Here is a 72,089-nt window from a genome sequence, read left to right as displayed (position 1 = left end):
TGAGTCTTTTTCTTTTGAAACAAATCTTTGAGTCAGTTTCCCTTGAAACCATAATCATTAAAGATGGCCAGCCGTCCTCATCACGTAGGAACCGTGTCATCCCCTGACCAGACCTCTTCATCATGTAGAGCCGTGTCACCCTTGATAACCAGTCGTCCTCATCGCGTAGGAACTGGGTTATCATTCTTCCTAAAGATGACCAGAACTTTTCATCACGTATGAGCCGTGTTATCCCCCAACCAGATCTCTTTATCGCGTAGAAGCCGTGTCACCCTTAGATAACCCGCCGTCCTCATCGTGTAGGAACCGAGTTATCACCCTTCCTAAAGATGGCCAGAACTCTTCTTCGTGTATGAGCTGTGTCATCTACCGACCAGATCTCCTCAACACATAGGAGCCGAGTTACCCTTAGACGACCAGACCTCTTCATCGCGGATGAGCCGTGTCATCCCCAACAACCAACATTAGCCAATTTCTAAGCATAAAAGGAAGATAACCAGAAAAAACGTGTTGTCTTATCGTCTTTGCCCTATTCTTGTTAACATAAGAATGTGCAAAGAGGGGCAGCTATAGACACCCGTTTTTATCCTGGTCTTTTTTTATTATTATCATTATTATTATTATTACGTTTATTTAATTATTATTATTAATATATTATATTACATTTTTGTGCAGGCCCAGTCCCGGAGCTTAACACTCAGAAGCCCAATCCTGGAGCTCAACAAGCAAGCAACCCAATCACCCATTACAACTGTCCCAAGCCCATCTCACCAAAGCCCAATCTGATAATCCAATCATCAGACCTGGACTCAACCCACTGGACTGTGACCTGTCCCGATGTGGCCCGTTTGGAAAAACCCTAAACACATTAGGGTTTTAACCCTAACTCATCAGTCAGCCAGCCGCCGCCTCTGGCTGTTCAGCTTCCCCAGCCTTACGTAGTCTTCATCGGTCACTCCCGAGCCGAGTGAGCTACCACCGGTGATTTCTCGAGCCAGTGCTAATCTCTCCAGTCCATCCATCATCCACAGTGAAAAATGTGATGACAAAAAGAAAAAGTCAGCAAAGTATTAAGCAAAAATAATTAAAAGGACAGAGATATCCTGAGGAAATCGGGGGTTATCACATCCATCAACAACATATCAATACCAATGACAAGAGGAAAATAAAGAGGGAGTTTTCACAGACCAAAAGAAGAGAAAAGGAGATGGGGGTTTCGAAGAGAAAAAGAAAAGGGGAGGGAACCCATTCGAAACGAAAAAAATAAAAACAAACATAGAGAGAGAGGTGTCTCACCGTGTTGCAAAGCTGTGGAATCCCGAGGGCTGCCGTTTGCTTGGTTTCTTTCGAAGGTAACAAGTTAGATATAGCAGTTTAGGGTTATTTTTAGGCTAAAGGGGTTCGAGTTTCGAAGCAGGGAGGAAGAGAGGAAACTTTTGGGTGTTTTTCCCTCTCTCCGGCCGAGCGTCGCCTGGTCTCCGCCGTGTTGGCCTCCGGCCATGGGTCTCCCAATCTCCCCGGTGAGGGAGGAGTTGGAGAGTTGTCCCTCTTTTTTTTTCTGAAGCAATGAAAAATGAGAGATGAGAATAAGAGAAAGCCCGTTTTGGGCTTATATAGTCTAACCAAAATGACGCCGTTTGCTGGGGGGGTTCTGCGTGTTTTTAGAGTATGGTGTAATTATGTTTTTAGTCCTTCTGTCTTCTTAATCTTATGTATTAGCCATTTAATGAAACTTCACGTTATTTGACTTCGAGCCTTTAAGTTTTAATTCTTATATTTTACTAATGTTATTATGTATTTTGCTATTTCTGTTAATATTTGAATTTGGTCATGACATTTGCAAATGTTCTATTTTGGTCATTATCTGACATTTTTGTTTAATTACTTTTGGATCCTCCATGTTTATGTGAAATTGCAATTTAGTTCTAAGTATTATTTATGGGTTATTCACATTTCTGATGTTTGTATTAGTTGTTGTTTGTGATTTGGGCCCTGTTTATTTTGTAATTGATATTTAGCCCATTTTAGTTTCTGTTAATACCATTTTAGTCCTCTACCTTCTGTTTTAGCTATTTTTGTCCTGTAAATTTTTGTTTTGCTATTTTAGCTTTGTAAATTCCAGATTTCACTATTTTAGTCTTTAGGTTTATATTTTTTGCTATGTTGGTCCTTCAAGTTGATGTTAATCATTTTTTTGTCATTTAAATTTTTATTATTCTATTTTAATCTCTTCTGATCGTATATTTAACATGTTGTGTATTTTTTAGGTATGTATATATTGTAAATAATGTTATTTTATGTTGTAAATATTTTATTTTACATCATATGTATTTTTATTTTATTTCTTTATTTATTAATGTTATTAGAATATTTTCAAGAATGCGAGTTTATAGAATGGGCGTGAAAAGCCTTGCTTGATCGAAGCATTACAATCCGATACGACATTCAAACTAAGTACGAACTTGAAATAAATCAATTTTAGTTTGTTAATTATTAATTCATTTTTAATTTACACTGAAAAATGCAAATTATGTATTTTATTTTTAATATATCTGTCAATTTGCAATTAATATTCGATATGCATCTTTTATATATTCGACGATAGAATATTCTTTAATAATGAAAAATGGTCGAAATAGCTTTCCCAACGGTGGATTGCAAATTTCAAGATTTTTTATCGGGCTAAAGGATTTCCTTCAATTAATTAATTCGAAGTAAATTAAATAATTTCAATAAATGAATCATCTTTTAACTTTATATTCGATTTGTAATGTCCACCATTACGACAACGTGTATGCGATACAATACCATTTTTTGGGCATTGTGGGGTGTTAATCATTCCCCCACACGTAACCGACTCCGAATCTATTTTAATTGAATCTTTGGTAACACAGACCAAATTTTGTCTTATAAAATGATTTTTCTTAAAATTGTTTTAAAAGACGTTTTTAGGTATTCGAACTACCTAACCCAAAAGTCGATGGTGACTCCTTTCCAATTTAATTCCAGTTAATCCAAAATTCGCAAATTTTTCAAAATTAGCAAATTTTTCAAAATTAAAGTCATAATCGTTTTTAAAAATAATATTTAATTTTTTTATTAAAAAATGGTTATGACAATATGTAATTCAAAAATTTGAACAATAGCAAATGATATTGAATGAATCACAGTTTAATTTTAGAATCGACTAAGCACGAGTTCTAATACCATTAAATATAACATGATCAACTTGATCTAGTTAAGAACCACATAATAAATGTTGTACAACTGATCAAAAATCAATAACTTTTAACTTAATTCGAATATCAGACATTTATTTAATAAAATTATGAATTTAGGGACTAATATGTAACTATAGTATTAATAAGACACTAATTACACTTTTTAGTATACTTTAGGGAACATATCATAACCATCATCAACATTCAAATACTAAACTAAACAATTTTAAACATTCATCATCGTTAGTATCTGTATTGTTAATACGATATCAATAATAATAATAATGATACTAAATGAATGATATTAGTATTAAATTATTAATCTCAATTTTGAAGCTCAAATTGGTATCGATACATTAACCCAATTTTAATATTATGAAAATATAATACTGATATTGTGGAAGCACAATACTAGTACTCTTTAAAGGTTATGGGATTTAGATCCCTCTAATGAGTATTGATACTGTAACGCCCTGGTTTCCAGGTTAGTAGTTTTGGATAAACTCGAGTGATTTTTAACTAAACCAAGGAACTTGTCAAGAGTGTTGGGCAAAAATATAGCTTGTTTGGGTTGGGCTTGAACCCATAAAAGTTTTAAAAGGGTGTTTTTAAAGTGAGCATGAAAGGAGGAGGACTAGAGGTGTAATTTATCCCTAAATTATTTCAAAGGCTGATCCCGCTTTATTGTGAGATCCCCTTTATTGTGAGATGAGGTCACGACATGGGATACACAAAAGAGGAAGAAACTTTTCCTTTTTTTTCCCTCACTATTATCATTTTTTCCCATTCAAAATTCTCTTTTCTCTTCTCCTCTTCCATTCATCAAAGGTGAAGACTTGTTAGTGTTCATCCCTAGTCCGAGATTGTGAAGGTAAGTTTTGAAATCATCTATTCTAGAGCTTCAAATCAAGCTTTTAACCATAGAGTTTGGCCATGGTGGCCATGGTTGGTCTTAGGGAGGGATTTGTGTTTTAGAGCTTGTAGATGGATATAAATGTTCGTAGACCTTAAGAATCATATTCCTACTATTCCTAAGCCCTCAAGTGAGTTAATAAATCATTTTCATTGCTTGTGATTAGTGTAAGAGGTGGTTGAAAGCTTAAAGGTTAGAGGCAAAGATAAAGTGGTGCTTAGGTGAGCTTTGTGTGGATTTGTTAGCTTCTAGGTGGAAGGTAACACATTTCTAACCCTTTTCTGCTACTTTTAGATCAACATGTGTAGTTTTGTTGCTTGTTTGTGTGTAAGAGCCATTTGGTGCATTTTTGGGGTTTAAATCATGAAAACGAGAATTTGTTGTTATTTATGAGTAAAGTAGAGACCTTTCATGATCCTTTAATCATACATAAGCTTTAATAACCATTTAAAGACCTTAGGATAAATTTAAAAGTGATTTGGGAGAGAAAACAAAGTTTCATGGCCGAGGGTATTGGTGTTGTAAGAACAGTACCTATACTGCCTGTCATGGAAGGGTAAAACCTATAAAGTTTGTGAGGGGAGAATAGATACCCTAACAAGGAGTATCTATACTAATCGTATGGTATCTGTACTCAGGGGATAGTATCGATGCTCGGGGAACCAAATCGGATTCCAAAATGCAATTTTAACATCGATACTCGTGGGAGTATCGATACCAGGGGTGAAGTATTGATACTTTGCATAGGGGTATCGATACTAGAGTAATTTTCAAAACATCAAATGCAATTTTGATATCGGTACTCATGGGAGTATTGATACCAAGGGTGAAGTATCGATACTTTCCATAGGATATCAATACTAGAGTATTTTTCAAAACATCGAATGCAATTTTGATATCGTTACTCAGGCGAGTATCGATACTGAGGAGGGTGAGTATTGATACTGAGATTAATTTCCAAACATCGAGGGCATATTTGGTATCGATACCCAGGATAATATTAATACCATCAGAAGGGAAATATCGATACCCAAATGGGAGTATCGATACCCGCGTAAATTATTGAGCAGTAAGGTTAGTTGGGTTTAGAGAAAGGAGGGTGGGGTTTTATTAAGTGGGGACACTCATCCATAAGATTAAAAGTGAAAACATAAATAATTGTGTGATCACATAAGGTCTTAATGAGGTAATGTTCCATAAGACTTATGTCTTTATTTGATGATTAGGAAACGATGAGGATTATCCGGATATATCCAATTAAGTGCTAACGCACTTTAAATGCTAGTTGGATGTTGTGCTAATGCTACGTGACCCGAACAAAATCCCAATTACTCAGAGGAGTAAACTAGTCTAGTGAGATACTGATGTTATGTGACCCGGACTCAAATTGAATTATGGGAGACGATGATGCTTTGTGACCCAGGTCTCGCCAAAAGTTCTTAAGTAAGTAAAGTGGGGTGTGGGTTTCGTGATGCTAAGTTCCCTGAATCACACCATGATGCTTACCTTGGTTATCGTATGAGTGTATGGAAATGATCATAACCATACTCGTAGTATGCTCATATGTTAAATGCATGTAGTATAGTAAGGTTATTTATGTGACTGAACTTGTGAGCTCAGCATATGAAATGTGTTTCCGTACGTAGGTTCTTAAGTGCCAACTGAGGAGCTCATTGCCTGACTTGGATTCCAGACCCGACTTTCTGTCAAAGTACATCTTGAGTATTTAGTGGACATGTACTATCATAGACCCTTTTGGGTAATTGAGTCGTAAACTTTATTATTTTTGTATTTAAACAATTTGGAGTCCAATATTGGTAGCTTCCCATATTTGAAATATGATGTTTTTGTAAACGTATTTATTTTGGTTTTTATATAATGTGTGAATGTCAAAATGATCAATGGTTTTCAAGAAGCAGAAGAAAAAAAAGGAAATGATTAGCCACTTAAGTAGTTCCATGTGACGTTTTAATCCATCGAATTTTGGGTCGAATCAGATTATGGTGTTACATATACTACATTAGCGATCTTCTTACTAGTATCAATAGTAAAAAATTCTTTCAAAATTTACCAATAAGCCTATATTATCGACACCTCTTATTTTGGTACCTATACCATATGCACCAAATGGTCAAAATTATAGTTCAAACATGCTTCAAAATACAATAAAATTGGCTTATATTATATGAAACATATACATAATAATGGCATGCCAATTATTCATCATAACATCAATTTCACCCATGTTTCACAAATTGTACATACTTAAGCACACTTACCATATGTAAGCCTCAAATACCATATGCTTATTCATTCCAGCATATACAAGCTTAGAAAAATATCACAAAATACATCAAATAACATACCATTTTATATCATATCACAAATATAAAATAACATGTACAATACGATATCGGTAGATTTACATGTCCATCATTCTTAAAGTTTTAGAAAACTTTATTACACTAACAAAATGATGATGACTTAAACCTCTGGATACAATCTCGATCCACTAAAACGATCAATGTCCTGAAATAAAATTAAACACACAAAGTAAGCTTATAACACCCTAATCTCACGAATTCGAGTGTCAAATGAAATCAGTAAAGTAACTAATCATTTTTTTTAAAATTATATATTTAAAATATTTACGCAAAACATTAAAATATAATACTTTATAAAAGCAAGGTAGACACTCATTTTCATCTAGGGTTAAATTTTAATTTTAATTTTAATTTATTTTTAATTTATTTTTATTTTTATTATTATCATCATTTATTATTAACATTATTATTTATATAGTAATATTTTTTACTATTTATATTATTGGTATTTTTATCTATTATTATATTAAGTAAATGATGTTTATTTTTTTCGACATGCCCAATAAATACAAATAAGGCAATCTCAAATACAAAAAAATTGGCCCAAGAGTCCAACAAGCCCAAGAAATTTAGGGTAAATAAGAAACCTTGTCAATGTAGAGATGCTCAGCGGTTGCTTTTCATGCCAACTGAGTCGCGCGTTGTACACGCGTCGATTCCACGCGCATCAGTGCACCGATGACATGTTCTCATCAGATTACATTTAAAGTTTTTTTTGGTAAGAAGATCCTTCACAAGATGAAATCCAACATATATGTCAAAAAGAAGATCCCAAAAATTTCATGACTTATTTTAAAAGAGATTTGCAAATCTCTAAATTTTAATGTAAAATAGGATCTAGGCATGTATAAATCTAGCAAAAAATAATGTATGGTGGTGGGGGGAGGTTTTCGAATACAGAGGGCAACCATTGTAACAAACATGGGAAATCAATAAAAAAAATGAGGTTTTTTTACTTCCCTTTGTCTTTTTTCTTTATATAATTCTTACATTATTCGAACGAAAGCCGGTGATGGAATCTGGTGAAAATGTCACCCCAACGAACCTACAAAATAAAAGAGTAAAGTGGATGTAAAGGAAAAAAGTAAAAAAGAAAAGAAAAGAAAAGGAGTAAAATAAACTTACCTATTCCGCCGGCGGTATTCACGACGATCGGAGACCAATTACGACAATCCAAACCGTGAGAAGAGTGGAAAGATAGCAAGGAACAACATATTAAGTAATCAAGACGATCCAACAACAGACGACGGTAGATCGGAGGAAAGATAGCCGGACGATTTTTTGTCGTTTCATGTCGATCGAAACATCCCTCGACGATTTGGGCCTTCGATCCAGACTCTTCTCATCAAGGCTTAGCCAATCATGAATTTAACCTCTGATTTTACACTTTGTTCATTTTACACTTTGTCATCAAGGCTTCGATCCAGACTCTTCTCATCAAGGCTTAGCCGGACGATTTTTTGTCGTAATTCTGATGGAATCGTGAACTTGTCCATTTTACACTTTGTTCATTTTAGCTTGGTCATCTGATTTTACATTTATTTTATTCTAGTTACTTTCCATTTAATTTTTTATTTAAATCTTTAATTTGTGGTTCATTTTTAATAATATATTTCTCTTTATTTTTTAGGTTTCTCTCGTATTTTCATTAGTTTATTTTATATCTCGCTTAATCTTTTTATTTATTACACCTTAATATTTTTGATTTATTTAAAACCTTTTATTTTTTTTTAATTTATTCAAAGTTTAATTATAAAATTATTTCAACCTAACTATTTTCTTTTCTTATTTTCAGGTTTGTCCATGTCAATGATCTTATGGTAGGTGTAAGCCAAAATTAATTTCTAAGTGGGATCTCAAATTAAATATTTGATTTTTTAGAACAACATCACAATCGACTGGTACCGAAAGGGCGATTCGAGAGTGCTTATCCTTTCTCGATTGTAAACGACTCCAGTAAGACGCAGATCCGATAAATGGGAAAAATCAAGGTGTCTAATCTACCTCATTCGAGATGATCGGTGGTGACTCCATCACGATTCCAAGTCGGAACGCAAACCTGGGACCACCCGAAGGACTGTTGCGACAGCTTGGTGGCTCTGCTGTGGCATTAGAGAGTCAGGCCATGGTCAGTTAGTTGTTGTCTTCTAAATTATTTCTTGTTTACTTTTTGATCCCATTTGACATAAATTTATTTTTCATATAAATAGTTGTACTGACATGTTCCTTCTGTGTTTTCAAAATTTTTAGAAAATTCATCTCAAGCTCTATGACCGAGCTCTGAACCCGTTTAAATGGGGGTGAAAGCGAAGCCTTCGTGAGAATTTATTCTCTGTGTGAGGCCTAGTAATTAGCCTCCGGGATTTATATGCCCTATGTCTTTGTTGGAACTTATTCTCGTGTCAGACATAGGGAAATGTATTCCCTCGAGTTTAACTCGGTCCGCATAAGCCTGTGATGGTTTTAGGTCTAGCATGCCAAGGAGGCATCATCTAGGAGAACTCGGGTCCCCTTTCTAGAACCCAAACCATATTGATGCAGGAATTAGAGCCTACTCCTAAAGCTCATGTATGTGAACTAGAGATATATACGATTAGGATTATTTTTGCCAGAATGCATACGGGATTAGAAATCATGATTGGGTAAGAATGAAAGCATGTGGGGTAGATATCATGCGAGGTAGAAACTGTTATGATTTTTTGTTGTAGTTATTAATTCAACGTACTAACTTCTTTTTCTTTTGTCTATTTTTTCGTTTCATTTTATTTTTGCATCTGCATCATTTCAGAAGAGGTGTTGATCGGCGATAATGGACAAAGGGGTTGGGATGCAAAAGGCTAAAGAACGAACGGGATCAATTACGATTTAAGAAGACCCGAAAGTAAACAAGACCATGAGATGGCTACGTTTGTTGGATTCACACCAATCGAGCAGAATGACGACCAGGAGTTGCGAAGTATGTGGGGCAAACACATGAGCAGGTGTTAATGCAGTTCTATAACTCTAACACATTTATGTAATCCACAATAAAAATGAAGACTTGATGCATGACAAGACCAATCTATTTAAAACATATGAAGATTACGGGAATAGATCGATTCAGAAGATAGCGAGATTAAATAAAACATTAAACATCGAGTCCCGATAAAATACAAAGCATCATGAGAGGATATAAAGAACGAACAAGCTTCTATAGTCCCTTACGATGAATGATATCAGTAGGAAACAAACCTAATGAAAGTAAAGCATTTATTCTGGAGTTCCTAGGGGCAAGTTCACAAAATCACTCGTTAGCTGTAGGGTTTAATGAGAGACGCTAGGGTAATAAGATATAACATCCAACCAATGGCCAATGAAGCAATGAGACTTATTGATCTACTAGAAAGCAAGCGTACCTTTAAATGTTTTTGGCCTCATTGTAATAACACTTTTGTCTCAATGAAGGTTATTTAATCACGACAGACACATTTTGGATCAATGCCTTGAAATCCTCCTGCATTCATCATACATGCATTCATGACTAATAAAGATCATTTTGTTTATCGAAAGGAAAAAACACTAAACATATCGCATCCTCATAACCCCTGATTTAAAGCACAACAAATAGAAGTCATGTTGAAAGAAATCAAAGACAACTTCGTTAATCTGAAGAAGGATCTGAAAGATAAGATAAATCAGAACCACAAGAACATCATGGATACCATTACAAAGAACCAAAGTAACCTCATCATGGCTAGGCTATCAGGGATGAACCTTGGGCCAGGGATATATAAAAGAGTAGAGGAGAAAACAACTCCTAAGTTGGTTATCATGCTTGAAATTTTCCAAGGGATTCTTCTACCATAAATGGAAAAGTTTCAATCTCGAGAATTATCGCATCCTGGATATTTAAGCAGTTGTCGTAACCGGGTTTTCACCCCAGGTACGAATTTTTTACTCGGCGGGAAAAGTGATGTGAATAAATGGTTTTTAAAATTTTTTGGGACTCGCCATCGGCCTTTTGGGTCAGGTAGGTCGAATACCTAAAAATTATCTTTTAAAAGAGTTTTTAAGAAAACATCAGTTAAAAGATAAGCTGATCTGCGTTTAACCAAAAATTCATTCTTTTTAGAAATAAAAAGAGATTCGTGGTCTGTTACGTTTAGGGAATGATTAGCACCCCTACAACGCCCAAAATTGGTACTTATTAATTATAAATTGTCTATATTATTGAAAATTTAAAAGTTCAAAGATATATTTAATTTATAATCCTGTTATTTCAAATTTATTAATATAATTTAAAGAAAATATATTAATATATATATATATATATATATATATATATTCTTAACATATTTATTTATTTAGAAATATCAGAAAAGGGCTTCTAGGTGCTTTAAGACAGCTCTTTCTTTTGATATTAAAAAATAAATAAATAATAATAATAAATTATTTTAATATAGTAAGATATTTATTTATTTACAAATATTAGAAAAGGGCTTCTAGTTGTTTTAAGACAACTCTTTCCTTCAATATTAAAAAATAAATAAATAACTAAAACATAATAATAAAATAAAATTAAACATATCTAGTTCATAAATAGGATTTTTATTTTATAGAAAACAAATAAAATAAATATTATTTATTTATATATATTTATATGACTAAGATAATAATAAAATAACAATTAAAGCAATAATTAAAATATAAAAGTAATAATATTGTAAATAAATAATGATTAAAATAAAATAAAATAAAAATATAGTGTAAAATGTAGAATATTTAAACTTAGTACTCTACTTTAAAATATCATAAAATCCAGAGGCCTACAGTGTAATTTAGCCTTAATAATATATATGGGATTAAAATGTAAAATATTAAAACTTACAACTTATAATTCGAAATATTAATATAATATGTATATTAATAATATAATTAATCCTTAATTCTAAATATATACATAAACATATATAATCAGTGGCAAGAATATAAATAAAATAAAAATTAAAACACCAATTTAAAAAGATATATAAGTTGATTTTAGTGGCTAAAATGGAAGTTTATAAACTTCTGGTGACTGTGTATGGTTTAACCATACGAGAATTTATACAAATACCCCTACCCGAAATGACGCCGTTTGGGGAGGGTATTTAAACCCTTTTAAACCGGCCCTAAGGGCCATTGTTTCATTTCTCTGGTTTTGCTTCAGAGAGAAGCTTTCGTTTTTTCTCGTTGAATGAGAAAACCGGCCTCCGTTTCCGGTGCCGATCGCCACCGCCGGCCACCGCTCACGGTGACCGGAACTACTAAATTACCCTAGAGCATAGATCTCGACCTCCTAAGGCCGAATATGGCCTCCGTTTGTCCTATAACGCTTTAGGTCGTTCTAGATCTAAAAAATAAATAGAAGGTTTTAACCTTCGACTTTTGGTTTTCCGACCTCGCAAGGAGTCTCCGATGACTGTAGTTTCCTTGGTAAGTTTCTTTCCTCTCTTTTCTTTCAATATTTGGCTGCTGTGGGTGGTTGCTGTCTGTTCGTGTTCGTCGTTGTTGTGGTCTCTTATTCTCCGTTGATCTTTGTCTGTGTGTTGGTTGTCCCTCTGTTGGTTTTTTTTCTTACAGGAGATGGTGGCTTTAATAGCCACCACCGGTGATGGCTTCAGACCGGTCCCAATGAGGTTGATTAGGTGAGTCACCATAGCTATGGTGGTGACTTACCATAGAGCTCGACATGTGGAGAGGCAGCTGGCCTTCTGGAGGCTTCGGCAGCGGACGTGTGTCCTTTTGGAACCAACGGCGGCGGCTGGGACGTGGCCCTAGGGTTATCATAACCCTAGGGTTTCTTTGTGGAGGGTTCTGGACCATTGGATCAAAGCCAGATCCAACGGCTAATAGCTGATGGCGGCTGCTGGAATGAGGTATAAACCCTAATTTGGTTTAGGGTTTTCTTTGGGCTTCTGGATATGGGCCACCAAGTTTGGGTCACTGTTGGGCCTCTAATATTTATAAAACGGGCCTGTAATATTTATTAAATAATATATATATATATATATATATATATATATATATATATATATATATATAATATTAATAATAATAATAATTTTAATAATAATAAAAAATGAAAATGAAAAAATTAGTGTTTACAGTTGCCCCTCTTTGTTTATTCTTGTGTTAACAAGAATAGAGCAAAGACGAAAAAAAAAATTTTTTTTCATTTAGCTTCTTTTGAGTAGAATGGAAATGTTGAAAACATCATGCACTGTAGGACTTACAGATGACCCTAAGTCTTTGAAAACATCAAAAATCTCTCGATGTCTTTTTGGAAACGTCATGCACTTTAGGACGTACAGATGACCCTAAGTCTTTGAAAACATCAAAAAGCACCCGAAGGCTTTTTGGAAACATCATGCACTGTAAGACTTACAGATGACCCTAAGGCTTTGAAAACATCAAAAAGCTCCCGAAGGCTTTTTGGAAACATCATGCACTGTAGGACTTACAGATGACCCTAATGCTTTGAAAACATCAAAAAGCTCCCTAAGGCTTTTTGGAAACATCATGCACTGTAGGACTTACAGATGACCCTAAGGCTTTGAAAACATCAAAAAGCTCACGAAGGCTTTTTGGAAACATCATGCACTGTAGGACTTACAGATGACCCTAAGGCTTTGAAAACATCAAAAAGCTCCCGAAGGCTTTTTGGAAACATCATGCACTGTAGGACTTACAGATGACCCTAAGGCTTTGAAAACATCAAAAAGCTCCCGAAGGCTTTTTGGAAACATCATGCCCTGTAGGACTTATAGATGTGGGAAATAGTTTACTAAGTAAGAAACTATGAAAATCATTTTCTTACTTTTCAACAATTTCATTTTTAGAAAAGATTGAATGAGAAACTATGGAAATTGTTTTCTCATTATTTTTCAAAATAACATGTTGATTGGGTAACATGAGCCAATCTCAAGATAATGTTCATTCTTGTGGATTGGGTCCATCTATTCTTCAGATGTTGGCATGATTCTTGCATTCGAGGTTTTGAATTCTACCTTCTTCTTGTAAGGTATTGTTCATCATGAATCTTCTTTTTCAAATGAAGATCTGCAAAACCTTATGTTTGAATGCAATCATATGTATCAATGTAATGCATTGTCTATTGTGTAAATGATATTCTTATGAATGCATGAATATTGATGCAATCTTTATTTGACTTCAAAGTGGTGAACTAGGTCCTCCTTCACTTTATCATTTATTTCCAGGGTTACCTCTGGATATCAGTGTAGCAACTTATGCTATCAAGCTTGCATTTCTGCAGAATCATCTGATCAACTTGTATCTTTGCATCTTCTTTGCTTCATTTAAGTCTTAGAAGAAATGTTTCATTTGTGGAACTATTGTCGTAGTCAAAATTATGACCCTGATACCCCATTTTGTCTTGGATAAAACCAACTTTATTTGCTTGGGCTTGTGTATAAATCCCATAAAGCTTTCATCTTTGAAAAGAGAATCTATCATCTTTAAAAAGAGAATTTATCATCTTTGAAGAGTGTAGATGTAGATATGTCTGACTCAGTGGGGATTAGTTAGGGGAGTAGAGTCTGTTCTGATTTGACTCTTGAAACACATCATAAGGAGAATTTATCTCAATTCCTTTCATGTCTCCACATTTAAATGGTTCTCGAACAAGGCAACTTGGACTATATCATGTCGAGATGCTTAACGACAACCTGTCGTTCAACCTTAGTTGGCTCCCCTAGTTTCTTGTTGTTAAAATTTCAGCTCTCCTTCTGCGGAAAGAATCATCATATCTCAACTTATAATCTTGAAGTTGAAGAAGACAAACTTCATCTTGGATCAAAAATGGAAACCATATGATCACAACATCGGTTCAGTATAAGAATAACTGGTTCGTAAAACATTTGACAACATATGCATCATCTCATGTGGTTTCTGCTTAGTTGTAAAACACTTGACAACACATTCATCCTTTTCTATGGCTTCTGCTCAGATGTTCGTAAAGCATTTGACAACACATTCATCCTTTTCTGTGGCTTCTGCTCAGATTTCTCAATCATTGAAGCTCTTTGCCTAGTGTTCAAAGTTTTTGTATGATGTCACAAGACCACTTGAGAACAAAACTCAATGGGAATACAAGTGAAATATTGGTATGACCAAAAAAGTTGGTCAAATTCACAAAATGTGCTGGTGTCGAATTGAATAGGAGAAACTAATTGCTCTTGATATCATCTCGGGCAAGGGCAAGTGTGATACTGATCACGTTTTCTTCTGTAATGAGCATTGTAAGAAGTAGAAACACACCCACTATAAGAGCCATGTATGGAAAGATATCCATAGAATTCTTGACGCTGGGGATGAAACGCACATGATAAACTAAATAGATGAAAACTCAGTTCAGTCTAGCTGGCAATGATAACTCCAGTAAAATCGGGAAAGAGCAATATACATGAGCTTCTCTCTTCAATGTCATCAAGTAAACAAAACTGATGTGAAAAACAGCTTCGTAACCTCAACAGTATGGTTGAAACTAACTGACAGGAATCTCAAAGAAATATTTTCAATTATCACCGACACACAAAAGGCCAAATTCAGAGTTCGAGATCTCAAGGAACTGATCCTTGGATCGTATGGTCTACAAGGGGACCATCTTTATTCATGCAACCGTGATTTAGCTTAACAAAGAACACACTGTCATGTGACACATGGTTTTAAGAAGATTGGGTATTTGAAACCATACTTGTTGAATAAATATTTGTTCAACAACAGGACCCTAATGCAACTACCTGATGAACGAAGCAATTATGTGTAGTCAGATTGACTGTCACTGTTTCATTATTTTCATTCTTCATATCTTTCTGTCTCATTGGAAATATTTTCTCAAATTAATGATCTTTAACACATGATGATATGGGCCTTCAGCATGTCCCAGCATTGCTAATACAAATATTCAAAAATGCATCAACAATCCTAATTCTGATTGAAATGGGCTTTCAGCCTGCCCTATCATTTTCTTCTTGCTGATCTAAGCCTTCAAAATTCCCCAACATTTGCTGATACAGATGTTAAAAGTGTGCTCAACATTACTTCTTGTTGAGATGAGCCTCCAAGAATTCCCAAATATTCATATTGTTGTGAGCCTTAAAAATGCCCCAATATTCTATTTCTGGTTGAAAGTGGCCCTCAAGATGTCCCTCTAGATCTGTCTGCTTCACTCTCAATGTCTGTTTGACTGAAATGTCATGATCCCTACAAGGTTCAATTTTGACAATGCACTGTGGTGGATACTTGTGGCTTTATTCATGCTCCAAATATGTTTATCTTGAATACTCTTATTCTGGTGTCACTAAACAATAGTGTTGTCAGGTAACTGGAGGAATTCTCTTCATGTTGTCACAAATTTAAGAAGTACTCAATTATTCTGACAAAAACGTCTGAGATATGTGTCTTTTCTGAAGGAGTCTAGTCGGACAGAGCAGTATAAATCACTTGGTAATCCATTTCAGGCTGACATAGTGAACATTGTTTTCAATGAAGGCTATTTCTAGAATATACTTTTCTGTGATAGAGAAACCAATTCATATGAACAGTAATCTGATACAATAGCAAGACTACATATACAGGCTCTTGAAAATCCACACCCATGCAACATGTTGATTCTGATAACTACTCATCTGATTATGAAGCAATCTTTTAGGATGATTTCACAAATATTGATATTTCTTCTGATACCGAGGAAATCCTGAATTATGATTCTGATGAGAAGCATAAACTGTTATACTTGACGAAAATGGGATACTCAGATGCTGAGGCTTCAATACCCATGGAGAGATGTGGTCTGGATTCATCAATTGCAGAGTTGACAGATTTTATATGTGCTGATCAAATGGCTGAGGTTGCTGACGCACTTCTTCTGGTAGAAGATAGGAATCCATTATGCAATGATCCTAATTACAAGAACATGCTAAACTTGAGCTATGATTTTTGGGAAAGGAATAAGCAGAAGAAGCTTGAAAAGAAGCTTCTTAATGAAGACAATCATGCAGTTCATCTTTTAATTCCAATGATTGGTTTTGGGGTTCCTACCAAACCAGATCAGATAACTCAAAGAACGCTCCCAGAAAATACTATTGGGCCTCCTTATTTCTACTACGAGAACATGACACTTGCTCCAGTTAGTGTTTGGACCGAAATGTCACGATACTTATATGATGTAGAGCCAGAATTTGTAGATTCAAAGTATTTTCATGCTGCTACACTGAAAAGGGGCTATGTTCATAATCTGCCAATTGAGAACATATTTCCTTTTATTCTGTTTTCTCCTTGCGCCATACATGATGCTTTTTCATTGACATAAAATGGTGGCCTTTATGGGCTCCCAGAACAAAGTTGAACTGTTTAAAAACATATACAGGAAGTGCCAAATTGACAGAAAGATCCGTAAGGCTCTTGAAGCTTATGACGATGAGTCACCTTCGAGTGTCCAAAAGTATGTTCTTGATGAGTGTTAAAAATGGAATCTGGTATGGGTTGGAAGGAATAACGTTGTTTCACTTGAACCTAATGAGGTGGATATGCTTCTAGGTTTCCCTAAAAACCATACATGAGGAGGATTTGCTAGAGACATGTTTCCCGGTGGTATCAATGTCTTATCTTTTTTTTTTGGGATCGGTGATGCAGAGGTTGCCTTCTAATGTCTTGGCATACCTTTGAAAACAGATGTGCAAGAACTAAATGGTGATCAATTGGAGCAATTGATGAGTAGATTTGGCGGATTTGACCTTGTTGTCGGTGGCATCCTGTGTAACAATCTTTCCGGAAGAAATAAACATCATCAAGATAAACTAGAAGATTTTAGTTAGTGCATTTTCTTACAATGACTGCTACATCGAATATCTCTTCTGCTGCTCCAAAATACGCACTGCCATATCCCACTCTTCCCGAACCATGGAAATGTTTGACTAATAGTAAAACTGGTTATCTCAACTTTTGGAATCCTATAACCAATGTTACCCAATATAAAAGGCATACAAGTGTAGAATCTGTTCCAATGTCTTATTCTGTGCCATAAGTTCTCAATTTCAAATTCAACAATCTTTTGAAGGACATAATGGATTTAATCCTGACAAAGAAAATGCTCAATATGGAAGAAGTAGCAATGATGTTTCTCGACTTGAGCCAGTATCACAGTATAACCAGAGTGCAAGTAGTGACTTGTTCATGGTTCTATGATGTAATCTTCTAGAGAACATGGATTGATGGCTGGGGAAAATAATTTATCTGGTGATGCTTATCGACCTCAGCATGAGATAAACGATAATATTTCTTGATGAGCTGGTAATAATGTCATAGGAGAGTGTTACAAGTTCAATTCTCCATACTTTCTGGCTTCTTGGACCACTTGACTTCAAAAAATGTGAAGTGATTCATTATTGTGGCCTCGTTCATTATTTTTCTACAACAGAGGTAGAATAAGCAACAATTGCTTCAAGGACCTTCCTCATTTGAGACTGTCCTGTTTGAAAATGTTTTTTTCTCCTTTTTTTATTGAAGAATGACAGAATTTTGTAAAGTATTGCCCTTCACAGGTTCACAATAGAATGAAATCATAAGACATGAAATTAATAAATATCAAATAAATCAACTACTCTTTTAACTCATTCAAAAATCATAGTCCTATGGCAAGTGTCAAAACTATTGACTGATTTAAGGTGTAGGTGGATTCTGGTAAAGTAAGGTCTTTCAGTTTAGTCCAGCATATATGTCTCTTTGGGTTAACTTGAAGAAATGATTGTTATGCTCATCTTGTAGAGATACTTCTCGTTGTTATGCTTATCTCGTAGAGATATTTCTTGTGTCTGACTCTCAGGAACATCTTTGAGATGTGTGGTGCTTCATTAAGAGCTTAAGATTGTCTCTTATGTTGTTGTTGCACCATTTAATATTCGAGCCGCCTTTTCAGGTTTTCAACTCGAATCCTCCTTTGGTTTTAAGATGTTATTTAACAATTTACATCTTGGACCCCCTTTTATCATTTTTTATATCATGCATTAAAGATTTTAAAAACTAATTTTTGCAAATAAAAATCAATCTTGAGAGGCGGAATGAATTCGGATTCTCTCTAATTAGATGCCTTCAATCTTGCTTCGCTTAACTTGGATCTGCTTTGCTTGGGATTTTTCCATAAGATTCATTCATCTCCAGTATTTCTTGCGCTTCTTGTTGAATATGAATCTTTGAACTAATTGTACTTGATCAATCTTGTAACTTGAGGCTCCATGAGTCACTCATCTTGGTTCAATTCTTTCTCCTTTTTCTCCTTTTTTTCCTTTTTTCCTCTTTTTTTTTTCTTTTTTTTTTTTTTTTTCTTTTTTTTTTTCTTTTTTTTTCAAGTATAATATTTCTTGACAGAATCTGAGTTTATTTGGTTTCTCAGAACTTTCCCATTCATTTCTGCCAAAATCAATGCTTCTCCAGAAAAAGGCCCATTTTTTTCAACATTTGACCCTTCCCAATTAGGCATTCATTTCTCACGGAAATCTTTATGTATAGGCAAGATCTTTTTCAGCACTAGATCACCCTCTTGGAATTCTCTCGGATGTACTTTCTTGTTGTGATCTTTCATCATCTGTTTCTGATGCATCTGCCCGTAGTAAATAGCTTTGAATCTCTTCTCATCAATAAGGTTTAATTGATCAAATCGAGCTTGGATCCCTTCAGCTTCCTCCAATTTTACCTCCTTTAAGATACAAAGTGATGGTATCTCAAATTGGTAAGACTGAACAATAAGGTGTTGCCCAGTGATGTTCGAACATCATTTCGATATGCATATAAAGTAAAAGGTAGCTTCTCGTGCTAATCCTTGTAAGTTTCACTGATCTTTGTAATGATCCTCTTAATGTTCTTATTTGCTCCTTCAACTGCCTCATTCATCTTTAGGCAGTATGTCAATGAGTTTGCATAATTAAACTGTGCACAAAGTTTAGTCGTTTCATACAGAGAAGTCTTTGTGAAAAGATGTATCTCCAGGGGGATGAATATTCAAGATTAAGTTTCATTTACATGAAAATAATGTAATTAATGCATGATATATTTATTTAAATCAATCATTTTTTCTTCTTTGAGTATGCCCCAATCACCCGAAATCATCTTCAATAAGTTGATTCATGATGCCTCATATCGTCTCTTCTTACAGGAAGATTCCCGGATAATTGAAAGTTTGGCTCTTTTGAGATTTTTTTGGTTTATGATGGTTTTGTATTTGGAAGGACAAATGTGTGACTTATTAAGTCATGCATATGGTGGAATGTAGTGTCATCAATCAATTCTACCCGAGAAGATAAACATCTAGAGTGAGTGTCTCAAAAATAGGTTGAGACATTTCTTCAGAGTCTCAGATAATTGTAGTGACAGAATTTGGTTTTGGTACGGGTCGAGTAATTGGCGTTGGATGGGATATGGAAGATATAATTTTATCACTTGCCAAAGATCTATAACTCTTGATAAATTAAAAGAATATTTAATCTACTTGATATTCAATAATCTCAAGGTTAAAACTTGATTCTTTGCTCATAACCATAAAAGCAACACACATTTATTTATTGCACAAAAGGTGGAGACAGGAACAAAAAAAACAACTTCAAACAAGATGCTGAAAATAGAAAGTACTACAGTGGTAGATAACACTTCCACTTGTTTATTTATCATGCCTCATTATTCCTATAAGATTAAGTGTATATTTGGACCAGGGTTCTTTTCCTCATTTGCCCTCATTTCTTGATCATTTCTTGTGTCAAAACCCCTTTATCAACAAGCATCTCAATTTCTTTTAACAGTGGCCTACAATTGCCTGTAGAATTCCCCTTTACCCCCAAGTGGAAATTACAAACACTATCTTGATCATAACTATAAGCAGAAGGGTTTGGTGTCACTTTAGTTGGTCTTGGTGTGATGTATTGACCTTTAACCAAATGAGGATACAAGTCTGAAATGGAAGTTTGGAACACTTCCAAAGTTTTTCTTGATCGCATGACTTTCTTTGGTCGATCCGAACAGTTACTTGCTCTTTTTCTTTTGCAATTGCGAGGACTCTGGATTCGACACTCATTCACATGATCAGCTTTTGCTTTTTGATCCGTCAGGCTCCTGGATGTGACTTTTGAGTTTTCTTCATTGATTACATTCTCAATTAATTTTTCACTTGTCACAAGATTCTAAAATTCCTTCGTCGGGTTTGCCTGCATTAACTCGAAGAAAGGCGCTGGAAGGGAATCACGAAACATACGTGATATCTCTTCTTCTAACATGGGAGGTTGAACTTGTGCTGCCACTACTCTCCATCTTAAGGCATATTCTTGAAATCTTTCATTGGTTTTCTTCTTTACTCTTCGAAGATCCATATGTGTTGGAGCTAAGCCTTTAACATACTGATATTGTCCCAAAAATGCATTAGCTAGATCAACCTATCTCTTGATCTGTTCTTGGGTCAACTGATTGTACCATACTACTGCTGGGCCAACGAGGCTATCATGGAAAAAGTGAATTAACATATCATCAAAACTTAAATATCCTTCCATTTTTCTGCAAAACATTCTCAAATGGATTAAAGGACAACTGGTTCCATCATATTTTTCAAAATTTGGCATTTTGAAATCATGGGGAATAACCAAATCTGGAACCAAGCTGAGCTCTCTTGCTTCTAACTCTTTGTGATGGGCACTAACATCTTTCCTGTTTCTGATTGCTTTCTCCGCCCTCTTGACTCTCTCCTCATATTATGAATAATTAATGAGGCTATTCTTTGGGTTCGGGTGTGATGCCCCAGGTTATCTTTCTCGACTCTTCAATCCGATAGCACGGTTTCTCTTTAGCAGTTATCTCTTCTTTATCAGATGCCACACACTGAATAATTTGATTTGATCCATCTGGTACTGAATCTGATGCTTCTTTACTTATATCCTAAGGTAACCCTGTCAATTGTTCTAGCCACTGATCTTGTAGTCCCTTATAAGATTGCACCATTGTTTTCATGATGATGGTACAGTAAAATGAATGAATGATCTTGATTTTACTATTACAGAAACCTTTCATGAATTATTTATATGTTTTTATAATTAATGTATTTAACAATACTTAAAATAACAAATGTAATGTAAATGCATAAATACAAAAATAAGAATGCAAACTGTGTAATGCAAAGATGTAAAAAGTAAGAATAAAAAATGGAAATGCACAGATACAAAATGTAAATGCATGTATGAAAAGGTGTTACTCAAGAGTGATCATCTTAGAACAGATTTCATTGAACACAAAAGTTTCGGTACATCAAACAAAACTTTTTACATGTAGGGGACAACTTTCACTCCTAACTTCTCTATTTCCCTTAAAAGCCAAAGTAACTTCCACTCATACTCAGGTGTGGAATTATCCATCTGCTTTAATTCTCTCGTGAAGCCAGTTAAGTCCACCAGCTTATGAGTCACATTGTTTGCTTGAGCAACAACTTCCTTTATGACATTGTCTTTTTCTTTCATCCTTTGTGTCAACTCTTGAAGTTGTAAACAATGTTGTTCATTTTTCCTTGTGAGAAAATCTTTGTGCTCAATAAGTTCTCGTACAAGATCTCCATAATCCTCTAAACACTTCTTTAATGTTTTGTTCTTGTCTATAGTGGCTTTTAATTCAGTATCAATCCCATGCTGATGGATCTGATATGATGCTTCCATGTTGGTCATAACACTATTCAACCTTTGATTATCGACTTGATATTTTCTTGATTCAATGACAGTTGTATTGAGTCTTTCTTCTGCAACTCATAAATCATGAGAAAACTTCTTGGCTCGTCCTTCATTTATGTTAGAGTTCTTTTTTCATTTTGGTGACCCCTGTTATCCATTCTTCTGGAGTGTTTCTCATGCCAACATTTTGTAAGGCTTAACTGATCTTTTGGAAATCTTCATGCATGGTTTCCATTTTGGTGCTCAATTTCTTATTTTGATCATTCAAATGACATATTTGATCTTTGAACCTCAGCAGATCTTCTTCCTTCTGGATGCCCCTACTGATACTCTTATCTTTGTCCACTTTTGGTAATAATCTAGTAGGACCTTCAATTACCAAACTAGGTTGATCCTTTATCATAAATTATAAGGTTCCATGATCCAAAAGACTTTGAACTCGACGTTTGAAAGCAAGACAATTGTCGATGGTATGTCCTTGAGCATCGGCATGATATTCACAATAAACGTTGATGTCATACCACTTCGGATATGGAGGTTGGAATGGTTTTATGTAGTACGGGGCCACTTCTTGCGCTTTAAGTAGCTTTTCATATAACTCCTTATATGATATAGGGATAACATCAAAATAAGAACCCGTCTTTTGTCTTGGATTGAACCTGATTTTTAGACGTCAGGAGCAGACTAAACTTTGACGACTTCAGATTACATGATTTCTTCTCATCTCTGGGAATTTTTACAGTTGTCACCATTTCCTGGGTATCTCCAGATAACTTGTGAATACGAATGACGACTGTCTCTATTTATGCCGGAATCTCTTTTCCTTTGGCAAAAATAGATATTCTTTCCATCATCTTGGACATCTGCTCTCTTATTTCTCGTATCTCCTTTTGCTCCTTAATGGACACATGATCTTTAGGTGCATAGCTCTCCTCTATCTTCGGAGTTCCCCCAGGATGCCATTCCATGGCTGCATCATATTTTGTTTGATCATAAAACTTTTTGTCCATTTATGATTTTTTTCCAATTTGATGAACAGTCTTTCAAGTCAACACCTTTTGGTTATGCTATGATCATGCAATGCAAACGAAAGAAATCAATATAAACAAGTTAGAGCAAAACAAAATGTATGAAAAATAAAAATGGGAAGGAAAAAAATAAATTGGTTAGTACCAAGAAAGATTCTATCTATCAAGGTATATAAATATATTCTAACCTCATTCTTTTTAGTTCCATTCTTTGTTTGGAAAAATTAACCTAACTGCATGATTATTAGTTCGCATGCATTTATTCAGAGAGAAAAATAATAAATTAAAAGCTAAAGCTTATTTCTCCTTTGTGTACACTTACGAACAGAGGTTCAGTACTGTCTTAGATCAGGAGAATTTCTAGGGTTCATTATATGCAGGGTTTTGGTTCTAAGGGTAATGGTACTCGAAATGTCCTTGTTGATGCCCCCTTGGACTGCCAACCCTCAATCCTGATCCATTACAGACTTAAGCAGATCGAGTTCAATTCGAGGGGACACATTTCCCTATGTCTGACACGGAGAATAAATTCTCACGAAGACATAGGATATATGAACCCCGAAAGTTACTTGCTAGGTCTGACACGGAGAATAAATTCTCACGAAGACGTCGCTTTCACTCCCACTTAAAAGGGACAAGCTTGATTAAAAAGCTTATGTTATGCATGTGTTGTGTGTGAGGAGAAATGTTCAAACCTCTGACAGAAAAATAAATAATGAAATAAAATACTTGAAAATAAAATGAAATATTAATAAAATAATATATATAAATACTATGAAAATAATAAGTATATATAAAAATTTTGAAAAGAAAGAATTAAAAATTAAATATATGAATTTTTAATTTTTAATTAATAGAGACAATTTATAATTGATTTTAAAGTTTGACCAAATGTTCCCCAGCGGAGTCGCCAAGCTGTCGTAACCGGTTTTCGCCCGGCGTACGAATTTTTTACTCGGCGGGAAAAGTGATGTGAATAAATGGTTTATAAAATGTTTTGGGAGTCGCCATCGACCTTTTGGGTCAAGTAAGTCGAATACCTAAAAATTATCTTTTAAAAGAGTTTTTAAGAAAATATCAGTTAAAAGATAAACTGATATGTGTTTAACCAAAAATTCATTCTTTTTATAAATAAAAAGGGATTCATGGTCGGTTATGTTTAGGGAAGGATTAGCACCCCTACAACGCCTAAAATTGGTACTTATTAATTATAAATTGTCTCTATTATTGAAAATTTAAAAGTTCAAAGATATATTTAATTTATAATCCTGTTATTTCAAATTTATTAATATAATTTAAAGAAAATATAAATATATATATATATATATTTCTTAACATATTTATTTATTTAGAAATATCAGAAAAGGACTTCTAGGTGCTTTAAGACAGCTCTTTCTTTTGATATTAAAAAATAAATAAATAAAAAAAAAATTATTTTAATATAGTAAGATATTTAGTTATTTAAAAATATTAGAAAAGGGCTTCTAGTTGTTTTAAGACAACTTTTCTTCAATATTAAAAAAATAAATAAATAACTAAAACATAATAAAATAAAATTAAACATATATAGTTCATAAATAGGATTTTATTTCATAGAAAACAAATAAAATAAATATTTTATATATATATTTATATGACTAAGATAATAATAAAACCAATAATTAAAGCAATAATTGAAATATAAAGTAATAATATTGTAAATAAATAATGATTAAAATAAAATAAATTTAAAATATAGTGTAAAAATGTAGAATATTTAAACTTAGTACTCTACTTTAAAATATCATAAAATCCAGAGGCCTACAGTGTAATTTAGCCTTAATAATATATACGGGATTAAAATGTAAATTATTAAAACTTACAACTTATAATTCGAAATATTAATATAATATGTATATTAATAATATAATTAATCCTTAATTCTAAATATATACATAAACATATATAATCAGTGGCAAGAATATAAATAAAATTAAATTAAAACACCAATTTAAAAAGACATATAAGTTGATTTTAGTGGCTAAAATGGAAGTTTATAAACTTCTGGTGACTGTGTGTATGGTTTAACCATACAAGAATTTACACAAATACCCCTCCCCGAAATGACGCCATTCAGGGAGGGTATTTAAACCCTTTTAAACCGGCCCTAAGGGCCATTGTTTCATTTCTCTGGTTTTGCTTCTCTCTCTTTAGAGAGAGAAGCTTTCGTTTTTTCTCGTCGAAGGAGAAAATCGGCCTCCGTTTTCGGTGTCGATCGCCACCGCCGGCCACAACTCACGGTGACCGGAACTCCTAAATTACCCTAGAGCATAGATCTCGACCTCCTAAGGCCGAATATGGCCTCCGTTTGTCCTAAAACGCTTTAGATCGTTCTAGATCTAAAAAATAAATCGAAGGTTTTTACCTTCGACTTTTGGTTTTCCGACCTCTCAAGGAGACTCCGATGACTGCAGTTTCCTTGGTAAGTTTCTTTCCTCTATTTTCTTTCAATTTTTGGCTGTTGTGGTTGGTTGCTATCTTTTCGTGTTTGTTGTTGTTGTGGTCTCTTATTCTCTGTTGCTCTTTGTCTGTGTGTTGGTTGCCCCTCTGTTGGTTTTTTTTCTTGCAGGAGATGGTGGCTTTAATAGCCACCACCGGTGATGGCTTCAGACCGGTCCCAATGAGGTTGCTTAGGTGAGTCACCATAGCTATGGTGGTGACTTACCATAGAGCTCGACATGTGGAGAGGCATCTGGCCTTCTGGAGGCTTCGGCGGCGGACGTGTGTCCTTCTGGAACCAACGGCGGCGGCTGGGACGTGGCCATAGGGTTATCATAACCCTAGGGTTTCTTTCTAGAGGGTTCTAGATCGTTGGATCATAGCCAGATCCAACGGTTAATAGCTGATGGCGGCTGTTGGAATGAGGCATAGACCCTAATTTGGTTTAGGGTTTCCTTTGGGCTTCTGGATATGGGCCACCAAGTTTGGGTCACTGTTGGGCCTCCAATATTTGTAAAACGAGCCTGTAATATTTATTAAATAATAATAATAATAATAATAATAATAATATATAATATTAATAATAATAATAATTTTAATAATAATAAAAAACAAAAAATGAAAAAATTAGTGTTTACAGTAATAAGACATTTTAATGCATTCATCTTCATGCGCTTGTATTCAATCTTGTTCAAACTTTTTAAAATTTGTAAGTCGCTTGACGATTAAACACATCAAATGAAATGCTTCCGTATGAGGTTATGAGCAATGAGCAAAATTTTAATCTTTGAGTTCTTTAAATATCATCTGGACTAAAGGCTCTTTTAAGAATTTGGGTTATAGACCTTTGACAAGTGACATGATTACACTCCTCATGACAAAACCACTTGATGATACTTCCTTAAAAGATGACTCCTATGTTATGCCCTAGCCTTTTCAGGAACAAAGAAGGTATTTTTCTGATACAATTTACAAGTGCAGTACGAGTCTTCTCGTAAACATGTAAGGTGGGGAATTCGACGTACAAGATATTGTTAGACCATTTATTGCAGTTCTATTCAGGATATTCAATGATGATTCATAATCTACACAGTTGGAATGATGGAGTAGATAAACTTAACTTGGGCCAGTTACTTGGAAATTGAGCTCTAAAGATGAAATTTATTGACTTTCAATGACACTTAGACTATAACACAATCTTCTTGACGAGCTTAAGAAATCTTGAAATAAAAAACTCAGGGAAATAATATGTTATCAACAAAAGCTAATTTTAACATTATTGGGGGCATTCCGCTGAAAGTAGTAAACTGTTAATCTTTGGAGGTAATGTCTGAAGCAACTATGAAGGTAATGTCCGAGCTTTATGAAATGAGTATTGTTCGAGTTGTCAAGTCAAATATTTTCTGACACTTGAATCCACTAAAGTTATAGGTCTTAGCCCTAACTTTATGAACAGGTTTACATTTAGATCATGACACTAGTCTCTATGTGTCGAGATGAATCTCCCAGCAAAATCCAAGCAAAGATAATCAAAGTCAATGAAGTATAATTTAAAGAACAACGATAAGACCTGAAATTTTGAATTGAGAATGAGTTCCGATGGAAGGTGTACTAAGGGATTCAAGAAACATCTGTTATAGTCTACTACACATAAGCACTCATGAATTCTGTTTTTAGATCAATATTTATGTACTACTTTTGCTAAAAGAGTCTAAGAAATCTAAATAAATGGTAGATTTCAGAGAACTGAAATATGAACACTCTCTAAAATATCTAGCACAACAGTAATTAATGTGCCCATATGGGCATTTCAAGCAATCACTGACAATTTGCATGGTCTCGCTTGGAGGTCAAGGGGCATCTCAAAGGTATACAATCACCAAACCAATGAACCCTTGAAAAAAAATCCAAACCCTTCCCAAATTAACCTTTACCATTAGTCTTGACACTTGTCAAAGAACTATGAATTTGAAAGATTAAAAGAGCATTTGATTCTTTTGATATTTAATGAACTCATGTTTTACAATTTGCTTCAATTGTGAGCTTAAGACAAGGGCCATGATTTTGTTTCTTCAAAAAAAACTTTTTCACATTTTGAAAAAAACCAAAAAAGAAGGAAAATATTTTCAAACAAGCTAGTCTCTCTGGGGAATATATCTCAAAAATTGGAATATAGCTTAAATATGGAAGCTCAGGATCAATGGTGGGGCAAGAGTTTGCTGGGGCATGGAGAACAAATTATTGCAAGCCAAGAATTACAATGATAGACTCAAACGAGATGATGAGAAAGATTGGAGATTTCGAGAATGAAGACATCCCACATACCTCTAAATCATTATCATTCATGAAAGCATGCACTTGCATCATTGACATATTTGCATCAAACATTCATAATTCATTCCTTAATATCATTTTTTCTCATGAGAATACTTTCAAGTTTTGTATTTCTTAAGATTATTTATTTCCCTCTCTTAAGGATTCTATTGAATTTTTTTTTATTTCTTAAGACCACAAGATTATTTTCCCTCTCTTGAGGATTCCATTGATAAACTGTAAAAAAATTGTGTTTTTCTTAAGACCACAAGACTATTTTCCCTCTCTTAAGGTGTTGTTAAATTTTCCCCCAAAAAAATGTCTTTCTCAAGACCATTTTCCTCTATCGAGGACATCTTTAATATTTTCAAAGAATCTCATATTTCTTAAGATCACTTTTTCCTCTATTGAGGACATCTTTTAATTTTTGTAGAAAAAATCTTGTCTTTCTTGAGATCGTTTCACTTCAAAACTTTTCATACTTAGGACAATTTTCCCCTTGAAACAAAAGTTTTATCTCACTTGAGATAGTATTTCCTCACTTGAAAATTTTCGTCTCACTCAAGACAATTTTTCTTGAAACAAAAATTTCATCTCCTTTGAGATATTTTCCTTTGAAAATTCTTTTGTCTCACTTGGGATAGTTTCTCTTGAAACAAAAATTTCACCTCACTTGAGATATTTTTCTTTGAAATTTTTCTATCACTCTTGAGACAGTTTCTTTTGAAACAAAAATTTCATCTCCCTTGAGATATTTTCCCTTGAAATTTTTTTGTCTCACTCGAGACAGTTTCCCTTGAAACAAAGTTTCATCTCCCTTGAGATATTTTCGCTTGAAATTTTTTCATCTTACTCTAGATAGTTTCTCTTGAAACAAGAATTTCATATCCTTTGAGATATTTTCCTTTGAAAACTTTTGTATCATTCGAGACAGTTTCTCTTTAAAAAAATTGCATCTCCCTTTAGATATATCCATTGAAATTTTTTCGTACTTGAAACAATTTCACTTGAAACAAATTGCTTCTCACTTAAGATATTTTTTCCTTGCAAATTTTTTGTCTCACTCAAGACAATTTCCCTTGAAACAAACTTCCATCTCGTTAAGATGTTTTCTCTTGAAAAAATTCGTCTAACTTGAGACACTTTCTTTACATGACTCAACTCGCGATGAGGATCTAATTTTCTACATTTCAGGCATGCCTAAGAGCATTGCATTCATGACTTTACATGCATGTATAAGATTTTGCAGATTGTTCGAGTCAGTTTCAATTTCACAACGAAAGATATTTCACTCGGAGCATCCAGGATTGACTTAGACCCATAAATGGGAGTCATCCAAAGAATTAGGACCGACTTAAACCGTGAATAGGAGTCGTCTCGTGCGAAGGGGAGTTATCCAAAGAATCCTTCATTTGGAGGAATCATTTATAGTATAGCTTAATGAAAAGTTATCTGTCAACCTAAAGCTTTCAAGTCCGATTCCACTCAACTCGAGAGTGCATTGATTGCATAGTAGCAAAGAGGAATTATAATCCGATCAAAATTTCAACTAAGGTCTTCAAGTCTAGAAGAAGACCCAAATCGGTTGCGATTTAGCAACAGAGAACTATCTCCCAACCTAGATTCCAACATAACTTAAGTCGAGCAAAACTATTTGTTGACTGAAGCTTTCAAGTTCGATTCCACTCAACTCGAGAACATATTGACCATAAGATAGCAACAAGGATCTATCTTTCGATCGAACTTTTAAGATCCACTGAATTTTAGCAACGAAGAACTAGTCTCCATCTGAAACCTTCACGCTCAAATTTTAATTTCACAAAGATACTTGACCCAAAAGCATATTCAAAATTGATTCTCAAAGTTATATTTCAACCCAACGTTGAAGGATATCCAACTTAGAAGATGATCATTTGCAGATTTCAAACTAGATTCCTGAAGTAAGCTTAACATCTCAACACTAGAAGAGCAAGCTCGCCATCGGGATCCATTTATTTTGAGAACCGAACAAAAATTTGTGTCTTTTTATTCTTGTCATATTTTCGTTACACTATAACGGACAAAGAGTGGCAGCTGTAGACACTCATTTTTGTCTGGGTTAAATTTAAATTTCATTTTTATTTCATATCATCATCATTATTATTATTATTATTACTATCATCACTTATTATTAATATTATTATTTATATAGTAATATTTGTTTTTTTACTATTTATATCATTGGTATTTTTATATATTATTATATTAAATAAATGATTATTTATTTCTATAGGCCCAATAAATACAAATAAGGCAATCTCAATTACAAAAAAAATTGGCTCAAGAGTCTAACAAGCCCAAGAAATTTAGGGTAAACAAGAAACCCTAGCAATTTAGAGATGCTCAGTCGCCGCCTTCATTCCAGTTCAGTCGTGTATTGTACACGCATCGATTCCATGCGCGTCAGCTTACTGACGACAACTTCTCATCAGATTCCATTCAATGTTTTTTTTTTGGAAAATAAGATCCTTCGAAAGATGAAATTCAACATATATGTCAAAAACAAGATCCAAGAAATTTCATGACTTATTGTAAAAGAGATTTGCAAATCACTAAATTTTAATGTAAAATAAGATCTAGGCATGTATAAATATGGCAAAAAATAGTTTATGGGGGAGGTTTTTGAATACAGAGGGCAACCATTGTAACAAACAAGGGAAATCAATAAAAAAAGAGTTTTTTTTACTTTGATTCATATATTTTTTTTTATATATTTCTTACATTATTCAAATGAAAGCCGGTGACGAAATTCGACGAAAACGTCACCCCGACGCACATACAAAATAAATGATGAAAGAGGATGTGAGTGAAAAAAGTAAAAAAGAAGAGAAAATGAGTAAAATAAACTTACCCATTCGACCAACAACATTCACAACGATCAGAGGCTAATCCTGACGATCCAAACGGTGAGAATAGAGGAAAGACAACAAGTAACAACATACTAAGGAATCAAGACGATCAAACAACAGATGGCAGCGGATAGAAGAAAATATAACCGAATGGTTTTTCATCGTTTCACGATGATCCGAGCATCCCCGACAATTTAGGCCTCAGATCCAAACTCCTCTCATCAAGGAAAAGCCGCTTGACCCCCATCGGCCATCACCACCGGTGGCGAATGACGTTCTGTAGAAGGTCGTGACTAGTGACGAGGGGCGGCATATTGTTGCATTTGTAAAGAAATATCAGACCTTCTCTCTTTAGAGAAAATAACCAAAAAAATGAGGAAAATGGAAAAGAAAGGGTTTTTAAACCCACCTTAAAGTGACATAGTTTTGGGGGTTTGCATAAACACTAAAACGATACCGTTTAGCCGCTTGCCTGCCCCTGCCTTGAGTTTATGAGGGAAATCACGCTTTCAGTGCCCATAATTCTGATGAAATTGTGAACTGGTATATTTTACAATTTGTTCATTTTAGCTTGGTCATTTGATATTACATTTATTTTATTCTAGTCACTTTTTATTTTAATTTTTATTTAAATATTTAATTTGTGTTTTATTTTTACTAATATATTTCTCTTTATTTTTCAGGTTTCTCTGACATTTTCATTAGTTTATTTTATATATCGCTTAATCTTTTTATTTATTACACCTTAATATTTTTTTATTTATTTAAATCCTTTTTTTTAATTTATTCAAAGTTTAATTATAAAATTATTTAAACCTAACTATTTTCTTTTCTTATTTTTAGGTTTGTCCATGTCAAGGATCTTATGGCAGGTGTAAGCCAAAATTTATTTCTAAGTGGGATCTCAAATTAAATATTTGATTTTTTAGAACAAAATCATAATGGATTGGTATCAATAGGACGATTCGAGGGTGCTCATCATTCCTTAATCGTAAATGACTCTCGAATCCGATACATCTCTGCATAGACACTGATCCGGTAAATGGACAAAATCAAAGTGGTCGATCGACCTCATTCTAAATGATCGATGATGACTTCATCATGATTCCAAGTCGGAACATGAACTTGGGATCACCCGAAGGATCATTGCGAAAGCCCAATTTAAAAACCCAATACATAATTTAAATAAAAAATTACAAGTTTATTATCTTGTTCATCCTCTAATCTAAAGCGTTATGCAAAGATTTATTAGTCTTCTTATATCTCTATTAGATCATTAGACCACACTATTATGGTCATTTTCATACATAATAACGTTTTGGTCATTTCTTCCTCTAAAGAGATCTTTTAGTAATTTATTGCCTCAAGCAATTAATATCATCACTATGCACATGATAAATTATTTTCTAACCCAAGACTCAACTAATTATTCACTAGAGACTTTCTAGTCGCTCTCATCACACTTTTCCTCAATTCACCCTTAAACTAGAGAGATGACTTGCACATCATCATTTTATTGATATACACATGACACATGATTTCTCTGTCACATTATTTGTACGGTACACCATCTTGCTAACAAGTATATCCTTCACAACTATTCGTCGTTCATAATTCATATTTCTTCTCCGATATTCACCCACTTAAAGATTCCACTCAAAAAGTGGTAATTATATTATCGACCTAATTGATATCATCATTTTATTTATCAATTTTTTTCAGCACATTTCTATTATCAAGTCTTTATTATCAAGCTCTTGCTATAAAGCTAAACGTCTCGTCACACACCACTTACCATTCTATTAATAATTATTCACATTATTATTCAAATATCATTAACCTTCATATTATTAATCAATTACAATATTATTAGACTCTTCACCTAAGTCTCATATCATTATTAATCATTTTTCAACTCAAACTCTTATTTTATTTACTTAGATTCATAAGGGCAATTCAATAATTTCAACACTCTAAGGGTACTTTCATAATTTATCACACCCAAGCTACATGTTCGAACTAAATCGTTATTAAAATCCTCACTCTCAATTCTATTCGACATCTTGTAGTCCACTAAATAATCATCACTGATGATCAATATCTACCCTAGGGTATCAATATTTTTCTTTAGTATCGGTACTAAAAAAGCCCTAAACCTCTCAAAATACTATGAGTATTTATACCATACTTGTATTATTTCTACTTTTTCAGGTAGTATTAATGCTCCCTTGAGTATCGATACCAAATTTAGCTTCGAAATGACCCAAAAAACACCCTTTGTATTTTTCAAAGGAATTGTAATGGTACTACCCTATGCAATATCAATACTACCATTACAAAATACCCTAATTTTTGCCTTTGTTCATCTGGTATCGATATTGTACATCCAATATCCATACTATAACCTAGAAATACATTGTTTCACACAAGAATCACCCTCGAAATTAACCAAACATTTATTTTAAGGCCTAAGTTGATTATTAAAGCACTTATAAAAGTTATTAGGGGTCATCATATATTATTTTTACACTAAAGTAACATCTAAAATGTCCACAATAACAAATCAAACAATCAAACCCATACATGCTTTTAAACCCCACACAAGCAAGTCATGCTAAATGCATCCATTACAAATAGTAGAGAAAATTTAGAGTGTGCTACCTTAGCTCCTAGCAACCCCAAAATCTCTCTAGCTTATCCAAGAATCAAATTTTCCTTGACCTTGCTATTTTAGGGGTTCTTGCACCACTCTTTCACCAACCAAAAGCTACAAAACAATTCCAACATGAAAATGACGAAAGTAAGTTGTTAGACAACAAGTAAACTACATGAAAAACATATGAAAACTATGAAAGGAAGCCTTTGAAGGTCAAACCTTCTCAACCCTCCAAATGAGCTCATGACCATCATTGAAGAAGATGAAGAGCTCATTTTAGAGCTTATGATTCAAATTTTTGAGTCAACATTTTAGTGTTGATACAACTCTTTTGTTTTATTGTAGAAGACAGAAAGAGAAGAAGAAGAGAATAGGAAAAAGAAAATAAAGCCTTTTTTTCTCTCTCCCACACCCTACATCTATAATAAGAAAGAATCCCCACAAATCAACCATATTTTTCCCAAATGGGTAAATCACACTCAAGGTCCATTTCCTTTCACCCAATGCTTAAAAAATGCCTTTTTATATCTAATAAGGCTAATTGCTCACTCAACTGAACTCAAATTTGAACTGATAGACCACCATAATATAATAAGCCTATTAAATAAATTATTGTATCAACACTAAAATGTTGACTCAAAAATTTGAATCGTTACAAAACTTGTATAACTTAACGAGATAACCATAAACATAACAATCTATCGGATGGTGATTCTATTGTCATAGCTATAACAATGACAACTTTATCTTGTTTAACATCAACATAAGAATTGTTATATTTATCAATATAACAATAACATCAATTATATGCTTGATGGTACACTTTTAAATAATGGATACACAAATTTTTATTTCACTGTAAATAGTGAAAATATCACACAATAATGGTCAATCCCTCTATCACTACATGTACATAATTTTGACCAAATTATCCCTTTGTCACTAACAAAACTAAAGTCTTACAATACCCGTACAAATATTGTGGGGCTCTGTTATCCGAAATCATCATAAATTGTGAGAAGATATATCTTATGACCAGACTAGATATCATGAACCTATTTTTTAAAATTAAACCTCCATATTAGTTTGGTCCGATAACATGTTATGTTAGTTAGAGGTGTTTACGATATGTTAACTGTGTCGTTTAATTTAAACAATTTGATTAATTATTATGTGATTACTATATTTTGCTAATCGTAACATAAACGTTAAGAAACTAACCACTAACCATTAAATATTATTAACGATCCAATTACATTTTAACCTATAATTTTTTTAAAAAAATTCTTTTTCAAATGTTTCCTACTTCTATTGAACATAATGAAATTACATGTTCAATAAATAATATATTAATTTTTTTTTAAAAATACTTACATAAAGAGATTCCAAATACATACATCCTTTAATTAGAAAAATAAATATATATCGTAGTAATTAGTACATGTACATATTGTTTTATTAGTATAAATTTCCAACACAACATAAAATATACAATCATTAATCATACTACAAAGTTCAACAAATAGCTATAATCCAATACACAATCAAAGTTTCAAAGACAAATCTTCAACAAATATAAAACAAACCATTATACTTCTATTTTTCTTGAAAAATATATTTATAATTCATTAACGGTTAACATATGATTAATTATTTGTTAAAATTTGTAATTGTTAATGATCACTTTTAACAGTTCGATTAATTGAAACCATTTAACCTTAACTATTTAGCTAATTAACCTACAAAATATAATGATTATATTGATTAACATTTATGATTAACCATTATATATTATTTTGCACACCGCTACAACTAAGTCATATACTACAATTGAATTTAAAATTTAATTATTTTTACTATTTAAATCAAATTTGGGTAGGTTGAGTTGAACCAAAAATCATTGGGAACGTCGGCTTTGATGAGTAAGGACCATTAGGCCCATTTGTTTTGCCAGAAGCCCAAACATTGTCCTTCTTCTATAAAACCCCAGTTGTTACGCTTTTGCCGCTGCGTTCTTTCTAGGGTTTTCTTTAGCGGTCCTTTCTTATTCAACACAAGCTTGGAAGAAGCTTAAGGAAGTGCAGAAATGGTATGTCCGAAACCCATTTCAAATTATTTTTCTCCTCTTTCTTTTTTATTCACTGCTTTTTTTTTCCAATTTGTCGATGTAAGTACTTTAGATGCACTTCTCCGAGCCTTGTAAATCTGTATTGTTTAGATTGAATGTTATACAGAACCAGGTTAAAAATTCGAAATCGAGAGGGTTTTCTGTTCATACTTGGTTTTCAGATGATTTTTGATAGATTTTCGTGGAAAACGATCATTTTATCATCAATGACAGCTATTTTTATGATTTAGGAGCGTGTGGTTAAGGGTTATTAAGTTGAAAGTTTAACATTAATCTCACAGCTAAAAGAAGTAATCTTTTAGTTTCTTATTAAGTTTTGAAGAAGCTGTGGTACTATAAGTCCTTTGCTGGAAATTGCCCAAAGATATCGGTTTTCCTTTAGTGAAGTTTACCAATTGTTTAAAGGACTTCAATGGTGAGTCCAGTGATATGAGTGTAATGGTTTGAAGTTTGAACGTAATTAAGAATTGATGTACTCGTTTAAAAGCTTTCACTTTTTTGGTTTTTCTATTGATGTTGTTAATTGCAGGCCCCAAAGGGAGGCGGAAAGGTTGCTAAGACCAAGAAGAAACAAGTAATTTTCATCGCTTTCTTAACCATCTGAATCCTGAAATAAATTGGTTGTGGTTTCACTATCTGATTATTCTTTTGAATTTGTAAATTAGGAGAAGGTTGTGAATCCATTGTTTGAGAAGCGTCCAAAGCAGTTTGGTATCGGAGGGGCACTCCCTCCAAAGAAGGATCTGCATCGATTTGTCAAGTGGCCTAAGGTTGTTCGCATTCAAAGGAAAAAGAGGATCCTTAAGCAGAGGTTGAAGGTCCCACCAGCATTGAACCAGTTTACTAAGACCCTTGATAAGAACCTTGGTATGCGATAAAATCTTTGTTATTTCTATTTATTTTCATGTAAGCATGCTTGTTTATGTGTCTGTTCTATTATCTGATGGTATCATTTCATTTTTACTTCTTTGCCTCTTTCATCCCTGTTTTATTCAGTTTCACATTCCTTTCACCTGAATTCCTTTTCCGTATATAATGATAAGGGTTTTGGATTTGTTATTTTATGTCCAATTGCAGCAACAAGTCTTTTCAAGTTGCTCCTCAAGTACAGGCCAGAGGACAAGGCGGCCAAGAAGGAACGTCTCCTGAAAAAGGCCCAGGCCGAGGCTGATGGGAAAGCTCCCGAGTCTAAGAAACCAATTGTTGTGAAATATGGACTTAACCATGTTACCTACCTTATTGAACAGGTTGCACTTTAGTTTCTTTATATTCATCAGTTTAGCTAGTATATAATATTGAGTCTGTTATGCTATCCCCTGTAGAACAAGGCACAGTTGCCCATGATGTGGACCCCATAGAGTTGGTTGTCTGGCTTCCTGCTTTGTGCAGAAAGATGGAGGTGCCATACTGCATAGTCAAGGGGAAATCACGTTTGGGATCGGTAATCGTCTTTTGTGTTTTTCTTTCAGTTGTAGAGTTAATTAAGTAGGTCACTTATATGTGTTTATACCACTGCAGATTGTCCACAAGAAAACTGCATCTGTCTTGTGCTTGACCACAGTTAAGAATGAGGATAAGTTAGACTTCAGCAAAATCCTTGAGGCCATCAAGGTAAGGATCACATCCAAAGTATTTTCAAATTGAATTCGATTCAAGTTATATACCTAGCATATAATAACTGTGTAATGTATGCTTTAGGCCAATTTCAACGACAAGTACGACGAGTACAGGAAGAAGTGGGGAGGTGGTATCATGGGGTCGAAATCTCAAGCCAGAACGAAGGCAAAGGAGAAGGTTCTTGCAAAGGAAGCAGCACAAAGGATGACTTAAGATCATCATTTTTTACTCAGAGGTTCCTTTAGCTATCAACTCTTATTATCTAGATTCACTCCTTTGACCGAGGAATATCTTTATCTTCTCTAGTTCAACTTTCAATACATCGAGGAGCTGCTGTTTGTTTTAAAGTTTTGTGCCATTTTAATGGATTATCAATTAGTTCCAATCTATCAATTATGCTCACTATGTTATTTTTGTCCGAAATTTAATCTTTTGTTATATAGAATATTGGTAAATTACAAATTCGGCAACTGGATTTTACTAACTAATTCGGTAATCTTTTATTTTACTCACTGTATTTTAAATTTTTTTCAATCTTTACACTCACTATACTTTTAATCATTTTTTACTAAAGACTAATCGGTGTTAATATTTCATTCATTGTATTTTTAATCATTTCGATTTCTTTGTTGAATTTATTTTAAAATGCGTTATATATAAATACAAAATAACGTTAAATTAGAAAAAAATTGTTTAAAACGATGTTTAACTTTTTAACGGTATATTAACTAAAATAGGAGGATAAAGTTCAATAACCCAAAAAACCTAATGTCAATTTCAACGATGAAATTGAAAATCGATACATTCAATGATAAAATTGAGGAGATTGAAAACTTTTAAAGTTTAATGTGTAAAATAGAAGAGATGGTAATTAAATTTCTTTAAAGTTTAATGAATAAAATAGACGAAAGTAAAACATAATTGAAAACTTTTAAAGTTTAATGTACAAAATAAAAGAGAGAGTAATTAAATTTTTTAAAGTTTAATTAATAAAATAGACGAGAGCAAAACATAATTGAAAACGTTTTAAGTTTAGTGAGTAAAATAGACGATAAAATGAAGTTGAATGATAAAATTTATAATTTACTCTAAAATTTTCACTTCTTTCACAGTTTCACTCGTATTCTTGAACTGTGTTTACTTTTCTTTGATTTCTTTCACTCGCATTTTTTGAGCTTCATTCAAGAACATACGATCTTGAGTAAAACAGTTGGAAATGAAAAACTTTTAAGCAGTAGCAAATATTTCTTAAGCAGACGACACAATTCAAGTTCATTAGCTGTTTTGACAAGGCCATACACAGTTTATTATTATTGCGGACATACATGGATAAAAGCTATTAACCACAGTACTAATGAATGATTAAACATTAACAGCAGATTAATTTAGACATTAATTAACCTGTCTTAATCTCGGGTGATCTGATGGATGCTGGATAAACAACATTCTTCAAACCAGTGAGATCCAATATCTTCTTGTTGGGTGCTTCCTGCTGTGGAGCTCCAAGAGTGAAAAATCTGTAACCCCATTCCACCAATTCCGGGTATAGCTCTTCCACAGGTAGGTCATCCTGAACCACGAAGGCTGCGTCACGTACCGGTCGCCCCGGCTCGCGCTCTTCACTATCGCCTCTGCGCAACCACCGAGTGATGCGACTGGGATCGGACCTAGTTGAACCTATTCAAAAATGGGGGAAAATGCCACATTTTCATCATGAAATGGTCTGAATATAGAACGAGTTAAAAAGGGTAGCTAAGTTTACATCTCTCAGGTCTTGCTGTACTTTAAATTTCCATCTGTCTGAAGGAATTTTTGCCCGTGGTGAGTTCGGACTCATATAACCAGGTGTTGCAATTGTTATTGTAACATATGATCTGATTTCGATCCTCGATGTATCAAAGAAGGCGTTCAAAGCTGCTTTGCTTGCCTGAGATGTATTTAGTCATTGAAGAATCAGAAACTACTCATTATCATATAACGCAGATTTTGTGGAGAAAAATTACGCTGTAGACACTGAATCTAGGATCATTCATCCATGAAGCTGCCGACGATATGACAACGATCTTGCCTCTGCTGTTCTTGAGGTGTGGAACTGCAAATTTGGTCGTATAAACTGAGCCCCAGAAATTTGTGTCCTGCAAAAGACACCCATGTGAGGTAGAGAGGTCAGGATATCGGAATAGCTGCCATTATACATCGGCAAATATATCATCTGAAACCATTATTGCGAAATTGAGATACTCACAATGACCGCAATAACATCTGCTATTACGAAAATTGCGATAAATAGAGATGCAACCGAAAACACGACAGCAGGCTGCAAAAATTTAAATCCAACATAGAAATCATTTACCATGATAGTTCTGAAATTAGCCATGTTTGGGGGTGCATCTTCAAAGAGGCAGGCTGAATTGATTCCAGCATTATTCACCAGATGGTCCACTGTATCCATAACAAGGCCATGCCCAATTAACAGTAACTGCATACAAAGAGAGAAGACTTTATGTTTGTAGACTTACATCTTCCAAAATGATTCACAGTTTCATCAACAAGTCGTCTACAGTCATCGATTTTCAAAACGTCGGCTCGAATCACAATAACACCGGGAGACCCCAAATCACGAACTCTATCACCAATCTCCTCCCATACTCGTATGCCAAATGCTGCAAAACCAAAAAGGAAAGTCCATAAGCTGTGTCATGAAAATTGAGAAACGATGGATGGAAAGTTGACTACCTCTCCAATGCCGGAAGAAGCGCTGGTGATGAGGATAACTTTGCCTGCAAGATTCTCAGGGAAAAGGGAGTGTAAGACGAAAAGGAAGGACTTGAAGAGATAAAATGGTGGTAATATAAAGAGCAAAGAGAAGAAGGTGAATGGAGAAGCCACGAGGTTCAGAACCTGTGAATAGGGATGGTAACGGGTCGGGTTCGGGCCGGGTATTGTCTCTCGTTTTTGTTTTTGTTTAAAAAACTACGGGATTTAAACGGGGATCCCTATCGGGTAATCGGGGAAAACTACGGGAAAACTGGTATCCCCGTTTAGCATAAATGATTATTTAAACGGGTTTCGGGCCGGGTATCAGGCCGGGTATATATATAATAATATATATAAATTTAATATAATATTAAATATATATATATATATATATATATATATATATATATATATATTATATATATATATATATATATATATATAAAATATATTATTTTTAATATTTATCAGATTAGATATTGGGCTTGATATCGGGCCGGATAATCGAGTAATAGGGACGGAGATTACTAAACCCGTCCCGTCCCCATTTCTATCTCCGTTTAACATAAATGATTTTTCTCCATCCTCGTTTAATTCAATTTTCAATTTTACCGTTGGATTCGAATTTTTTTTACCCTCTCCCTACTTCTGAATGAGATCCATGGTTGGTACTAAAAATGTAACATGGAATTCAGAATTGGAAGAGATTTTTGATATGTTATTAAAAGATGAGCCAAATTGGGCAATGCAAAGGCTGAAACACATGAGCTTGACACGCACGTTATGCGTTTACACCTGTCATCTTATTCTGGTTACTTGGCATCTCTTTTACTTGCTAACATTGGATTCTTTACTCTCAAAACATTCGGTGTATACAACAGAATGGACGGGGAGTGTTGGGTTTCGTTCATATCTTTAAAATTTTTAAATTCGTATTTTAGATTTTAATGTATTTTTTATTAATTATTTAATTTTATATCTTCTAAAATTTTATAAATCTACATTTCTAAAACTTTTAATATAACTTCTTAAATTTGCATCTCCTAACATAAACTTTTACATCAGTCATTATATACAATCACATTTTGTTCGTTAGAAGTATTTTTCAACAACTTGCATTGATATCTATTTATTGATAATTAAACGATCTTAGTAGTTGAAAGATTATTTTTATTTTTTGAGATACTGAGTTTGAATACCATATATTTAAGAATATAAACATTCTTTATCAAATTATTGAAAGTTTTTGAATATACACTATATTGTATTTATCACATGTTTATAAAAAAAATACAAAATATATCTATATTGTCAATACTAAAAAAAATCTAAATAAACATAAATCTTATAAATTGTAATCATTTTAGATTATTAATAAATTAATAATACTTGTACAAAAGATAGATCTTTAGGATGGTCTCAATAAATTAAAAATACAAAATATATCTATATTGTCAATACTAAAAAAAAATCTAAATAAACATAAATCTTATAAATTGTAATCATTTTAGATTATTAATAAATTAATAATACCCGTCCGACGCCCGTTACGGTAAAGAAAATATGGTAAAAATAAAATTTGTAATTCTGAAAATGTCAACTTTCATCAAGTTAGAAAAAAAAAATTGATTGACATAAAAAAAATAAAGAAGAAAATAGTATATATATATATATATATATATATATTATATATATAATACTGTAGTTTTAAAATTTATTTTTTGGATATATATTTTTTAAAATTATAATTATGTCTAGTTTACGTAAAAAAAATTCAAAACCTGACTCACAATATATGATAGTCTTAAACTGTTACAAAATTTAAACCTTTAAATTTTTTTTACCATAAATGTACAATACTTTTCAGAACATTCATATTGAGTAAATCAATGTATAAATAGATGAAATAATTATACAAATCAAACCTCTGAATATGAAATAGTGTAAATCAAAAGAATAATAATAGTTACATATTGCATATTAGAAAGGTCTTAAGAATATGTCCACTCAAGAATTAAATAATATACTTTCAATAGATGACGTTGAAGATCCCTCATTGATATTGCTCCTCTAACTCAAATAAAATCTACTAACTTGAAAACAAAAACAATCCAAATACCAAGCTTCAAAAGCTCCATAGTAAACACCTACACTATTATACTTCATTCAATTCACAAGCATAAACATAAAAAAAAAAAAAGAATATAGAGACATAACATAAACATATTAATTAACTTATCATCAAAGTTTATCAATTAATTAATCACTTCAAAAAGTTAATTAATCATGTACGAATGGTTACTTCAAGGACTTGATTTCTATTAGTAAAACTTATACAAACTTAGCTTATCAATGGCACCATATTCTCAATATTCAAATTACTCCCTTCGAGTATATATCAAACTTGCGAATTTCGAATGAATGAATAATGAATCAAATGGAATTGTATTTGTGCTCAAATAGTATAGGATATCTGAATAGTCCTTATGCCACAAATAGCCGCTAACTAGATAATCTAGGGTGTCTGAAGTGTTTTCCCGAGAACCATATTTAATCTTGAGTCCGATAATAGCATTGTCACACCTACAAAATTGGGGTTAAATGAAATGCTTAGGAAATTTAAATACTTGTTTGCAAACTTTTGAGAGGGTGGAGATGAAGGGCATAATTAACTTAATTATTGGGATATTAGAGTACCCATTCTCTTTTCCTTTTCCTTTTCCTTTTCCCTCCCATTTTATGAAACAATTGATGCATATTTGTTTTTGCTTGATTTATCGTCGAGCTTCTTGACGGTGAAGAACACTGCCGGTGCTTATGTTCCTGCAATGTCCCGGTTCAGACGAGCCTTGCACTGCCTTCTGATTCATCTCTGTTTGTGAGTTGGGGGAGGAACGCTTTGGTATTTTAATGAAAAGCATATCACTGTTGCTCATCGTTGTGAACCAACTCTGGTAAGTGACTCCCAACGCTTTAAATTACGAAATTGGAAAAAAAATAGTGAAATTCAGGCCACCGAAGACCGTCCCATGCGCCACACACACTGTCGCTACGTATGTGGGAGTTGTTTTTCCTGCAAATCAATCAAACTGATATAGTGAGTTAAACTGGTTTGACTAAAGTTTTGAACTGGTCTAACAATATCGATTTTGAATCGTTGACTGAACTTGAACCGTTGACGCAGTGATTCATTGATCATTGATTTTGACTTTTTTCGTTAATCCTTACCTTTATTTTTTTTACGATCCTAAGTCTTTTTTCGTAATTCATTCACCAAATTTTGACTTGAAAACCTTGTTTTGCAGCATTTATTATCTTATGTTGCATTTATATTAAGTAAATTTTAGAATTTATGATCTTACTTTTGATACTATGTTCTGTAATTGACCACGTGCCTCTATATCGCTCTCCAATAAATCCAAATAACCCTTACTCTGTTCAATTTGATTTTATACGTTCGATTTGAGGTACACTTGACTGTTATTTACTTACTTTTGTTTAGGTATATTATTTGAGTACTCATATATATATATATTCTCATTTCGCAGGGCCTAGTACTTTACATGTTATGTTTTGTTTTTCTGTTGTATATTACACTATTATGTCTGACTCCAGATTAATGCTATAATATTTATAATATGCATATGGTGTTTTCTTGTTTTCTGTTTGGGTTCCTCTTCGGAGGATAACATCCCCATATTGTTTTCTGTATTTTGTTTATGTTTCTTTTCGGAAGGTAGCATTCATATATTGTTTCTTGTATTTTGTTTGGGTTCCTATTTGAGTTTCTCTTAGGAGGATAACATCTCTATCCGGTTTCTTGTTTTCTGCTTGGGTTTCTCTTTGGTGGGTATGTTCTCACCCTGTTAATCCAAAATGAAAGGCAAAATTGTGAACATCTGTTATGATATTCTAATGATAAATGTTTGGTTTAGCTACGGTCTAATTATTATATTATTTATCACATCATGCTTGAATCATCAATATTTTAGTATTATTATCTATTTGCACCTAGATGACACACTAATCTTTATAGCTTACTCTGTTTTTGTCTTTCATTTTTAGATTATCCAGATGTATGATCGATTTGACTATTGGAGTTGTAGTCTTAATTTTATATTGTATGAGGTTAAATATTTATTTTTAACATTATTTAATTGTTGTATGAGTTTATTTCTAATATTATATTTGATAAATGCTTTTAAAAATGATTTATCAAACACATTTCTTTAGTAGATCACTTCTTTGGTTAATGTGGCCACTATGATTCAATTGTAACTTTTAGGTTGAGTCTAGGATTTACTGTAGACAATGGTTTTTGTCCTAATTATTATTATTATTATTTATTATTATTATTATTAAATAATTAAAATCTACACTTTATTACAGGCCCAATTACAAAGCACACCCAAGACCCAGTTACAAAGCAGACCCAAAGCCCAGTTACAAGCAAACCCGGAGCCCAACAAGTTACCCAAGATCCGAATCGAAGCCCAAGTTCTGACCCGATCAGGTGACCCAAAACCCATCTAGGGTTTCTGCTGAAAGTCTCAGCGCCGCCAGCTCTCAGCCGTTGGATTTGTAAGAGATCCAACGGTTCATATCTTTCATCAACTAGGGTTTTACCCTAATGTTCCCGCCAGCCACCGCCTCTAGTGAAGGCCACTCAACCACCGCAATGTGAGCCACAACACCGACCAAATCCAAAATATCTAGGTGCATTTAATGCACCCAACCACCTTACCGGTCGCCACTGGTGAGTCACAACCACCACCACGTGAGCCGCCGATATTACCGGCAAGATCTAAAAGATCTGGGTGCATTTAATGCACCTAGTTGCAGCTCCCCTAATCACCGCCATAGATCGGTGAGTCAGAGGAAGCCCCTCCTTTGACCGGTTCGAGAGGTGTACCATGGGTCCCTATAAAAGGAACCTACCTGCAAGAGAAGAGGAAGAACGATATCAACCAACAATCAACAGACAAAAAAAAAAACATAAAGGATTCGGGCAACCAACAAACAACAACGGAAAAACTATAAAGGAGAAAAGAAACGGAGAGAGAAATATTACCCTGGTTCACCGAAGCCTCCAAACATCATCGGGCAACCTATTTTCTGAAGGTAAAAGTCTAGATCTAGGATGGTGGGGAAGCTTTTAGAACGAGGGAAGGTCGGATTCGATTTTAGGGTATGGAGATCTATGTTTTGGGGTAAGTTTCTAGGTTGCCAGTCACCGACTGTAACCCCCCGGACCCGGTCTGTAAGATAGACCCAAACCTAAGTGGTCACATGTCCCATTCAGAGTTTTTTTAAACAACTGATAATACATTAGATATAATACAAAACAAAATATATATCCAAAAAGACAGCAAATACATGTCACCAGATACAACGGAAAACATGTAGAGATACATGTTCGTACAAAATAAGTAGTTGATCTCCCTTGATGCCAAATCTGCTAGCTTACGGTCTGCTATTATCTGAAAAAAGGGTAAAAACTATAGAATAAGATAAAAAGCCCAGTGTTCTTCAAACAATGTATAAAAATATTTTAATAAAATATTTCAGTAAAATTATTTCATCAAACATGTTTGTTTTATTTAAAATATGAACACTACCTCCATCCGTCACGAACAAAATATGTAGGTTCCCCATAACCATACACCCCGTCACGTCCAGTAAGGCCCTGAGCACAAAGCCGAGGAGCTTACAAGTATTCTTCCTCCAACAATTTCCCCCCCAATGTCAATAATATAAACAAGTATGTATTCAAGTAAAATTGGTGAATAATTCATGCTTTAAAAAAACATATATCGAAATACAGAAATCATATATCAGGAAATCAATATTCAGGAATCACGTATCATGTATCATGTCATAACAGTATTATGAATTATCACCAATCTAAAACAATATTTTTAAAACAGTAAAATAACACGGTCATGAAACACACCTGTAACAATCTGAGAAATCAAATAGGGAAGCTTATTACTGGTTTTGTCGATCACGCTCTGCTGCGGCGCTAGATCCTACGAATTGGAAAAATCCATATTGGAAACCTAATATAAATAATCTAAATATTATTTAAATAATATACGGAAACCTACGAGTAATTCTCGTAGTACGCGGTTCAGGCTGATATAACGAACGGACAACACCAGACCTAATTGATCCTTGCTTAGGTGAAACATGAGTACCTTCATAAAATATTTTTTTATTGAATCAATTCCTTAACCAAATCTCAATTAAATAATCAAAATATTAAAATATTAAGCCTTTTGGGTTTACAAGCTCGATTCGGGAATTTCGGGTCAGAATTTGGCAAAACGGACTTCGGAATCAGATTCAGGACGTCGAAAAACATAAAGTATGACTTTCCGAAAATTTGAATTATTGGTCAAAATCAAAGTCAACGGGTTTGACTGACGATTCGGAGACTTTCGAGTTTGAATTTTGTGAAACCGACCCCAAAAACGGATTCGAGACATCAAAAATTATCAGGATAGGTATTCTCGAAAAAGATTAACGGTTGTTTAATAGCCAGTCAAAGTTCTGGTGTGGTCAACAAACTGTCAATCATTTTACAGAAATAGCACCATTTTTAAAATAATTACCAAAATAGCACCTTTTCGAATTAAATTCCCAAAATAGCACTTTTTTCTAAATAAATTCTCAAAAATAGCACCTTTTTGAATTAATTCCCAAAATAGCACCCATTTCAAATTAATTCCCAAAATGTCACCCGGTCAACGGGTCGGGTCGGGTCAAAACCGGTCAAACCCTTTGAAAAATCGATTGAACCGGTCATTTTAGTCTTCCCCACGCGTAGTGGCGGCGCGTGCGGGGTCTATAAGCGTCGGAAAATTTACAGAAAAATTCCTAAAAATCATTTTGAGCGATTTCGAGATACTTACAAAGATCGGTATAAATTTTTGAACGGCGGAGAGCTCGTTTTCAACAAATCGAAAAGTTTGACTGCTTCACCTCCCCACGCGTCGCCGTCGACGGAGACCGAGGATGACACCTGCAGACTCGGAACAGCACAAGGAACACGATGGTGCGGGAGGTGTCGTAAACGGAGCAACGATCGGCGATGAATTTAAGATTTTCTCGGCGATTGAGCTAAAAAAAAGGTCGATGTTTTGACTTGAAATTCACGGCGTTTGGCAGCGTTTCACTTCAGTTAACTTAAGGGATTTGTTCCTCACTCGATAACGAACACGATTGTGGTTTTAAAATGACGATCGGAATTCGGACGGCGTCGGGATCGTAGTCGGAAGCTAAGGTTGGGGAAGGGAGTTTAGGCTCAATTTAGGAGCAATTGGTTTCTGATTTTTCAGAAACCAATTGCCGTATATAATACCAAACTTCACCAACCTTTCTTGGGTAAATTCAAGGCTTGGTCCCTTAATTTTCTTTAACTCTAAAATAAGCTACAAATTTTTAAAATCTTATAATTTAGTCCCTAAATTTCACCAAATTTCTTAATTAAAACCTCAAATTACAATTATATATTTTTTTTCAAATTTTCGGTTTGTTACAATTCTCCCCCTCTACAAGAAATTTCGTCCTCGAAATTTACCTTATGAAAATAGATGAGGAAATTGAGCCTCCGTTGACTCCAATGTCTCCCAAGTAGCTTCTGAGGGACTACGATTACTCCACTGAACTTTGACCATTGGAGTACGTCTATTCCGAAGAACTCGCTCATCCCTCTCTAAAACCTGAACAGGCTCCTCCTCATATGACAAATCAGGTCTCAGCTCTACCTCATCAACTTGAATGATGTGATCTGGACGGTATCGCCTCAACATAGACACATGAAAAACATCATGAATACGACTGAGCTGGGAAGGCAACTCAAGCTGATAAGCAACAGGTCTAACTTTTTTCAGAATACAATAAGGCCCAATAAATCGCGGACTCAGTTTACCCTTACGTCCAAATCTCAATACTTTCTTCCATGGAGATACCTTGAGAAAAACCTGATCTCCAACCTCAAACTCAATATCCTTACGTCGCTTATCTGCGTATGATTTCTGCCTATCAAATGCATCTCTTTAGCAATCACGGATCAGTCTAACAGTATCTTCAGTCTCTCGTACCAAGTCTAGACCCAAAGTTTTCCTATCATACAACTCAGTCCAATATATAGGAGTACGACATCTCCGTCCATATAAAGCCTCGTACGGTGCCATGCGGATACTAGCCTGATAACTATTATTGTAAGCAAACTCAGCTAATGGCAAGAAATCTTCCCAACTACCACGAAAATCAATCACACAACCCCGTAACATATCCTCCAACACCTGAATCACTCGCTCAGATTGTCCATTAGTCTGATGATGAAAAGCTGTACTGAAATTCAAACGTGTACCCAGAGCCTCGTGCAAAGCTTTCCAGAATATGGAAGTGAACCTTGGATCTCGATCAGATATGATAGACAACGGAACACCATGAAGTCTAACGATCTAAGAAATGCACAACTTAGCCAATTTGCCCAAGGAATAATTAATCCGGATAGGGATAAAGTGCACTGATTTAGTCAGTCGATCAACAATCACCCAAATAGAATCCTTTTTAGAAGGAGACAAAGGAATACCAGTAACGAAGTCAATCGTAATGCGCTCCCATTTCCACTCAGGAATCTTAATTAATTGTAACAATCCAGATGGATGCTAGTGCTCTGCCTTAACCTGCTGACAAGTCAAACACCTCGCCATAAAATCTGAAATATTCTTTTTCATACCAGTCCAAAAGTAACGCTCCTTGAGATTATTGTACATTTTGTCCCCGCCAAGATGCATAGCATAAGGACTACTATGAGCCTCCTGAAGAATAACCCATCTCAACTCATCATCTTTAGGAACGTAGTAACGACCGTGAAAACACAAAATATCATCCTGATCCACAGTATACTCTGAACTCGATCCTTGCTTAACTTGCTCAATAATGGGAAGCAATGAGTTATCCAGAAGTTGTTTGGTCTTAATCTCATCTGCCAAAGTAGGTTTAAACTGTAACTCTGCTAACAAACTATTATCATCAAATAAACTCAAGTTGGCAAATAAGGCTTTGAGATCTGATATTGCCTTACGGCTCAAGGCGTCTGCCACTACATTAGCCTTCCCTGGATGATATTCTATCTCCAAATCATAGTCCTTTAGAAGCTCCAACCACCGACGCTGTCTCAAATTCAATTCTTTCTGAGTAAGCAGATATTTCAGACTCTTATGATCAGTATAAATATAACACTTTTCTCCGTATAGGTAGTGTCTCCAGATCTTTAAAGCAAAAACCACGGCAGCTAACTCCAGATCGTGAATAGGATAGTTACGCTCATGCGGCTTTAATTGACGCGAAGCATAAGCGACGACCTTTCTATCTTGCATCAAAACATAGCCTAATCCAGAGTAAGAAGCATCACTGTAGACAGAAAAATCTTTCCCTGATTCAGGCTGAATCAACACTGGGGCTTGAGTTAGAACAATCTTCAATTTCTCAAAGCTAGCTTGTTGGTCCTCAGACCAGACAAATGGAACATCTTTCCTCAATAGCTTCGTCAGAGGAGCTGCAATAAGGGAGAACCCCTCAACGAAACGACGGTAGTAACCAACTAAGCCCAAGAAACTACGAATCTCCGAAACGTTCCTGGGTTGCTTCTAGTTCAGAATAGCCTCCACTTTGCTTGGATCCACCCGAATACCATCAGCAGAAACGATATGTCCAAGAAAAGTCACTTCACTAAGCCAAAACTCACACTTGCTCAACTTAGCGTATAACTTATTCTCCCTTAAAGTTTGTAGAACAATCCTTAAATGCTCCTCATGTTCTGCTTCACTTCTAAAATACACCAGTATGTCATCGATGAACACAACTACAAATTGGTCCAAATAAGGTCGAAACACCCTATGCATCAGATCCATAAAAGCAGCAGGGGCATTTGTTAACCCGAACGACATCACTAAAAACTCATAATGCCCATACTAATTTCGAAAAATAGTCTTCGGAATATCCGAATCTTTCACTTTGAGTTGATAATACCCAGACCTCAAGTCTATTTTTGAGAAAATAGAAGCCCCTCAAAATTGGTCAAATAGATCATCGATTTTGGGCAAAGGATATTTGTTTTTAACCGTGAGCTTGTTCAGTTTCCTATAATCGATACAAAGTCTCAATGTCCCATCTTTCTTCTTGACAAAGAGAACTGGGGCTCCCCACGGTGATACACTGGGTCGGATAAATCCTCTGTCCAACAACTCCTGGAGTTGGACTTTCAATTCTTTAAGCTTCTTTGGGGCCATACGATAAGGAGCCATTGAAACCGGGGTAGAACCAGAATATACTTCAATTTCAAACTCAACCTCTCTATCCGACGGTAATCTTGGCAACTCCTCGGGAAAAACATTGGAAAATTCCTTGACAATCCGGATACCTTCAATATCATACTGAGAACTTCTAGTATCCAATATATAAGCAAGAAATGCCTCGAAACCTTTCCTGATCATCTTCTCAGCTACCAAAGCAGACACAACATTCGTCAGAAATCCACGACGTTCCCCAATCATTACAATCTTTCAATTATCCGGGGTCTTCAGAACAGCTCTCTTAGTCTCAAAATCAATATTTACTCGATGTTTGTCCAACCAATCTACGCCGAGAATCAAATCAAACTCTTCCAAAGGTAACTCCATTAGGTCAGCCAGGAAAATCTCTCCATTGATCTTTATAGGGCACTCTCTAAAAATACGATCCAACACGATGGATTTGCCTAAGGGACTTTGAACTATCATTGAATGCTCAGTATTCTCAACAGGAATATTTAGACCCTCAGAAACGGAATGCAATACATAGGAATTGGTAGAGCCACTATCAAACAATGCAAAGTATGGAACTGAATGAATAGTAACAGTACCTGCAGTCACATTAGGCCCATCACGATCTTGTCGAAGTCTGGCAGTGTAAACCAATGCAGGCTGTCTGGCATCAGATCTGACTGGACCCCTACTCTGAGATGCTCGGCCTCTACTAGCCGATCCTGGTACTCTACCCGACTATGACTCACTACTGGAGTATGAACATTACTCTGAGTACGAGCGGGAGTACGAGCTGGCGTCTGAACAGAATGAAGTATCTCTGGACAATCCTTCAAATGATGGTCACCAGACCCACATTTATAACAAGTGCCCAATTTCATCCTGCATTCCCCAAAATGATGTTTCCCACAGTAATCGCATGTTGGCAATGTTTACGACCCAAAAGAACCACCATGTCTAGAAGATTGAACAGCTGAAGAACCAGATGCAACAGGTCTGACACTCTTACCACCTCTATGAAATGACTCACCCCTGCCTCTCTTGCTAGGGTGTGCTGAAAAATCAACAGAACCAGAAGGCCTCCTGAATCGGGTTTGAGCTCGATCACTATCTCTCTTGTGCTCCATACCAAGTCGCTCTATTTCCTCAGCAGTCTTAGCTATCTCAACAAAAGCATCAAAATTCCTCTCTCGGTGGGTAGCAACTCGACAACTGATCTCATACCTGAGTCTATTCTCAAACCTAAAGCATTGATCTGTCTCCGTGCAACAAGTCCAGGAGCATAACGGCTCAATCGAATGAACTCCACCTCGTAATCCATAACAGACATATTACCCTGCTCCAGATTCTGAAACTCCTGGCGTCGCTCCTGCAGATATCTCTCTTCGATGTAGCGACTCCGGAAGCGCGTCTTAAAAAGATCCCATGTTAATTGGTTCCTTGGAATATTACCAGAAATGGATTGCCACCATCTGAAGCTTTCTTTCTTCAACATAGTTAGGGCCCCCTTCAACTTCTGCTCAGGTCTGAGGTCCATCTCATCCATAATCCTTTCTGTGTCCTCCAGCCAATACTCAGCGTCTGCCGGAGGTCCACCAGTAATACCCTCGAATGGAACTACACCAGCAGCAACCAGAGAGTTTGAAATCTCCACTGCAATCATGTTACTAGGGGTTCTAGCAGCTCTCTGAAACATGCGGAAGATAGCTCTGTTAATGGCATCTTCATTCATCTCAGTATCCTCATCCTCAGTGACGAGAGGATCTCTTACATGAGTAAACTGATCATCTTGAGGAAGAGTCGGATCTACTTGCGGAACAGGAGGATCACGTGGTGACATCGTATCGTCTATCGTAACCGAAGGTCGAGTGACTCGCCCTCTACCACGTCCACGTCCTGTCCTATGACCTCTAGCAACATTCATCGTTGGATCTATAAGGCTCTACAGAAAGAATTTGAAACATGTGTCAGATTAGCATCAGGGATCTCGAGAAAACTTTAAATCATAACATAAGGTGACATTTTTTTTCTTCTTAAAAATCCAAAGTTTAGGACCCATATACAGTCCGAGTGTTTAAAACCGAAAGCTCTGATACCACCAAATGTAACCCCCCGGACCCGGTCTGTAAGATAGACCCAAACCTAAGTGGTCACATGTCCCATTCAGAGTTTGTTTTAAACAACTTATAATACATTAGATATAATACAAAACAAAATATATATCCAAAACTACAGCAAATACATGTCACCAGATACAACGGAAAACATGTAGAGATATATGTTCGTACAAAATAAGTAGTTGATCTCCCTTGATGCCAAATCTGCTAGCTTACGGTCTGCTATTATCTGAAAAGGGGTAAAAACTATAGAATGAGCTAAAAAGCCCAGTGTGCTTCAAACAATGTATAAAAACATTTTAATAAAATATTTTAGTAAAATCATTTCATCAAACATGTTTATTTTATTTAAAATATGAACACTACCCCAATCCGTCACGAATAAAATGTGTAGGTTCCCCATAACCATACACCCCGTCACGTCCAGTAAGACCCTGAGCACAAAGCCGAGGAGCCTGCAAGTATTCTTCCTCTAACAATTTCCCCCCTAATGTCAGTAATAAACAAGTATGTATTCAAGTAAAATTGGTGAATAATTCATGATTTTAAAAAATCATATATCGAAATACAGAAATCAGATATCAAGAAATCAATATTCAGGAATCACGTATCATGTATCATGTCATAACAGTATTATGAATTATCACCAATCTAAAACAATATTTTTAAAACAGTAAAATAACACTGTCATGAAACACACCTGTAACAGTCTGAGAAATCAAATAGGGAAGCTTATTACTGGTTTTGTCGATCACGCTCTGCTGCGGCGCTAGATCCTACGAATTGGAAAAACCTATATTGGAAACCTAATATAAATAATCTAAATATTATTTAAATAATATACGGAAACCTACGGGTAATTCTCGTAGTACGCAGTTCAGGCTGATCTAACGAACGGACAACACCGGACCTAATTGATCCTTGCTCAGGTGAAACACGAGTACCTTCATAAAATATGTTTTTTATTAAATCAATTCCTTAACCAAATCCCAATTAAATAATCAAAATATTAAAATATTAAGCCTTTTTGGGTTTACAAGCTCGATTCAGGAATTTCGAATCTGAATTTGGCAAAACGGACTTCAGAATCAGATTCAGGACGTCGAAAAACATAAAGTATGACTTTCCGAAAATTTGAATTCTTGGTCAAAATCAAAGTCAACGGGTTTGACTGACGATTCGGAAACTTTTTGGGTTTGAATTTTGTGAAACTGACCCCAAAAACGGATTCGGAACGTCGAAAATTGTCAGAATAGGTATTCTCGGAAAAGATTAACGGCTGTTTAATAGCCGATCAAAGCCGGTCAAAGGTGGTCAACAAACTGTCAATCATTTTACAGAAATAGCACCATTTTTAAAATAATTACCAAAATAGCACATTTTCGAATTAAATTCCAAAAATAGCACTTTTTTCAAATTAAATTCCCAAAATAGCACTTTTGAATAAATTCCCAAAATAACACCCTTTTTGAATTAATTCCTAAAATAGCACCCATTTTGAATTAATTCTCAAAATGTGACCCGGTCAACGGGTCAAGTCAACGGGTCGGGTTGGTCAACGGGTCGGGTCGGGTCGGCTCAAAACCGGTCAAACCCTTTGAAAAATCGGTTGAACCTGTCATTTTAGTCTTTGCCACGCGCAGTGGCGCCACGTGGGGGCGCGTGCGGGTTCTATAAGCGTCGGAAAATTTACAGAAAAATTCCTAAAAATCATTTTGAGCAATTTCGAGATACTTACAAAGATCGCTTCAAATTTTTGAACGGCGGAGAGCTCGTTTTCAACAAATCGGAAAGTTTGACTGCTTCACCTCCCCACGTGCCGCCGTCGACGAAGACCGAGGACGACACCGGCGGACTCGGAACGACACAAGGAACATGATGGTGCGGGAGGTGTCGTAAACGGAGCAACGATCGGCGATGAATTTAAGATTTTCTCGGCGATTGAGCTAAAAAAACTTCGATGGTTTGACTTGAAATTCACGGCGTTTGGCAGCGTTTCACTTCAATTAACTTAAGGGATTTGTTCCTCACTCGATAACGTACACGATGGTGGTTTTAAAACGACGATCGGAATTCGGACGGCGTCGGCATCGTAGTCGGAAGTTGAGGTTGGGGAAGGGAGTTTAGGCTCAATTTAAGAGCAATTGGTTTCTGATTTTTCAGAAACCAATTGCCGTATATAATACCAAACTTTACCGACTTTTCTTGGGTAAATTCAGGTCTTGGTCCCTGAATTTTCTTTAACTCTAAAATAAGCTACAAATTTTTAAAATCTTACAATTTAGTCCCCAAATTTCACCAAATTACTTAATTAAAACCTCAAATTACAATTATATATATTTTTCAAATTTTTGATTTGTTACACCGACGGCGGTGACAGAGATCTCCGACGAACAGTGGTCGGCTGTTACCGGCCTCCCTCCGACGAGATAAAGAAGAGAGAGGCGAGAGAGAAAAGTTCCCTCTCTTTTAGAGAGAGAGAGAAGCAAAATTAAGAAATAGAATTTTGGGTCATTTTTGGCCGTTTGGTGGGGATTTATAGTTTCCCCCATACAACGTCGTTTTTGGGGAGGGATTCCGAGTTTTGGGCTCGTGGGGAAATTATTCCCGCAACCCTCGTAAATTGCAACCTTTCAATTTAGTCACTGTAATGACGTTTTGTTTATTTTAATTTGGATTTCAGATTTGTTTCTATTTTAGTCCCTAATCATATTTATAGATGTTTTGGGTAAATATTTGATTTAGTTCTTATATTTTAATAGTTTCCATTTTAATCTGAATTGCGATGATGGTTAAATTACAATTCTAGTACTTAAATTTCATGATATTTTCTGTTTATGGCCATGAATTTTGATTAGTTTACAGTTTAATCCTCAAATTTAATATATTTTAATTCTAAATAATATTATTGGTTTATTTACGTTTGAAGTGCATAATATATGAAATATTTACAATGGTTGCTTTGATATTTTGTTAGTTTTATAATTTAATCCCTAATTTATCATAGTTATTATTTTAATCCTTCGTTTACATGTTTTTAAAATATCTGCTAATTGAAATACTTTCACATATTATTTTATACGAGGAATTTAAAGAAACACCCATTAACTGATAAGAAGTGTGTTTCTAAGGATTTCTCGAATAAAATAACACCTTTTATGTTTTAAAGGAATTTGTTTTTATGTATTTGTTGTATCTAAAATTTAAGGTAATACTATTTTGTACGAGGAATCCATAAAAATACCCCTTTACTGAATACGAAGGTATTTTCGAGGATTATTCATACAAAATAATATCCCTTTTATTTTTTTAAAAAGGATCATAATTTAAATGTTATTCGAATTTGCTAATTTCAATATTTAGATGACGTATAATCGTTTAGGTATCGATTTCGGGCGTTGTGGGGTGCTAATCATTCTCCACACATAATCGACTCCCGAACCCTTTTTCAAAATGAATTTCTAGTTAAAACGCATATCAATTTTTTATCTTTTAAAATTGTTTTTCTTAAAATTATTTTAAAAGGTATTTTTAGCTATTCTACCTACCTAACCCAAAGGTCGATGACGACTCCAAATTTACTTATTTTTACATTTATTTTAAAACCCGATATTTCCCAAAATTAAGTTGGATCGATCCCTGCTATTGCTCCCAAAAAGCTATAAGGACCGTTTGACATTTGCATTTAGTGGTATTAAAGTACATGTTAAACTCTTAGACTGTGTAGCTACTATACTTCTAAAAATTGTTGAAATAAATTTGCAATTTTTTAAACAAGTATGGAAATTATTTTTTAAAAATCACGCCATACAATTTTCAAGTATTTTCTAAAACTCTCAAGACTCCGATTCTATTATGTATAGTTACTACTTTCTCTAATCTTAGTCTGATACTTGATACGTAGTAATAAAATTGATATAAATATATGATATCATTTAGACACCTTAATTAATTACTTCAGTTATAAGACTTTAACTCTAACGATGAATCATTATTTAATTAGCAGTTGTCATTCAATGTTGTGAAGTTTTTGTATTAAATCTGTAATTAATTTAATTTTGACCAATCAAATGTAATAATATACAGGGATTCAAATAGTGGAACAAAACCGTTATAGCGGCCGTTATTTCGCGGTAGCGCTACTATCCAAAATTGATATTGAGGATTTTTGCGGTGGGTTGCGGATTCACGTCAATAACGGTGGATTGCGCCCGCAATTTAACGGGTAGCGGTATGTAGCGCCAATAGCGGGACACTATTAACACTATCATATCGTTATTGTAAAACAAAAGTAAAATAAAAATAGAAAAGCCAAAATTTTCACCCGAAAATGCTAGAAAAATATGTTAAAGAGGTATTGAATTAACCGGCAACAACAAAAATTTCAACATATGCATTACAATTTTTTTTCTTCTGTAAACTCTAAAAAAATAAAGATCATAATCACATATCAAGAATCAAGACTCACCAAAGATCAAATTGAGAAGGGGATAAGCAAAAAAAAAAAAAAAAAAAACAAAGCTGTTTTGTGGAGAAATCTTGCTTTTGTTGAGCTTCGCCGTCAGTGATGAAGTTAGACAATAACAGGCTTCTATTTGAGAAGGTAAAAAAAAAATCAAAGGTTTTGGGAGCTATGAGATTTAGTAAAAAACAAAGGTAGAAAACAGAGAACTTGCGTACTTAAAGATATGTTTTTGGTAGAGATTTGGGAAATTTGAAGGTTGAGGGATTTTCTTTTGAACTGTTAAAGAGAGATGTTTTTCGTCGCTCCACTCCAATTTCTTTTTTTTATCGCTATAAGTTTTAAAATATTTTTTTGATGTGTTAATTTTTGTCCCACTCCCTCCACCTGTCATAATTTATAATTTAATCCTTAGTTTAGGTGTGGACTTTAATTTTTATTTAATTTAGTCCTAATTTCAACAATCTAAATTTATGAAATTTAAATTGTACACTTTTATTTTAGTTCTATTTAATTTAGTTATTTTGTGCTCTTTAAACTATATATATATATATATATATATATATATTATTTTTGCTTAGAAAACATTCTAAAAGTCATTAAAAATGACTCCTTAACCTTATAATTATAACTGTTATGTTTTAGGATAAATTGTGTGAATTTAAAAAAAAATTACGACCGCTACACTCGCAGTGACCGTGATGACATCCGTTATGTTCGCAACCACGATAAACGCAACGCGACCGAAAACGTGACCGCGAGCGTTATTTAAATCTATGATAATATCTGAGGTCAATTATTTTGTTTAGAAGAGTATTTATTCGTTCCCAAGGAAAATCTTTCTAAAAGTTACTTCCATAAGAATATTTTTGTGGAAAGTTATAATTTATTTCAAAGCCTGAATCGATCAATTTTTAAAGACAATAGTCAATATCTATCTAAATTGGAGCAATCGAATCAACTCCCGAATTAGAAAAAGAATGTGTGTGTGTTTCTGATTTGCTTTTAGCACTCTTTACTCTTCGTTGAATAAACTTCATCTGGAATTTTGAGTTTGCTTTAGATTACTCATTTTAAAGGAATTTGCTCATGTCTAATTTTCAACATTATGTTCAGTTTTATCTGAAAAATTCTGATCAAAACCTCTAGATCTGTTATGAAATCCTTCTTAAAAAGTAACTCGTAGTGATCATGTGTGTTTTGCAATTTAATATCCTTCCAAGTTCATGTGCGATAATATTAATCTAAGATGATTAAATAAGTCTTGAGAGTAGGTTTTGAAATTGCAACTTCTGATGAAATTCTTGTTTTGTACGAAAAATCTGGATATATAGGTTGACTCTTGTAATTGTGCTATGTATGGTCTTGTTTGAATTCTCACCCAATCGTGTTGTGATTCACTATTAAAATGATATTCTTCGTCAACGTTATAGCAGTAAGCCCAGAGTTGTTAAAGACCCATTTAACGTTTTACATTCTAAAATGGAATATTGTTTTGATGTGAACCATTTGATTTTTTTAAACTCTCTGTAAATCATTTCCGATGTTTGATATGGTCTCTCTTATTTCAATTAAAAAATATATTCTGAAACTGAAAGGACATATCATGAGAACTGTTCTGATTCTGTCTTGAGATAAGCGAGTCATCACTGTTTTATTCAGATGCAATAAAACATAAGATTAACTGATAATGATTATTATATTTGTACCAATTTAGTTACTTACTTTGTTTCCTCGACTAAAGAAGATATATATATTTTTTTCTTTTTTCTTCCTCTAGAATCGTTAACTCTATATTTGATGTATTATATTCTAAAATTTGTGTATAAGTTCTAGAGTATTCTGAGGAAGAAAATACAAACAAATTATTTGTGTAATGAAATGTTACGTATTATAGTCAAAGAAATTATAGATCTGATTGATGTGTGGTTGAGTGGTAACAAAATTATGAAATTCTAAAAGATATTTAAATGAAGCAAATCAATTCCAAGTATCATTCTAGAGGTAAGAAGGTTGGATATCAGTTTCTGTGTGGTTTACTTCAATCCACATAGATTATAAGATAGAAATGAGAATGAGTAACTATGGATTTTGTGAGTGAATTATCTTTGAGTCCGTCCAAAAAGGTTTCAATATGGGTTGTCTTTGATCGTCTTAGCATGTTTGCTCACTTTATTTCGGTTTGAACTAGTTATACACTAGAAAAATTGGCTAGATCGTATATTTTGAGACTACTAATCTTCATGAGGTTCCCTATTTATTGTTTCTGATCGAGATTCGAGATTTTCATCGTGGTTGAGGAAGGCTCTACATGAGACTTTGGTTACTTGATTAAAACTTTAATACAATTTATCATCTGCAATATAATGGTCAATCAGAGTGAGTTATTCAAATTATAGATGATGTGTTGAGATGAGTATTATTAATTTTCGATGTAGTTGGGAGAATCACTTACCGTGAGCCAAGTTTGCCTACAATAATAGTTTTCAGACCCGTATTTAGATACACAGTAAGAGTCCTTGTGTAGTCATAGTTTTCGTACTCTATTAGGTTGGACTGAGTTATCTGGAAGAAGGATTGTTGGACCTAATTTCATTTGAGAGACTGAGGATAAAATCAAGTTGATTTGAGATAGGCTTAGGGTTGTATTTGATAGACAAAAATCTTATGTTGATAAGAAGATAAGATATATTGAGTTTAGTATGAGTGGTCGAGTTTTCCTGAAAGTATATTCGACGAATAGAGTACTTAGATTTGACCATAAAGGCAAGTTTAGTTCAAGATTTAATGGACCTTATCAAATTCTACTTCGAGTAGGACGAATAGTATGTTAGCTTGAGTTACTTCTAGATCTCGAGTGTATTCATGGTCTTTTTCAAATCTATATATGAGATGCTACTATTTTGACCCGTCCCGTATTATTTTTATTGAGGATATTGAGCTGAGACTTGATTCAACTTATTAGGAACATATATTAATACTTTTGCTTTTGAGGATCGGGTTCTAAGAAGTAGATGCATACTAATGTTTAAGGTAGTTTGGAGTAATTGTAGCCTTATAGAGGTCCTGTGGGAGACTCAGTATTTTGTAAGGACATAGTTCCCTTATCTTTTTTCGTCAAGTAATATTTCGAGGGTAAATTTTTAAGGGAGGGAGAGTTATCACACCCCAAAATTTGGGGTTAAATTAAATTCTTAGGAAATTTCAAGACTTGTTTGCAAATTTTTAAAAGGGTGGGGATGAAGGGCGTAATTAAACCAAATATTATTGTATAAAGTACCCATTTTCTTTTCCCTCCTATTTTATGAAACAATCGTTGCATATTTGTCCTCTCTGTCTCTTTCACATTCCTTAGTTGTGCTTGATTTGTTACCGAGTTTATTGTTTGTAAAGAACATCACCAGTGTCATCTTGTTCCAGACAATGTCTTGGTTCATACGAACCTTGCATCGTCTTTTGATCCATCTCAATTTGGGAGTTTGTAGGAGGAATGCTTTGCGATTTTATGAAAAACATATCACCACTGCTCACCGTCATAAACCAACCCTTGTAAGTGACTCATCATGTTTTAAAGTACAAAACTAGAGAAATAGTGAAGTTTCGGCTAGCGGATGTTGTTCTACATGCCACACGTGCTGCTACTGCACATGTAGGAGCTTTTTTCCCATAAATCGATCAAACCGATTTAAAGTGTTAAACTAGTTTGGCTGATATAGTCTAATCTAATCGATTTTGAACCGCTGGTCGAACCTAAGCCATTAATCTGTTGACCTTTAACCATTGATTTTGACCATTGAGATTTTCCATTGAGTTTTTCTATTAACCCTCACTGTAACAACCTTAAATCGAATGGGCCTACAGTGCTACATATGCTACTAAGGCAACCAATGATCTTTAAAACCTTTTTCATTTCCATTTAAAAACATAATATATGGTAGTAATCGCTAATCTAGAGTAATATTATGAGTCTCATAAACATAAGCATGTTATTGGTAATAAGTAGTAGGCATGCATGATCCAAATGAAGTATACCTACTTAAGATTCAATTGTTCTGTCACTATAGTAAGAGTCTCATGCTTCCCTTAGTCCTCTACTAAGGGCCTCACCATGATTATATGCATATTGAGTATCTAACCATAATATCTAACTACTTTGTATTATTTAAATGCAACAAACAACACACTATTAGTATTTAGTCTAACATAGCTATCAGATATTAATCATAGCTGGAGAACCCCGTAATCATAAAGCCTCGATAGAATTCCCACTAAGTTGCTGAATTATCTCATAGTCTCATAAAGACTTCATGTAGATCATGGAGGAGAACCCAATAATCACATAACCTCGATATAATTCCCGCTTGAACATAGCAATTCCTTGGTCTCACATAGCCATCAAGCCAATCATTAAGGATATTTGTTGTACTACACTGATGCAATCACACATGCATACCTGGGTGCCTAAAGGCCACACATGACAATCAGTGCCCCACCAGGGCAACTAAGGTAGCTTAGCTACACACTAGCTTAATTCGTCATACTAGATTGAGGTCATCCCCTCACTCACTAATATTTCACTTGTTCTCTTATATAGAATGTTTCATAATGGTTTAATATTCTTTGACATGATATGTTAATTTATTGAACTTCTTTGTTTTGGTAATTTAACACTCAAGGGAATTTTATTTATTTCTATCTCCAAGGAGGTCTCTACGCATTTTATGATTTTACGACAATCACTAATATCGCTGCTCACTTGATGTATTATTTACAAGATTGACACTCAACTCGAGTTCGTTACTTGGTAGCGATACTCTAGTCACTCTTATCACACTTTCTTTCAATTCAGGCTTGAATTGGAGGGACGACTTGTATGTCCTCAGTTCATCCAAGTTCACGTAGTACATGATTCCTCTATCACACTATTCATGTGGTTATTCATCTTGCTTGCGGGTATATACTCCAAGAAGATCCTTTGTTCTCAAATATTCTATGCATGATCGATTGAAATACTTGGAAGTATTACACCCATTAAGGTTATTTTGGTCATAACCTAGTCCCAAGAGTGTTTTTAGGCATCGTTAGCCATTTAAGCCCCCCTCGGATTAAGTCCCACTATTACAGGTCATCACTAACTCTTATGTACCTTAAAGAAGTCAATTTTAACCATCCAAAATAGGTAGTATCGATACACTACATGTACCATCGATACCCCTAGCCAAGTATCAATACTCCCTTGAGTATGAATACACCCTCAGTATCGATACTAGAGGGCCAGTATCGATACTCCCTCTCCAGTATCAATACTCTCATATAAAACTGCCAAAACATTATCCAAGTTCATCTAGTATCGATTTTGTTCATCCAATATCGATACTCAAACTCAAAACTATCTTATTTGCTCAGTAAACACTAAAAACATCCTCCCAAGTGTCTTAATTTGGATCCAAATATGTGCTAATGATTAGGAAAGTTACTTAGGGTCATATAGTACCATAAATTTTTTTTACACTAAAAACGTTATCTAAGCATGAATCAAGCGAAAAAAGCCCAAATATGCTTAACACCCAAATCCCTAACAAAATTTCATGATTATGAAAGCCTTAACACCAAAAAGGATTAGAAATACACAAACTTGATGCTAGAATCCTGAAATGAAGATCATTTCTTAGCCATAATCACTTCCTTTAAGATTTGGTTACACAACTCCCACTTTCTCTAGGAAACAAATAACCCAAGACTTTGAATAATCAAAATAAAGTTACTGGAGCGATTAGGGATGAATTTGAAGCTTAAAGTGAGCATATAATGTAATGCCCAAACATCGGGTAAATGACTAAAATGTAAGAACTTAAAATTTAGTGGTTTAATTAGAATAAATTGAAAAGTTCAAAGAATGATTTTGGAAAATTATGTATAGGACTCATTATAAAAGATGGAAGAATGGAAGGGCATTATGGTCTTTTAACAGAAAATGAATTTAAAATTCATTTTAAAGATATTTTAAGCATGTGGGTTAGAGAGAGATAAAAGAAAAATCTAGAAGCTTTGGGTTCTCTTCTTCTTCTCTTCTCTTCTCTGTGACTCCATTTCTAAGGCGAAATATGTTCAAGTTGGTTATTTCTTTTTATTTTTGGTTGGTTTTGAAGCCTTGAGTGATATAAAAGCTTAAGGATGAATAAAACTAAGTAATTAAGGAATTGTTGATGAATTAGTAAAATGGGTTTTTATGGTATTTTATGAAATTGATTAATATTTGAATTTCTATTGATATATTTGACTTGTTAAAGGTCTAATTAAGGTGTTTGAAGTGTTAGAAAGGATTTAAAACATGTTTGAAAAATTGGTATGATTTTTAGTTTCAAGAGTTCTATGGAGAAATTAGGGTGTTAAAGGGGTTTTAATGGATATAAGTTAGTGGTAATAAGTGTAAATAATTTTAAAGGCATGACTGGAGTTTAAAGTAGGAGATTTTAGCGAAGTTGGCTAAATTTTCGAAGTGAAATAGATGAATTATGAGTAAGGGTATCGATACTGGAAGAACAATACCGATACTATAAGAACAATACCGATACTATAAGGTTAAAATGTAAGGGAAGAGTATGAATACGAAGAACAATATCGATACGGATTGAAGTAGTATCGATACTGATGTGGAGGTATCGATACTAAGAGTAAGGTATCGATACTGTAATTGAAATTTGATTTCCAGAATATTAAAATGGTATCAATACTGAATTGGGTATCGGTACCATATGAGAGAAGTATCAATATTGTGGGTAGAGTACTGATACTATTTAGTCGGAAATGTTAATTAGGTGTTTCATTTCTCTTAAGTAAAGGTTAATTGGTTAGATGTTAATTGAGCTCCGACATTTATATTGATCATGTTAATGTGTAGATTCAATCAAAAGCAAGTGCTGAGTGTAGTGACGTATAAAGTTGGGGAGTTAAAGTGAAAAAGAGTTGCTTAAGGCTTAAGTGAGGCAAAGGTGAGTGCTAATTATTTATTTTATATATGATTGAGGAACGTCTTGCGATGAGCCAACCTCAAACGTTTTTGAATAAAATAATTTATATTAAGTTATGAAACACGTTTTTTTTAAGTTTATTAAATGTTATTTTTACTATATTCTTGGGTATGAATTACCCAAATTATTTTATATGATAATTGAAATAATATTATAGGGAACACTATAAGTATATGTTCTATGGGAAAAAATGATAAGTCGAGAAATGTTATATGAAATGCAATGAGTAAATTATTTTATGTGATTATGATATATATAAATATGTTCTATCTGAAACTGTTCTACGTGAAAATATTATATGTGAAATGAAATATTATGAGAATAAGTTCTGTGTGAATAAATGATAAATTTGGATACTGCTACGTGAATATGTTGTATGTGACCCTAACGGTATAATTATACTTTAGTTCCACCGTATTTTAACTTATAAGCAAAAATCCTCTTTTTCCAACCAATCAAAACCAATTTATATCCAATTAAGCCCTCACTCAACACAAAAACTTTATTTACATACTCCACATTGTCCACCCACCTCTCAAGTAAACCTAAAACTACTAATCCAAAATTTTGGGTGTTACAACTCTCCTCTCCTAAAAAGAAATTTCATCCACAAAATTTGCTACGATCGAACGTCACTCTAATCCTAAGCTGAAACACCTAGGAGTCTTGAAAGCATGTCTAACTCTCATGAAGTCCGATTCTCAAATAAGGAGTCCTTGTAAAATGGTATGTAACTTGAAAACTTACAAAATCAATCTACGATATATTTTTCAAGAACATTAACTTTAAGCAAAAACCTTTGAGAAACACAAAATCACCGAGTCTTATTTTGGTCGTTCTAACACGAAATGCTTAGAACATTTCACAAGGACAACACTACTCCGTGATTCAAGCTCCTACCACAAAACCTTTCATTTGTTAACCCAACACAATCGATTTATCGAATATATAAAATCTATAACCCTCTTTTGCTGAACATAGTTAATTCATCATACTACATGTCGAGATCCTACAGACACTTTCCATACACTGTTTCAATTTCATTTTTTAAAGATATTATGTTGATTCCTACATTTTACAATTCGATCTAAATTTTTTAATTATGAAACTTTGATTCAATGTTCATCCACGCTACTAAATTGTTTCTCACTTTCTTTATAGTTCATAAATCTTGGTCACCAGATATTGCATCTTAGATAATCATAACGGAAAACCAATTACTCACTTAGCAAGACTAGCAACATTTGGCTCTCCCAGAAAGCACGCATCATTGAGCAGATATCCTTAGCAACCACACTCTAACTTAAAGATTATATAACTCTATGTCTTATATCCACTATCATTTACCACAACTGTGCTATTCGATGTCAACTAACGCTAGTCAATTAACACTAAAAGTACTTGGTCTACCATAGCCTCAAGTACTAGAATATACAATATTACACAATTTTACGTACCATTAAGTGTTGTATATAGCTCATGCTCATATACCAACACGAAAACATCAAGGATGAGACTTGTTTCACATAGCTAAACTGTTGAGTTAATGATCGATGAAATAGCCAAGAGGGGGGGTGAATTGGTAATAAAAATTTTGGTGGAAGCTTTTGCAGAAAATAGAAAATAATTGCACAACAATTTAGAGTGGTTCAACTTTCTCAACCAAAGTCTACGTCCACTACCTTAGCATCCACACTAAGGATTTTCCATAAATTCACTAATTTGTCTTTCTTTTGAGGACAAAGAGTAACCTTACAAATCCCTCAAGAATTATACCCCAAATTCTTGAGAACACTCTCTCCCAAAGAGAACAATACAAATTTTGCAAACTTATAGAAAAATCTCACAAGGCAATGTGTTTACACAATTCTAGAACAAGAAAAGAACACTCAAAGATGATTACAAATGAGCACAATATGTGTTATTGAAAGGAAAATGAATATTGAAGGAAAATTGGATTGAAATGCATAAACTTGATGTTTAATGCTTTCTCTCTTGTTTCTCAATGAATTCTTGTTGATCAATGTCTTCAGAACTTGTTTAAATACACCTTGGATTGATTCTAGCAATTATGAATCATTTGGGTGATGTTAGAGCCGTTGTAGTGTGAAAACTCTCTTAAAAAAGGCTGCTAGGAGCGTGGGTATCGATACCTCTTCAATGGGTATCGGTACCTGCAGTGTAAAATTCAAATATTTCGACCGTTAAATGACTAGGGGTATCGATACCCATATGGGGGTATCAACACCCATAGGGCATTCTATTTTTCTTGGAGCCAAAACTTACATAGGGGTATCGGTACCCTATGAGGGGTATCAGTACCCACTGGGTAATCTATTTTTCTCGAAGTCATTCTATTTAAAATTATTTTTGGCTCGATTAAGGCTCAAAATACTTCGTAAAATTTCTTTCAGAAATATTTTAAGATTAAAACATAATTTTACACTTAAGTAAGGTTTGAAATTTACCTTTGAAAAACTTGGAGTAATATTTTGATATTCGAATAATTTAATCGAATATACTTTAAAAATGATTATAAAATCTTAAAATCAAATAACATTTAACTTGTTATATCAAAACATCAAAATGTTTTCAACAATCTTCCCCTTTTTGATATAACAAAACCTTTTAGTAATTTTAAGATTTTTTTTCAAAAATCATTTTTGAAATCAATTTTGAAAAATTACTCCCCCTTACTATAACACTTCTCCCCCCCTTTTTGTTAAATAAAAAAGACTCTAGAAAACGATTTTAAACAAAAATTTAAAATTTAAGCCAATTGATATTTAGATATAGCATAAGCTGCTAAGATCAAAGTCAAAAGAAGATTAGCCATTAGTCCATAATCAATATTCATAGACAATGTGTAATGGTAATTGGTCATATGTGTCTAAATGATGCAAAATATAAAAATTAAATTGAATCTCAAATAACCATTCAAACCAAAATAAACATACAAAATCCAAACCAAAAATAAGCAAAATGTTTTAAAAACAATGTTAGGATCCATTTTGATTCAACCTAAGAAAACTAGCAAGTGAAGTTCAAGCATCCGTAGGAGGATCGGGAGGAGATAGATGTTCCCATATATTAGCCACATATCGTGAAAGCGCATCGAGTCTATCATCCACAACATTGAATCGATTATTTATTACTTCAAGGGTAGCTCGAATATCTTGTTGATTCTCCAAATGTTGAGTCCCCATAGCAGTCAAGTGGGACTCTAAAGATGCAAACCTCATATCCAATGTTTCCATAAACGATTGGAAGTATGGAGGTATTTGACTTTCTTTCTGTGCCGGCTCGTCGTTGATATCGTCGATATCTTGCATAAGTTGTTGAAGCTCTGGATCATCGTCCGCAGCTGGTGCTGGTGCAGGTGGAGCTCGTGAAGAACTAGCTCCATGTGTTTTCTCAGGGGATCGAACCCATTGATCATTTTCCTTCTTCCATCCCGATTTCTTTAAAGATGTTAGATTGATTTCGTTTTTGAGAGGGATGGCTACATCAAGCCATACTCTAAGCTGGGCTTTGATAAACAAGTTACTCAGAAGACAACCGTAAACTAGAGTTTCATAAATATTTTTATTAGGGACAAGGTTTACGATTTTAACGAGTTCAGAAAAGATAATTTAAGGTAGGTTTATTTTCTTATTATTCTGGATACAATGTATCCACCAAAGGTCTAAAGCTCTTACAGTGGAGTATTTGCCTCCGGATGTCTAAACCACCAAAAGATCATCAGATGGAGAAAACGATCGTGGTGATCTAACACACTCGCACTCGACTTGACCTTGTAAGGAGTACCTACTACTTCTTTTTCATTATCTAAACCGATATTAACTAAACCAAATGCGTTAGCAATGTAGTCTAAGTCAATATAAATGAATTGACCTAGAAGATATGATCGAATTTCTATTGTTTTGGTTTTAGCTTGGTTTTGGATACAAACAACATTTGAATAGAAAATTCGAACAAGTTGTTGGTAAACAATTGGTTTGAGTTGAAAAATTTTATCAAATTTCCAAGCTTGTAAGGTAGGAAGATATCTAAAGTTCATTTCTACCATAGCTCGAAGAGAAAGAATACGTTCTTCCTGAATTTTATATGACTCGAAGAGATAGAAAAACCTATGGTAAAGATTATCCCTACGACCAGGGTCGTTAAAGCATGAGTTTTGAATAGTCATTTCAGGATCATCGGGATTAGGATTTTGTGGTTGGATTGGAGGTAGATTTGGAGGTCGGTTTGAATGACTAGATGATGACATATGATGCTTATGAGACATGGTTTAAGAAATCAGAATAGGATAAATACCTACAATTTTAAAACATATGTATGCAATATAATCAATCCCAAAACTCAAATGTGTCCTCAATATTTCAAGGTTCTCTAAAATAATCCTAATGGGAAAATTTTGAAAACTATGTTTGAAAACAATGTTTGAAAATCAATATGTAGTTTTCAAAACAATATAATTAAATCAAAAACAACAATTTTAAAATCAAAACAATTTTTTTTATTTCGAAATTTTAAAAATTTTGATCAAATCTTGTGTTTTTGATGAAATTTGTTGTAGAATCTAGTTTAGAAACATAATATAATCAATGTCTGATATATAGTTCAACCTAGAACTAATCAAAACTAGCCATAAGTTCAAAAATCAATAAAATAGAGTTTTTAGAAAAGTTACCTTGAAATTTGAAGATTGAGTGAGAATGTGATTTTGTTTGCACGGGATTAATGATGATAGCAGGTTTAGGAGTTGAAAACTGAACTGATTTCGACTTGAATCATTGAAAAAGAGCAAGAATGGAGAGTAGGGTTGATTTAAGAGACACATGACTGAAAGGGTTTTTATTAAAGGGTTTTGACAAAATAAGGTTTTAGGGATATAAAAGCCAGAACCCGATAGGGGTATCGGTACCCTTATGGGGGTATCAGTCCAAAGAGGGTATCGATACACATTGAAGGGGTATCGATACCTAGTACACAGAAAAGTTAAAAATCTGTATTTAAACACTCAAATGCTAAATTAATTTTCTCTAGTGGTATTGGCAACTCATATTACGAAAATTAACTATGTTCAACCAATCAAATCTATCTTTAAATATTATTTGAACGTACAATTAATTTTCTCTAAAGATCATAAAATCCCCCTAAATATTAGCAACGAATGCAATCAAAAATATTATTTTTATAAGCATTTTTCAATTCTAATTTAAAAGTGCTAAAATTATTTTAAACACTAAGTCAAGGTAGGTTGGTCAAACCTAATTCTCTCCTAAGTGTCCAAAATCTTTCTTTATCTAAAGGTTTTGTAAAAATATCAGCTAATTGGTGCACAGTATCAACAAATTCTAGAACTACATATTCTTTAGCGACATGATCTCTAATGAAATGATGTCTAATTTCAATGTGCTTAGTTATAGAGTGTTTGATGGGATTCATAGTATGACAAATAGCACTAGTATTGTCACACTTGATAGGTATGGTACTAAATTCAATTGCATAATCTAAAAGTTGTTGTTTCATCCATAAAACTTGTGCACAACAACTACAAGCTGAAATGTATTCCGCTTCAGTGGTAGATAATGCAACATAATTTTGTTTATTTGAAAACCATGAAATCAACATATTTCTTAGGAATTGACAAGTACCGGAGGTGCTTTTCCTATCTATTTTACACCTTCCATAATCTATATCAGAGAAGGCATAAAAGCTAAAGCTAGAGTCTCTAGGATACCAAAGTCTTAAACTAGGAGTGTCCTTAAGGTATTTAAAGATTCTCTTAACGGCTAGTAGATGTGATTCCTTAGGACATGATTGAAATCTAGCACATAAGCAAACACTAAACATAATGTCCAATCTACTTGCGGTTAGATAAAACAAATAACCAATCATTGACCTATATAATTTAACATCCACACATTTACCTCCTTCATCTTTGTCAAGCTTTGTTGATGAGCTCATTGGAGTGGCATGAGGTTTCCCATTTTCCAATCCAAATTTCTTGAGCATATATTTGACGTATTTTTTTGATTGATGAAGATGCCATCTTTTATTTGCTTGATTTGGAGTCCCAAGAAAAATGAGATCTCCCCCATCATGCTCATCTCGAATTCACTCTGCATTAGCTTAGAAAATTCTTGGCAAAGGGCATCATTAGTAGAACCAAATATTATATCATCAACATAAATTTGAACTACTAATAAATCTTTACCATTATGTTTTAAAAATAATATAGTGTCAACCTTCCCTTTTGAAAAACCTTTTTCAATTAAAAAATTTGACAATCTTTCATACCAAGCTCTAGGAGCTTACTTTAAACCATAAAACACTTTTGTTAATTTGAAAACATGATCTGGAAATTTTGAATCTTCAAAACCAGGAGGTTGCTCCACATACACTTCTTCGTTTATAAAACCATTTAAAAATGCACTTTTAACATCCATTTGATATAGTTTAAATTCATTGAAACATGAAATGCTAATAACATTCTAATTGCTTCCATTCTAGCTACGGGAGCATATGTTTCATCATAGTCTATGCCCTCTTATTGAGTGTAGCCTTGAGCAACAAGTCTAGCCTTGTTTCTCTCTATATTACCACTTTCATCAAGCTTATTCCTAAATACCAATCTAGTACCTACAATAGATTTATTACTAGGCCTTTCAACTAATGTCCATACTTTACTTCTCTCAAATTGATTTAATTATTCTTGCATAGCCATAATCCAATTTTCATCATTTAATTCTTCTTTAATATTCTTAGGCTCTATGCATGAAATAAATGCAACATAATTACATATATTTCTAAGAGAAGATCGAGTTGTTATCCCTTTGGATGGATCACCTATTATCTCACCATCATTGACATAGTTGTATTCTCTTGGGTAAGAGACTTCCCTTTCTTCAATGGTTGGATTCTCGAGAACATCATGAGTTTTCTCATCTTTCATTTCTTCATTTGATGATGATTCTCCAACGTCATGTCTAACATCATTTGCTTTTACAATACCTACATCATCATTCACACAAGAATCCTTCCTCAGAAAGAGATTATCATCGAAAACAACATGTATAGACTCTTCTACAAATAAAGTTCTTTTTATTAAATACTCAATAAGCTTTAGAATTTAAGGAATAACCCAGAAAAATTTCTTCATTACTTTTAACATCAAATTTGCCAAGATTTTCTTTACCATTGTTTAAAACAAAACATTTACATCCAAAAGGATGAAAATAGCTAATGTTAGTCTTTTTATATTTTGAAAAGTTCATATGGAGTTTTCTTTAAAATTGGCCTAATCATTACTCGGTTTATAACATAACAAGCGGTATTTGTGGCTTCCGCCCAAAAATATTTTGGCAAATTGTTTTCATAAAGCATTGTTCTAACCATTTCTTCTAAAGTTCGATTTTTCCTCTCAATAACTCCATTTTGTTGAGGGGTTCTTGGTGCTGAAAAATTATGGCTAATACCATTAGAATTACAAAAATCAATAAATCCAAGATTTTGAAATTCAGTACCATGATCACTTCTAACGCTAGTTATGCAGTAACCTTTTTTGTTTTGGATTACTTTTGAAAACGTGATGAACTTATCTAATGCTTCATATTTAGTACGTAAAAATAGAAACCAAGTAAATCTAGAATAGTCATCTACCAATACAAAACAATATTGTTTTCCACCCAAGCTAATAATCCTAATTGGCCCAAAAAGATATATATAGATCAATTGTAATACTCTACTAGTTGATACATCATTAATGGACTTAAAGGAAGCTCTTTGATGTTTTCCTTTTGCACAAGCATCGAAAATTTTATCTTTATAAAATTTTAGCTTTGGTAACCCTCTTACTAAATTTCCTGGAATTAGTCTTTGTAAAACACTCATGCTAGTATGTCCTAGTCTCCTATGCCATAACCAATTATCATGTTCATCCTTAGCAACTAGGCACAAGTTAGTCATATTTATTGAATCTAAATGCACCATGTAAATGTTTCCTATTCTATGATCAAAAAGCATAATCCAATTAGATGCAAT

General features: G+C 34.0%; 1 protein-coding gene and 1 pseudogene across 1 annotated transcript; one reads left to right on the top strand and one right to left on the bottom strand.

The window, feature by feature from the left end:
* Positions 1 to 35,619: 35,619 nt before the first annotated feature.
* Positions 35,620 to 37,704, top strand: LOC120124716 (60S ribosomal protein L7a-2-like). Its single transcript, XM_039143314.1, has 7 exons — positions 35,620 to 35,701; positions 36,270 to 36,314; positions 36,406 to 36,607; positions 36,818 to 36,987; positions 37,041 to 37,181; positions 37,259 to 37,351; positions 37,439 to 37,704. Exons 1-7 carry the CDS (start codon positions 35,699 to 35,701, stop codon positions 37,568 to 37,570), a joined length of 786 nt encoding a protein of 261 aa, XP_038999245.1. The 5' UTR covers positions 35,620 to 35,698; the 3' UTR covers positions 37,571 to 37,704.
* Positions 37,705 to 38,753: 1,049 nt separating this feature from the next.
* Positions 38,754 to 50,040, bottom strand: LOC120124942 (annotated as a pseudogene).
* Between the last annotated feature and the right edge of the window lie 22,049 nt (positions 50,041 to 72,089).

This window comes from Hibiscus syriacus, unplaced genomic scaffold (genome assembly GCF_006381635.1).
Source record: "Hibiscus syriacus cultivar Baekdansim isolate YM2019G1 unplaced genomic scaffold, ASM638163v2 tig00110429_pilon, whole genome shotgun sequence".
Taxonomy (NCBI): Eukaryota; Viridiplantae; Streptophyta; class Magnoliopsida; order Malvales; family Malvaceae; genus Hibiscus; species Hibiscus syriacus.
The sequence above is the reverse complement of the archived record's forward strand: the minus strand, read 5'-3'. Positions and strand labels throughout refer to the sequence as shown.

What these genes read in the sequence shown, in the direction of transcription:
- LOC120124716 (XM_039143314.1), top strand. An exon ending in CTAAGACCAAGAAGAAACAA is followed by an intron (nt 36,315 to 36,405) that starts GTAATTTTCATC and finishes TTTGTAAATTAG; the next exon opens with GAGAAGGTTGTGAATCCATT. An exon ending in GGAAATCACGTTTGGGATCG is followed by an intron (nt 37,182 to 37,258) that starts GTAATCGTCTTT and finishes ATACCACTGCAG; the next exon opens with ATTGTCCACAAGAAAACTGC.